Source organism: Macaca thibetana, chromosome 12 (assembly GCF_024542745.1).
Source record: "Macaca thibetana thibetana isolate TM-01 chromosome 12, ASM2454274v1, whole genome shotgun sequence".
NCBI classification, from domain to species: domain Eukaryota; kingdom Metazoa; phylum Chordata; class Mammalia; order Primates; family Cercopithecidae; genus Macaca; species Macaca thibetana.
In genome coordinates, this window is record NC_065589.1 from 7,431,655 (window position 1) to 7,503,743 (window position 72,089).

The window sequence follows — 72,089 nt, forward strand, 5'->3', positions numbered from 1 at the left end:
ATTGAGGCTGGAGTTCAAGCGGTATGGAGGACGTACATTAAGAGAAAGATTGAGGATAAAGCGAAAACAGAGGGGCTTCCGTGTCACTCCCCACTGAGGACTTGGGGAGGAGAATGCATGGTCCTGCAGAAGATCCAAGACCAATACTCCTAGGACGCCCCTGGCTCCTTCTGGGTGTGGAGGGCGATGAGAAATTCCTGCCCATGCCTGTGGGGGCACTCAGGGGTCATGGAAGTTTGACCAGGAAGTTTCCAGGAGTGGCCAGGGTAGGGAAAAGGACCCCATAGGCAGATACAGGCCAAACACCTAAGCTAAAGCCAATGGGCAGCATTGTCAGACTCAGGAAAAATGCACTAGGGAGGCTGCGATAGCACCGGTTGGTTGGCAGAGAGAGCTACTGGGCCATGACCCAGCTGAGAACAGCCAGAGATGTGGGCAGCAGTGGCAGAGACAGAGCCAGACCAGGGCCACCAGACCATGCACGCCAAGGGCAACTCTAGGCCTGAGCTGCCCTTTCCCATGGAGCTGCAGTATCATTTTCATCCTTCACTCTCAGAAACCACCCAGAGGGCAGCAGGGAGGGAGGGGACATCAAAGACCAAGTGATGGAAAAGAGCCCAAGGTACCCCTGAGACTGCCCAGAGGATGGGTCGAGGCATTTACTAGGTGATACAAAAATGTAATTTCTTCCCTGCTACTCGACTCCTACTGAGTGCAAAATCTGCAAAGGAAATCTGGTCTCCTTATTTTTCTTTTACTCTAGTAAATGTCAGTTTGTAATGCCACAATAGAATCTTCACTGGGGACTTGGAAATCCTATATAAAAACCAAGTATTTATTCCCAGTTGCATCTGGATTTAAAGAGCACCTCATTCTAGAAGAATTTCTGGTGAGGGTTTGAGGCAGTGTTTGTGGTGGGAGCCATGAAGGCCGGGCTGGATGTGTGGCAGGGTGAGCTGTGCCAGGCATTGACAGCTCAGGGGTCCCCTTCCCTGGGGGGCCCTTAGTGCTGGGGATGCAGGTCCCCCCTACAGGGAATTGCATGTGTGATGCAGGGAAGAAGGGATGGTCAGCTGGGGATGACTTGAGAGAGTCAAAGCTCTGTTGGACACAATACAAACAACCACGGGTGCAGGTCTGCAGGCTGGCCAAGGATGGCTGCAACACCCACTGAGGTTTGAGGTTTCTCTGCTCCTCCCCACTGTATTTCTCAGCAGTGCCATTAATGAACTCATTGACCGAGTACCCTAGGGACTTCCTTCTCTCTCCTTTCATCTCCACAGTGGCCCTGGGGCCCACAAATCCAGGGCAGAATAGCTTCGGTTTTCCACTTTCTTAGACTTGCCAGGGGCTTCAAACTCCCTAACTTGCTTCCTCAACTCTTGCTTCCATCCTGTGAAAACTCACATTTCCCCAGGGCCGCATGTGCAGGCGGTGGGAAGTGCCCGTTTTCCATCCAGAAATTATTGACTTGCTTTAAGAATTCTTCAAAGGAAACTTTCTCACACTTGGCAATTTAATGAGTTTGCTTATTTACTCCAGGGCTTTATAGGAGGTGCAAACCCTTCTCATCAAAATCACATGTGGACTTAGAGTATTGCTATATTCGGATTTTCAGTCAGTTTTTTTTTTTTTTAATACTAAGCATGGTTTTGCAGACAGCTTTATAGGTGGCACCAGCCGCATCACCCACGTTTTTCACTCTGTCCTTGATCAGGCTGGGGTGTTGTACCTCCTGTCGTGCGAGGAATGCTGGACACCCGAGACTCAGGCAGAGCATGGTGGAGCTTCCTAGGAGAGAAACAAGAGACTCGGAAATTCCCAAGGCCAAGCTATCACATCTGCTCGGCATTCCCCTTCAGCTGGAATTCTCGGGAACGGCTGTGGGCTTTGTTAGAATAGCCACGGCTAAGGGTGCTTTGCAGACGTCGTGAGCTGAGATTGATTTTCTGAAACTGTGCTGGGGCAGAGGTTCCAGGGTGTTTCCTGGGGTCTCTGGCGACACCCCGGTGAGTGCTCTCCTCCTCCAGCCGTGCCCACCCAGGGGTGGTGTGTTCATCCACTTCTTACACAATGCTGTGTGTTGCTGTCTTGGTTGCCACCTTCCCAACCAATGTTCGAGTCAGGTGGACCCTCATGGAAAAGGCACCAGTGGTCGCAGACTGGCATTGCTCCCTGTCCCACCTCAATGTTGCAAATGTTCCCTGCCCAAATGCCTGCTGTGCAGTAGGAAAACCTACGTGACACCCCGCTCATGTGAACAAGAAAGAAATGATTGCCTCCTTTTGTTCTTTTCTTGGAAGTAGAACCAGAATTGGTCCCATTTTGACTTTGCTGTACAAGTGACTTAGGGTCCCATGGATGAGTTGGACCTCTTGACGAAGATCTCACTGTGAGGAAAAGTGTTTTTTCTTCTTACCCTTGTTCCAGATTGATTCACAGACTTTCATGATAGAATTAGAGTCATTTCAGTGGAAGCGTCTTTGAAGACACCTGGGTTGATGGCGGATTGATAGGAATTGTGGGTATCTCTGAGTAAAAATGTATTTCTTTATTAGGGTCCCGCTTAAGAAGTTATACATGTTCAGGGACTATGGGCATTAACTAATGAGGGAGGAGCAATGCCTGTGCGATCCAGCCAGCTACAAACCAATCGGCAGGGTATTGAGTTACAGTTAGGACTAGAATGCCAAACCATAGCGGATGTGTAGAGAGACCTACGATGGGTCATTCCCAGGGAGTGAGGAGCTAGCTCAAATAAAGGACGATAGGGAAGGAGTAGAGCACGGAGCAGGAGAAGGCTTTTCAAGATACATACCTGGCATAGAACTCATCTGTAGCAAATATAAAGAACTCTCACACACCAATAAGAAAAAGGGAAAACCCAGCAGAGAGTGGGTAGAAGATGTGACTGAGTGTTTCACAAAGGGGATATTCAAATGGCCCATGCACGAGAAGATGCTCACCTTGATGCGTTGTCAAGGAAACGCCACAGAAAACCACAGGAGATGCTGCAACACATCCACCAGAATGGCTCAAATAAGGACGACAGGCAAGACCCAGCATTGATGAGGATTTGGAGCTGTTAAACCTCTCATACACTGCCACTGGGGGTGTAAGTGGCACCACCAGTTTGGAAACTGAATGTCCACACACCCCTTTGTATCTTATTCCCTAGCAATTCCACTCTCAGGTAGGTATCCAGCAGAAATGCATATGAATGTTCACCAAAGACATATGCACAGAAATGTTCATAGCAGCCATAGTCATATCAGTAACAAAGTGGAACCAATCCAAGAGTCCATCAAGAAAAGATAAATACAGTAAAATCTCATACAGTCATAGAAATGGACAAATCAGAACAATTCACCACAACAACATAAATGAAGCTTGCAGATACAACTTTAGACATCAGAAGCCAGACACCAAAGATATACTATATGATTCTATTTATGTTAAGTTCAAAAGTAGGCAAAACTGGTCTATGGTGTTCAGAATCTGAATAATGGGAGAAGGGGGCTAGTTAACAAAAGTGGACATGAGTGGGGTAATTCTGGGTTGCTGGCAAGGTTCTGTTTCTTCTTTTAATTGACATAAAATATTTTAAAATATTTATGATGTAATGTATTTGTTCTATGCATAGAATGTGTAATGATCAAGTCAGAGTATCTGGGGCATCCATCACCCTGAGTATTAATCATTTCTATGTGTCGATGACATTTCAAGTCTCTTTTCCTTTTTTTTTTAAGATGGAGTCTTGCACTGTCACCTGGGCTGGAGTGCAATGGCGCAATCTCAGCTCACTGCAACCTCTGCCTCCCAGGTCCAAGCGATTCTCTTGTCTCAGCCTCCCGAGTAGCTGGGATTACAGATCCCCACCACCACACGTGGCTAATTTTTTGTATTTTTAGTAGAGACGGGATTTCACTATGCTGGCCAGGCTGGTCTCGAACTCCTGACCTTGTGACCTGCCCGCCTCAGCCTCCCGTAGTGCTGGGATTATAGGCGTGAGCCACCGCACCCGGCCTCAAGTTCTCTCTTCTAACTACTTTGAAATACACTTTGAAATACACTATACGGTTGCTATTGTCACTCTATTCTGCTATCAAATATTATTTTTTTCTATCTAACTGTATGTTTGTACCCACGAATCAACCTCTCTTTATTCCCTCTCCCTCTCACCCTCTTCCCAGCCTTTCATATCTGGCATCCTATTCTCCACACCCCGCTCCTTTTTTCCTGTAATGAGCCAGGTAATATAGCATTCTATTCTCTATCTCCATGAAATCATAGTTTTTTTGTTTTGTTTTGCTTTTTTTCTTTTTTTTTAGCTTCTGTATATGAGCGAGAACATGAAGCATCTGTCTTTCTGTGTGTGGCTTATTTCACTTAACAATAACCTCCAGTTTCATCCATGTTGCTGCAAAAGACATGATTTCATTTTTTTTTTATGGCTGAAAAGTATTCCGTTGTGTGTATATACTGCATTTTCTTTATCCCTTTGTCCGTCAATGGACATTTAGGTTGAGTCCATGTCTTTGCTATTGTGAATAGTGCTGCAATAAACATTTGATGCAGCTATGTCCTTGATATACAGATTTCTTTTGCTTTGGATAAATACCCAGCTGCTTCTTCATCTAAGTGACATTCTGTTGATGATCTGCGGGTTGGTTGCATGAGTGTGTTTACTTTATGAGATCCATTTATCTGTTTGCTTATTATATGTGCATCTTTCTGCATGTGTGTTATACTTTAATGAAACTGTATTTAATGAAATTTTATTTAAAAATGGGAAAAAGAAAGAACGAAGAGGGGCTTGCTGGTTCTTAGGTGGATAATCATTCATAAGCCCTAAATCTCCTATGAATTAAAACCTACTAAGAAATAAGACACAGGAGCTGTAGAGATTGAGTTTTAAAGCCAACAAGAGATTTTGTTCATCTGTTGTTTGTTGTCTGAGAGGCAAATTTATATTGGAGAGTTCAGTTTGGATTTATGGCTCCTACTGGACTTCTTGTCAGCCTCTATCCCAAGCCAGTCCTTGGGCTGACTCACATGGAGGAGGATTGAGGTCTGCAGAGTAAGAAGAGTCAGACTGTCGGCTGGATCACCACTGGGTGCTCTGCCTGACAGAGGGAGAAGGGCATCCGACCCACACCTGACCCTAGTGTGCTTGCTGCAAAGTGGGGAGCTGAGGTCAGCCACAGTGGCCTGTTCCCCTCTCGAGTCTCACCAGTCAGAGAAGTCTTTGGGACAAGTGAGTGAATTGGGATGAGGAAGAAGGCCAGGAGAGGTTCTTCCAGGTAAAGGCAGAAATACTTCCAAAGGCTGTCCTAGAGACTCATGCATCTGAAGGAAGGCGGACAGACAGAGGGCAGGTCAAAGAAAGCTCTTCTTGATTTCACTCCTGCCAAGTGTTAGTGCCATGTGTCCAAAAGCAGAGCCTCCAGCCCTACACTGGTTTGGAAAAAATCTCTTAGTGGCATAGTGGCAGCTTAGATTCAGGGTCCCAGACCTTCACCCTCTTTCTGTAATAGATCATACAGCCAAAACTTGTTCCATGTGATTCCTTGGTGCCTCCCGGTGGAATATGTGGAGGACAATCTAGCTTGGGTTGATTTAAAGGTTTGTCACGTGACTTGCTTTCTTGGCCCCTAGAAAGTCAGCAGACAAGAAGCTAACAGTCCTCACTTGCACCCATGTGGTTTAGCTTGGCTTCTTGCCCTTCTGCCATAAAAGTGACATGCCCTGCTAGCTGCTGTTCTGAGAGGAATGAGGGGATTCAGTGAGTGGACCTAAGCCATGCCCACAGACTGGAGCCAAGCCCAGTCAATCCCAGCTGAGCCCAGCAGGGCCACAGCCTGCACACGACTCTGTGAATGAAAAATAAAGCCTGAGGTTCTGGTTCTGTTTGTTACGCAGCATTTTTGCAGCAATAGCTGTCTGATGCAAAGATAAAAAGCCAAACACAGATGTTTCCTGTATCAAAGAGTGACATCTGAAATATACCCATTATCTTGCAAAACTTAGGAAGTTATAATGACACCCTGGTCACCAGGTCTTAGATTTGGGTTCCTCTTTGCACATTTTGAATATATAAAGGCTTGTAATTTTCACTTCTCTTTGAGCTTCATGCCCTGGCACCTGGGTGCTGTGTTGAGGGTGGGCTGGTTAGCAATGGCACCTGGGGCCATGCTGCAGCTACCACCACCACTTGCCCCTGCCAGTGAAATGTAACAGCTAGAGGTTATTTTGTCTCTCCTTCTCAGCATCTATTTTGGCCCGAGACTCCCGCTCAGCAGATTCCTGAACAGCAGCTGCTGTTGATGATTGTGAGATGCCCAGTGGCCTGGTGGGACCATGATTTCTGCCGTCTGCTCTTCTCCAAACCTGCCTGTGCTCAGCGTGGACTCTGCAGACCTGGAGGTCCAGTGCAGGGGTGGGCTGGGCCTGGAGTTGTCTCTTCTGGTTCCAGCATCATCCTGAAACTTCTCTAGCTGCTGCCCCAGGTCTCATGGTGCCCATGTCACCCGTGTTCCACATGTAAACCTCAGGTAAGGATAATTTTGGTCTTTAGATTTTCCTGAATGTCGTTCAACTTTATTCCTCCATTTCCCTCTCCAAAATGGCTCTTCACACGCTCCATTTGTTCCTTAATACAATCTATGTCCCATGAGGAAAGCTGTGCTCCCATTTCCAAAATCCAGAATCATAACGACACATTTCTGGATTTCAGAGCAAATGGGGGAAGCCACATCATGACTGGATAAGCTCCCCTTCACTTTAGATGAAGGTCAGACAAGATGAAGAGGAAAATACCAAAATATCTCCTAGTATAGATACTGCCCTGGCTATGGAACCAGGGAGAACTCCCAGAAGCATCTGCTTGCCCACCTGCTCTGCCTGGCTGGGCTACAGAGACTCTCTTCTGGTTTTCTAGTCCCTGCTGTGGCCCAGGTGGAGCTGGGAAAGTCAGGCCAAGGTGAGACCTGGGCACACTGGCGTCCTCGCCTGTCACTAAGGAGCCCCAGCACCATCCCTCTGACACCACCAAGGTCAAGGGACTGAGCTTCCTAAAGCAGTAATGCTGAAAGCCACTGCCCTGGCCCAGCCCCAGGCTTCTCTCTCCACCTGTGAATTCTGACCAGCACATGTCAATCCTTTCCAGCCACCTCTCCGATTTAGTTCACTGTCAAATCCCAAACCAGTTGGCGGGCAGACAGAGGATTCAGACATACGGACATAATAAATCAGTCTTTCTCCTGCTAAAGCTGGCTGGGAGACCTGAACTTTACTTGGGGCCACGGACTGGCTTCCAAACCCCTTGGCCTTTGTCAGAAGTGCAGGACAATGACACCAGAGAGGGTTGGGGTTGGCTGAGCAAACTCGCTTACCCAGGGCTTCCAGAAGGCAGGTGGGGCCCGAGCCCACCATGCTGAGCACGGGGAAGCAGGGACACAGAAGAAGACCGCTCCCTTCTTTAGAGGCACGAGGCGGGAAACAGAGAGCACCCCAGCAGCTGAGCGGCCCACGCAGGCTCCCTCCTCCTCTCGGTCTCACCTGCAGAGAGGCACACGACAGTGGGGTGGAGAGAAAGGCACAGGCCTCTCCCCTCTGTGGGAAACTGAGGACTAGGAATTGACCTACAGGGTCAATTGGTTTACACACGTTTCATACCGTATTTCCATACGGCACATACAGGATTTGAATAGGGCTTTCCCCCCTATACTCCTGTCCTTCCTGGAACCTCTCAGAATGTGGCTTTCTTTGAAAATAGCATCATGGCTTGCTGTATTTGGTTGAGATTAGGTCATTCTGGAGTAGGGTGGGCCCTGATCCAATGGGACTGGTGTCCTTATAAGAGAAGGAGAGATGCCTAGAGGAGCACAGGGCGGACACCATGCCTGGCGGAGGTGGAGGTGGGAGTGCTGCATCTCCTAGTCAAGGAGCTCCGGGGACTGCCTGCAGCTCCAGAAGCCTGGAGAATGGAATACGTTCTTCCCTGGAACCCCCAAAGGGAGCGTGGCCCTGCCAGCCTCTCAATTGCAGGCTCCTGGGTGCTCCATCTGTGGGACAATCAGTTTGTCGTTTGAAACCATCCGGTTTCTGGTGTTTTGTTGCAGCAGCCCTGGGGAATGAAGACACCTCAACAGCTCAGTTGTTTAGGCCCAGCTCACCGGAGTCGGGTTCACTCCCACTCAGAAAAACACTGAGAAAGAACAAGGAGATGGAGGAGGAGGCAGAGGAGGAGGAAAGATGTGACTTGCCCAACCAGTTACTCCTGAGTGCCCTGCTGGTCTCTAAAAGCAGAACATGCTGCTCTGGGGGACAGAATGGAGAGGCTGCAGACACTTGTGCGTGTAGAGATGTGAACGGCGTGACAGGAGAGTCGCGGCTGTTCTCGGCTGGACACTGGTGACGCTTGCTGGCTCGATGAGGTTTGCACGTCACCTGTGCCCCGTGAGCCCCAGACTCCTTGTCTACAGGATGAAGGCGGTAAGAGCCCACAGTGTAAACTGATTGTGGGAATCAAATGAGATGCTCAGGTAACGTGCTTCGTAGTGTTCTGCTCACACGAGCATTCAGGTCATGGAAGATGATTGTGGAGCTACCACTGGGTATGAAGTGAGATGCTGGGGAAACAGCAGATACGACACACAACTTCTACCAGAGAAACTTATACATAAGGACATAGTATTCGATAAAAGTGGCATTTTGAAGCAATAAACAAGGGAGGAATTGTTCAACCAACTGTTGGGGGAAAATTAGCTGACGATTTGGAATTTAAAAACGGTGTATGCCAAACTTTAAACCCGATGTTAAAATACATTCCAGAACTATTCAAAAATTAAATGTAAAAATCCAAACCGAATCAACTTACTTGTTGATATTGCAATGTAGAAAAGGAAGAAAAATAAAGTTCGACTGCATTAAATCTGCATAAAAACAGAAGAAAAAACTATAAATTGAGGAAAATATCTTGGAAATGATTTACACACAAACAATTAGTAAACACGTGAAAGTCTCATACAAATCAGTTAAATAAACTAAAATACCTGTAGGTGTGTCGGCACCACACTATCCATGAAGACTTTTGTGGTGACCGTGGAAATGGGCCTCTCAGCTCATCAGCCACGGGGACAATCACTGACCAAGGGCACTCAGTCACCACATTATTTGGTCACCAAATCTGTCACCAAGTCTATCACTGGTTTGCAGTGAGGCCACATTTGTTGCAGGCTGTTCCTAGGCAGAGACGGAGGGCGGTAGGGATGCTAAGTGTCTCCTAAAACAAAAATGAAGTCTAAGAATTAAAGTTCATTTTGCTCAGAGGTCTTCCTAAGGGCGGGTCTTTCAGAGTGGTTCTGTCAGCCGCTGCCAAGGCAGCATTTTGGATCACAGTTCATGTACAGGGGGTGAAGGTTCAGTCCGTGCAAAATCACATCAAGGTTTGGGTGCAAGAGGACACCTGGTCATAGTTTCCAGAGGCACAATGACAAAGCCTTCAGATGTTACTTGACGTGCAGGAAAAGGCATCATTCAGCTTTTGAGGAAGAGGGTGATCCGGGCGAGAGACCTGGGGGCTGTGTGCCCTATCCTGTTTTGTCTTCAAAGCATCTTTCCAGGGAGCTGCACATCGTCCCAGAGTCAGGGGCTTTGTGAAGAGACGCTGACAAGCAGAAATGAGCAAAGGTGGCTTCTTACGTTTGCTGCTTTGTCTCACTGGAGGCAGACCGTGCCCAGGGGACGTGGGACTCCTCTGATTGACAACATTAACCCCAGGACTTCCCGACAGCCTCGCTGGACTCCACCAGACTGCACTGCAGCTGAGGGTGCTGTTTCTCAAGCCCTCCTCCTTCCCTCCCTCCCTACCTCCTTCGCGTGGGTCACACCTTCATTACCTTCCGGCAGCCCCCCAGTCTTCCCAGCATCCTCAAGGCGCAGAGCCTTCGGGAATTTCTTGCGGGGCTGAACCCAGCTTGGCATCTGTCTCTCAACAGATACAGACTCACAGATTTTTAACAAACCACTACTGGTTTAACAACAATGAGAAAAAAATATTCAACCCCCATAATATTCAAATATCCCATTCAAGTTGCAATCACTATCATGGTGAAAGTTTCACTGGTGTGTTTGTTTTTAAACTAGACTACCCCTGGCTGGATTTTTTTTAAGGAGCTAAGCATGCTCCTATGTTGCTGGGGGAAACCTAAAGTTGCTCAGATGTTGTGAGAAAAAATTAGCAACTGTACCAAGAACCTTAAAAATGATCACATTTTTGACTCTGGCATTTCATGTTGAGAAAACTCTCCTAAGCCATATAAATACTTATAAATAGGCACTAAAAATAGCCAACATTTTTTATTGGTTTTGGAAAAAATAAGCAGTCATTTAACTTAATGTTGGCAACAAAGTGGAAAGGGTTCTGATATGATGGGGCGTGTGGCAGCTCTGGAGGCTGCTACATGAACCTCCTTTCAGGGAAGACCCTGGCGTGGAGGACATAACTTACTCCTCTATCTGAATGTAGGCTTATGCCCATTAACCACCCTGTTGTCGCCCACCCGTCGCCCCTGCCCCTGCCCCCGGCCTCTGGAAACCATCAGTCTACTCTCTACCTCCATGAGATGAACTGTTTTAGCTACCACATATGAAAGAGAACACATTATATGCATGTAACAAAATAGTGTAGGTATCCCATAAATACGCACAAATATGTATCAATTTTTAAAAAGATGCAGTGAGCACTCATTTTTTTAAAAAAGAGCCTGCTCAAGGGGTGGTGAGCTGGTAACTTCCAGCCTTTAGCAACTTCCGGTCAACGCCAGGTTTTGGGCTGAGGCCAGGCTCACTGCAGGTACTGAGGCCTAGGCCCATCCACCCAGTGTGGACCCCCTCCTCGCCAGCAGTCCTTGCTTGGGAAAGCCCTGCGTCTTCCTCAGATCTGCAGTGTCCATGTGGTCAGGAGTCTGCCCCTAGCCAGTGCTGTCTCCTCACCCCATCCTTTCGCAGATGTCAGGTCTCCATGACAGCTGAAAGTCTCTTCCTACTCAGCCTTGCTTCCTCCCTCTTTTATGTTCCACAGGACACGTCTATCGGGTAACCATTTCGAGAACTCCCCCTTGGCTTGGCCAGAACTCTCTTGGAACTGGGCTGCAGTCTGAGACAATTCCCACCTGCTCCTCTTTCCTTCTCTCTTCTTCACTGGGGGCTCAGACCTGCCCTGGTCTAAGGCACTCCCTCTACCTCTGGCTCCCATTCCTTTATCCCCAGTCAGTCTCAGGCTGTCTGGGCGTCAGCCTCTAGTGGACCCAGGCTAACACACCAAACTTCCAAAGACTGGACCCTGAGGCTGTTGCCTCCCTGGCCTGCAAGTCAGGGCTCTTTGAGTCAAAACAGTCTGGTTTTCAAAAGCGTGCTTTGTTGCCGGTGAAACTGCAAGAGTTCCACCGAAGTACCCGCTCCAGCTGCCTGCAGAGCGCTGTGGACCCCTTCCACCCAGGGATCAGTGGGTGAAAGAGGACTTACCGTCTTGGCGGAGGTCATGGGCTCTGGTCTTTGGAAGAGTCAAGACTGCTTTGAACACAGTAGGGTCAGGAGGGATCCATGAGGAACTCAGGTGATGCACTTGTGTGAACTTCTTAGTGTTTTCTTGATCCATTGTGATGACAAATGGAGGCATGCAGCAGCCCCAGCCTGAGAAGGGATGCGATCCCGAACTCTTCCTCCTGGGATGGGGGTCTGGGTCACACCACCAGGTAAGCTCCCTAGACCTGCCAAGTGGATGGTGCAGGGTGAAGTGAATTTACAACAGATAGTGGAGGAGGGTGAAAAGGAGTACCACTGGCACCCTCCTTCTGCTCACAAAGAGAAGCCCACTGGCGCCCTGCAGGTGCAGCTCCAGCACATGTATGGAGAAACAGAGGGCCAGGGAGCAAGGGATGGGCTGCAGCGTCCGTGAGAAAGCACAGCAGACATCTCCCTGCGAGAGAAAACTTGCCGTTCAGCTGCAAGGGTGCAGTGGGCTCCAGCCAGTAGCAGCTCCAGCCCCCTCCACACTCCTTCCAGGCTGCCCCCAGACACTGACCGAGCACAGCTGGGCACTGGAGCCTGGCAGTTTCTACCCAGTGCAGGAACTCCTCCCTGTGTGGTTGGCCGAGACCTTGTCAGAGCTGCACTGCATCTGCAGGCACTCCCTGTCCAATCCACCTCTCCCTCATCGCTCACAGAGGCCAATTCCCAGCAATCCAGCAATCCTCTGGAGTCCTCACTCCATCTCAGCATCTGCCCCTTGGAGGACCCAACTGGCGCATTAAGCACAATAAATGAGGGAATGAATAAAGAGACTTTCTTCAAACACCAAGTGTGAGGATGGCCCATCTGGAAACACCAATTCCAAGAAATGGAGTCAATGTTTCCAAGTGGGAAACTTAAGGTTTCACTTAAACAGGCAGAGATGAAGGTTTTTTTTTTTTTTTTTTTTTTTTTTTTTTGAGCAGGATTACATTTTTCATACAACTTTGGTGTATATTAACAGTTGCAGCAATTTGATTGGTTAGGCAGTGTTTCTTTTTGGGAATGGTACATTTAACATTTTTGACAGAGGAAGTACTAGTCATGGGCTTTCCGTTATCTGGTCTAAGCAAAGCAGGGCAACAAAAGGGGAAGTTAATCTATCACAGGGCTCATTAATTAAGAAGGCAGGAGGTTTTCACCCCTGAAGTCATTCAGCTCTCTCTGGTCATTGTACAGAACAAGAAAAATAAAAAAGCAAGGGAATCTATGATCTGAAAAACAGACGTGATAACCGTCTGTGACTCAGATCACAGTCGCATCTCTCTCGAGGCTTAAAGTGTTTGAGGGGTTTCAACAGCTTTTAAATTGTATTTATTTTCACACTTATGAAGCAGACATTATTCTTCCCATTTTACAGACTGGAAAGCTAAGTCTCAGGAAGGTTGAACAATTCATCCAAGGTCACAGAGCTGGAAAGTAGTAGATATTTGGATTCAGACGTACTTGACTTCTGATCTAACTTTCTTGAGCACCGTGTTTCCCAAATGTCCACCCACACACCACCTCCACCGTCCTGCCCACGTCTGCCTACTGTGAGTCTTTAGTTCAGGGTCAGGTACCTCTTTCTGGAAAGGGCCGTATTGTAAGTATTTGACATTGTGTCCCACATGGTCTCTGTAATCTATTTATCTCTTTAATTTTTACTCTTTTAAAAAGAAAAAGTATTCTTAGCTATGGGCGATACAGAAACAGGCTTCAGTCAGCTTCGGCCTGAGCCACAGTTTGCCAACCTCTGATTTAGCTTATTTTTTCTATATACAGACTTTGTAAATGAATTTTATGTATTTCTTTTCTTTCTTATTTAGCTTTATTCTAAGCAGTAGTATCTGTAAAGTCCCAGGATGGGTATGCCAGTTGTACATGTTTTTAATACACATTTCAATAAATACATGCCAGTTCTTTTTTTTTTCTTTTTCTTTTCTTTGAGATGGAGTCTCACTCTGTCACCCAGGCTGGAGTGCAATGGTGCAATCTTGGCTCACTGCAACCTCTGCCTCCTGAGTTCAAGTGATTCTCCTGCCTCAGCTTCCTGAGTAGCTGGGATTACAGGCATATGCCTCCATGCCCAGCTAATTTTTGTATTTTTAGTAGAAACAGGGTTTCACTATGTTGGTCAGGCTGGTCTCGAACTTCTGACCTCATGATTCACCCACCTCGGCCTCCCAAAGTGCTGGGATTACAGGTGTGAGCCACCGTGCCTGGCCAATACATGCCAGTTCTTATGGAAATATTGGTTCTATATCCCCATGCTTTGGACAGCAGTACATTTGACTGCTCTGCCGTCTACCTGATATCAGTGGTCATCCCACAGGGTGGGTAGAGGCTGGGGAAAAAGGTTTTTCTGAAAAAAAAAAAAAATTCTTTTTATCAGGCAGAGTCTTATGATTGATATGTATCTTGGTTGCAAATGTAAACCTTTCAGAGAGGCTGACAGCTGTCAGCCTAACTCGTGTGTGGTTGTTTGGTACCAGGCAGAGTCAAACTTCTGAATGATGACTGGTGGCTTGACCATCAAAGGGCCCGGCACCACAAACTGGTCATCATTGTTCTAGAGCCAAGGCAATCAAAACACAGCATTGATTCCTTCCTTCGGTCACCAAGCATCCACCAGGGCTCACCATGTCCTAGTCACTTGCTAAGTGCTGGGGATAGGATCATAACAGTTGCAATCGTGGCCTTTGCCTGGGGAAGCCAGCGGTCCTTTGGGAGACAAACAGTAATTGCTTAAACCATAAGTAATGCACAACAGCAATTACTCCCTGCTCAGTGGAATAGGCATGGCATCACACGCAAGCATGAGGCAGGGGTTTGGTTTAGAGAAGTAAGGGAACTGTCTTTGGGAGTTGATAGCTGTCCTGAGATTTGGCAGGTGAGCAAGATTCACCTGAGGAAAGAGGGAGAAAAGGAGATCTGGGCAGGATGAGCAGACTATGCAAAGGCCCTGTGGTGAGAGAGCAGTGGGTAGGGGCAGAGAGGGTACAACAGAATAGTAGGATGGAGCCAGGGAGGCCAATGGGCCAAACTGTGCACGGCCAGAGGCCATGTCTAAAGCATGTGTCTTTAGCCTGCTGGTGGGATGCTGTACAGTGATTCATGCAGGTAGCTCCTGGGAGGATAGCTGCATTTCCCAAAGATCCCTCCTGTGGCAGGGGGAGACTCCTTTGGGTTAAGCATGAGGGAGTGCAGGTGGAGGAGATGGTGAAACACTGCAGTCGTCCAGGCAAGATCTGATGGAAGGCTGGAGAGGGCTGCAGCAGTGTTGGTGCGTGGAGGTGAACTTGTTAGACACTGGGAAGGGGGAAAATTGGTAGAACTAGATGAGAGGCAGACAGATGGTTCCAGGGAGAAAGGAAAGGTCACTGATGACCCCCAGGTGCCTGCTGGGGCATTCACTGAGAGGGAGAACAATTGGAAAAAAAATTTAAACACAACTTTAAGCTTTTCTTATAGAGAGAGCCAAGCTTCAAACATCTCAGCTTTCCTTCTTTGCTTTCCTTGTCTTGCTCCAGCCATGGCTCTAACTTTGACCTCTGATGAGAACCTCATCCAGGTCCAGATACCAGAGCTACCCTTGAAAGCCGTGCTCTTCTAGACCATGTGTGTGCTGCCCAGACAAGGTTTTCATAACTTGCCTGCAGATCTCTGCTGAGGTCCAGAGTGCAGTCTGCTCTCTGATGCTCAACTCTGAACCCAAATACACAGCCACAGAGCTTTTAGCTACCACTTCAGAGACCTGGATTCACATTCGCCAAGCTCCTCAACTAACATTTCGATATGAAGAAGGGTAAATTTTGTGCATTGTGGATGTCTTTATGAAAGAAGGCATGCTAAATGTTGTATCCACAGGTATTAATTAAAAGAGCTGCACCTTTAAGAACTGATTTATCTCTTGGCAGAGGTCCTCAATAATCAAACATCAGCAGAGGAATGATGGGAGCAGGCATATGAGTGTTACAATCAGTAGCAACACTGCACACACCCACACATGCACACACACACATGCACACACATGCATGCTGTTCTGTATCGTAGCCTATGTGATGATCAGACAGAGCATATCCTGTTGTCAAGGATGATTGCCTGAGCCCAGACAACAATGCTTTTGTTCCTGATGACTGGTGTCTGTGTGTGTGGTTCTGTTCCCATGAAGAAACAATGGCGCAGAATGATAATGACATAATGCCAGAGTGTTTCTAATATTTTCAAATGATCTAGGGTGCCTTTGCTTTGTTCACATGAGATGAAAGACAGGAATGTAGTAAGAGAACTTTAATTTCTATGTTGAGGGACTCAATGTTGAGTGTCTGTGTCTTACTGACACCCTGTGTGTCTTACTGGCACCCTTTGAATGTAGGTGCATTGTCTTGTGTGGTTCTCATCCCTCATTGGCCCACTAGAAAAGCATTTTAGCTTCATGGAAAGAGTGTGAGCTATAGGACCTGTACACTGATCCAAGCTCCCTATCCATGGCCTGGTGGCCTTGGGCAAAATCCTCATGCTCTTTGAGTATGACAGTGTCTCCATCTGTCACATGGGCTCATGCCACCCATCTTACAGTTTGTTGAATTAGAAATGCAGCTGGGTGCAGTGCCACTTCCAGTGGTCTCATCATGATTGATCGGTTTGGGAATCAGAGACCATCTTGGAAAAGGAAAGGAAATGGGAAGGTAGCGTGTGTGTGTCTGCACACCTGCACACGGGTATGCGTAATGTGTCTTCATGAGTGTTGTATTGGAGATTTATTATATTAAAGTGTCAAGAATGGAAAGTTCAGCCAGGCACTGTGGCTCATGCCTGTAATCCCAGCACTTTGGGAGGCCAAGGCGGGTGAATCACCTGAGGTCAGAAGTTCGAGACCAGCTTGGCCAACATGGTAAAACCCTGTCTCTACTGATAATACAAAAATTAGCTGGGCATGGTGGCAGATGCCTATAATCCCAGCTACTCAGGAGGCCGAGGCAGGAGAATCGCTTGAACCCGGGAGGTGGAGGTTGCAGTGAGCTGAGATTGCACCACTGTACTCCAACCTGGGTGACTAAGCAAGACTCCATCTCAAAAAAAAAAAAAAAAAAAAAAAAAAGGAAAGTTTTCCAGAAATGGCTATTTGTTCCCAGAATGAGTGTTTTAGAATAAGTACAAATATATTGGTACAAAGTGGCTCTGTTGGTTTTAGTAACATTTTAGAGGAGCGGGGGAGGATGAGCTGAGTTGTAGATGATTCTCCCTCACTCTCTTTAGAAGGTGCTTTTTCCCTGAAGGACCGTGCTGGACTTGCCTAGCCCGTGAGCAGCAGTCAATTGTCCTGCCCTTGGAGCACATTTCTCCTTCCCTTCCATTTTGTGCACATTTCCGCCAACTCCCTGGAGAACTTTGGAAAGACACAAACGGTGCAAGTCAGAAGAAGTCACCAGTTCCACGTGCCTGGAAACCACGTTATGTAATCCATGCTTCTCTTTCATCATCGCTTGAAATGCAGAAGATGCCCAAGTGGTATCTTGAAAGTGAACAAATCTAGAACAAATTGCAACGAAGGAGCAAATCATGAAAATGAACAGCTTCCACCTCCACAGACTGGACTTTTGAGGATGAAAGTGCGTTGGAGCAGCTTTGAAATGAAAGAACCAGCAGAATGAACACAGCTGTATCTAATCCACTGGATTAAAGCTGAAAAGAAATCATGTTTATAAAACAGTCTTGCCGGCATGGGCTGCTTGTGTCTCAGCATGCAGAGTCTGTTGGTTGGTGCCTGCCGCCAGGTTCCTCCCACGACCCAGCTCCCGGGGAGGCTGGGCTGGCCGGCGGAGTCCCCGCCTGGACAGAGTTGCAGTAAGTCCCGGCCAGAGCCCTGGAGCGGGGTGGGGATGGAGATGTGCCACCCAGATAGCGCACGGGTTCCAGGAACCCGCCTATTCTCTATTTTCCGTAAGGACGAACCAAGCATGCAAACATTCTCATGGAGCTGACACGAGCCTCAGGGGGATAAGAATTCTTGCTTTGTGGCCCCTCGTCTCCTCCAAGATGGCGTAGCGGCAGTGGGGGGGTGTCAGTGCCTGCGCTGTGGAGTGAAGTGAACCGGTATGGCCAGAACGGCGACTTCACGCGCGCTCTCAAGACCGTCAATAAGATACTACAGATCAACAAAGATGACGTAACTGCCCTGCATTGTAAAGTGGTATGCCTTATCCAGAATGGAAGTTTCAAGGAAGCTTTGAATGTCATCAATACTCACACCAAAGTGTTAGCCAATAACTCTCTCTCCTTTGAAAAGGCGTATTGCGAGTACAGGCTGAACAGAATTGAGAATGCCTTGAAGACAATAGAAAGTGCTAACCAGCAGACAGACAAACTGAAGGAGCTTTATGGACAAGTGTTATACCGTTTGGAACGCTATGATGAATGCTTAGCGGTATATAGAGATCTTGTCCGAAACTCTCAAGATGATTATGATGAGGAGAGGAAAACAAACCTTTCAGCAGTTGTTGCAGCTCAAAGCAATTGGGAAAAAAAAGTGGTTCCCACTTGGGCCTCCAAGAAGGCACACATGAGCTGTGCTACAACACTGCGTGTGCACTAATAGGCCAAGGCCAGCTGAACCAAGCCATGAAAATCCTGCAAAAGGCTGAAGATCTTTGTCGCCGTTCTTTATCAGAAGACACTGATGGGACTGAGGAAGACCCACAGGCAGAACTGGCCATCATTCATGGTCAGATGGCCTATATTCTGCAGCTTCAGGGTCGAACAGAGGAGGCTTTGCAACTTTACAATCAAATAATAAAACTAAAACCAACAGATGTGGGATTACTAGCTGTAATTGCAAATAACATCATTACCATTAACAAGGACCAAAATGTCTTTGACTCCAAGAAGAAAGTGAAATTAACCAATGCGGAAGGAGTAGAGTTTAAACTGTCCAAGAAACAACTACAAGCTATAGAATTTAACAAAGCTTTACTTGCTATGTACACAAACCAGGCTGAACAATGCCGCAAAATATCTGCCAGTTTACAGTCCCAAAGTCCTGAGCATCTCTTACCTGTGTTAATCCAAGCTGCCCAGCTCTGCCGTGAAAAGCAGCACACAAAAAGCAATAGAGCTGCTTCAGGAATTTTCAGATCAGCATCCAGAAAATGCGGCTGAAATTAAGCTGACCATGGCACAGTTGAAAGTTTCTCAAGGTAAATTTCTAAAAGCATGTCAAGGTAATATTTCTAAAGCATGTCTAATATTAAGAAGCATAGAGGAGTTAAAGCATAAACCAGGCATGGTGTCTGCATTAGTTACCATGTACAGCCATGCAGAATTGATAGTGCCATTGAGGTCTTCACTAGCTATCCAGTGGTATCAAAACCATCAGCCCACTAGGCATGGTGTCTGGTATCAAAACCATCAGCCCAAATCATTTGTCCTTGATAAGAGAAGCTGCAAACTTCAAACTCAAATATGGGCGGAAGAAGGAGGCAATTAGTGACCTACAACAGCTATGGAAACAAAATCCGAAAGATATTCACACCCTGGCACAGCTAATTTCTGCTTACTCACTTGTAGATCCAGAGAGAAGCCAAAGCTCTTAGTAAACACTTGCCATCGTCAGATAGTATGTCTCTAAAAGTAGATGTGATGTTGAGGCTCTTGAAAATTCTCCTGGTGCTACGTACATTCGGAAGAAGGGTGGAAAAGTTACTGGAGATAGTCAACCAAAGGAACAAGGACAGGGAGATTTGAAAAAGAAGAAAAAGAAAAAGAAGGGAAAATTGCCTAAGAATTATGACCCAAAAGTTACCCCAGATCCAGAAAGATGGCTGCCAATGCGAGAACGTTCTTACTACCCGGGGAAGAAAGAAGGGTAAAAAGAAGGATCAGATTGAAAAGGGACCCAGGGAGCAACTGCAGGAGCTTCATCTGAACTGGATGCCAGTAAAACTGTGAGCAGCCCACCCACCTCCCCAAGACCTGGCAGTGCTGCAACAGTATCTGCCTCTACAAGTATAACATCATACCCCCAAGACACCAGAAACCTGCAGGGGCTCCAGCAACAAAAAAGAAACAGCAACAGAAAAAGAAGAAAGGTGGAAAAGGTGGCTGGTGATGAGAATATTCTTGTTGCAGGCTGTTTTTAAACTAGTCTCAGTGGGCTGGCTAGGAAATATAAAATAGGTAAACACAGCAAGAAGCACAGAACTGCTCCCTCTTGGTATCTCCATAATTTCTTGTGTTTCAAATAGGGAAACATCTTCCTCAAAGTCTGCCTAGTGAGATATGGCCTACTGGTTGCCTCATAGCTTTGTACAGATTATATGAGGACTGAAAATAATTGGGCATTTACCCATCTTGGTATCTGTTTTAAAATCCTTTATCTGTGTGTGCTGATTCAATCTTTTTTCGGTTTCACATACCTTATCTAAGGTTTCCCAGGATTTAAACAGAAACTATTTCTACGATTTCAGCTGGAGTCTGAAGATACTTGTTTCTGTTCAAGTCCCGCTTTAAATTATGTCTTAGGAGGCCTTAGGAGACTGAAAGTGGAATCTTCTGAACATTCCTAAATATCTGCTTAGAAATTCATGTGATAAAAGGGGACCTTCTTAATACTTAACTGATGGGATAGCCACAAGAAAAATAAAGTAAATGTCTTAAATAATTTAACCATAAATTTTTCTGTCATGTGATACTGGAATATGGGATTATTTTCATATTTTTAATATATATGACTCCTTTGTGCCCCATGGAGCATTTTCAGATTACTAACATGCTGATACAGCACCCAGGAAGAACTCAAGGAAAATATATCAATGTAAGAAGTTCTTTAGCTTTGTTTTTGAGGTCAAATGGCTTTATTGAGACATAAATCACTGCCAAGAACAATGAACATTGGTTTCCTAAAGAGAGGACAATTCAGTTTCTGAGTTTGCATACCAGGCAGTATTAAAATCTGACAGATCTGTTTGGCCCATTGATAGATACTCAAATGGTGTCTCCTTCTGGTTATTTTGACCATTGATTACCTTTCTCAATGTAATGAAATATTATTTTACAGTCAATCCGTGACACTAGGAATATAATAAAGGTTTTACAGCAAGGTGTAAATGTTGCTCTTGTCTTTCCTTGCTTACAAAATACTTTCACATTGAACAGCTGTGAGACAGACACATTGAGATGCCTGCCCTTGTTAGTATTCATTTTATGCTGCCCAACATATCATTTAATTTAGACTTAGAAGTATTTCCTTGTGATTATATTACTGAGGTCCTTGTTAATAAAGTGCTGCTGTGTTTGACTCTGAAAAAAAAAAAAAAAAAAAAAAAAAAAGAATTCTTGCTTTGTTTTTTAAACAGCTTTATTGAGACATAAATCACGTGCCTACAATTGACCGGTTTAAAGCATACAATTCCATGGTTTCGATACGCTGCATTATTAATTTTGGAAAATGGTGGTGATACATACATAGAGCCACATATACATATATGTGCGCGAGGCTGTTTTACACGGGGTGGTCGGGAAGGGGCGACATTTGAGCACAAGAGCAGGAAGGAGGGAATGGGCCTCGCAGGGCTCCCTGAGGGAGAAGACACGGGGGACTGACATGAGAGCTAGCTCGGGACAGAGAGTGGGCTCACGTGGCCAAAGCAAGGAAGCCGCTGTGGGGTGAGGTGGGGAGGAGGCAGAGGCTGGGTCTTGAGGGGTCCCCAGGGTCGAGTGGCGGGGTTTGGTTCTATTCTACGTGTGATGGGAAATAGCAGTTGTTGGATTCGTGTAGCAACATGGTGCCCATGGGAACCCACTGTAGGGCTGAGCAGAGAATCGGCTGCAGCCAGCCGTAGAGGTTCCTGCATCAAGTGGGCTCAATGGGGAGACTGGGAGAGGGGCAGCTGGGAGGGAGGTCAGCCTCCCCAGGAGAGGAGAGGAGGAGGAGAAAAGGGGCAAAAGGAAAACGAGTAGAAGTTGGGAAGAGGAGAGATGTCAAATTCTCCAGGAAAATGGGAGAAAAAGGAGAAAAAGGCAAAAGGAAAAATGAGTAGAAACTGGGATCCACACCTCCACATCAGTCAAGGGTGGAGCATTCTTATGATGGCCTCTGACTTTATCCTAATAGTATGACAGGCTTCTAATCAGAAGAAAATACAGGTTGAGCATGCTTCCTCTGAAAATCCAAAGTCCAAAATCCAAAACTTTGTGAGCACCAACATAATGCCACAAGAGGAAAATTTGACACCTGGCCTCGTGACAGGTCACAGTCAAAATGAAATCAAATGCACAAAAGGATTAAAATATGCCATAAATTTACCTTCAGGGTATGTGTGTAAGGTGTATATAAAACATAAGTGAATTTCGTGTTTAGACTCGAGTCCCATTCCCAAGATATCGCATTGTGTATGTGCAAATATTCCAAAATCCAAAACAGTTCAAAATCAGAAACACTCTGGTCTCAGGTATTTCAGATAAGGGACACTCACTCAGCCTGTACAGCATTGGGCTGCACTCTGTTTATTCAGAGTTGAGACATTTGGCCTGATTCTCTTCTGCTGTCCTTTATAAGTCACTATATAGATCTCAGTCTATGGAGTGGAGTCTAGGAGAGAACTGTCCCCCACTCCAAACGCACATCTCATCCCCAGCCTCCCCAGGCAGAACTCAAGGTGGGGTTTACACTCCATTCCCACAATTCTCACAGGTGTGAAGGATTCAGCATTAGCCTACATTTCCCTGCAGTATGCTCAGAGCTCTCCAAAGACCTGGAGATAAAAACTATCCCAAAAAAGAAGAGTTCTTCATGGGACATCACATTATAACTGAAGCCACAAGCAACTCTGGGCATGCAGGTGACCCTCCCACCACCTCTGGTGAGTCACTGGCAGACCCCAGAAGCAAAGCCTGTGATGCCCAGGTGGCAACATGGCTCCCACTGTCTCCTGTGCTTCTCTTCTTAAGAAAACACCGGTGGTCTAATTTCAGATCTGCGTTAGTTGCTTCTTGCACCACTGTAAATACCTGAGACAGGGTAATTCATAAAGAAAAGAGGTTATATTGGCTTACAGCTCTGCAGGTTGTACAGAAAGCATAGCAGCTTCTGTTTCTGCTTCTTGGGAGGCCTCAGGAAACTAACAATCATGGTGGAACGTGAAGGGTAAACAGGAACATCTCACAAGGCTGGAGTGGAAGGAGGAGAGGGGGGCAGGGAAATTGCCACACATTTTTAAAAGACCAGCTCTTACATGAACTCACTCACTATCATGAGAACAGCACCAAGGGAGAAATCTGCCTCCATGATCCAATCCCCTCCCACCAGGTCCCACCTCCAACATTGGGGATTACAATTTGACATGAGATTTGGGCAGGGACACAGATCCAAACCATATCAAGGTCTTTCTCCTGTTCACTCCATGAACCATGTCATTCTCATGTCATGTTCCCTAGGGCTGCTTGTCTAGGTTGTCACCTGGACCACCTTGGACACCTGGGCACCTCATGTCAAGTCCCAGGCTCTGTTTCACTTTGTCATGTGTCAGTGGACACCTGGCTCTGCATGGCAGGTTTAGCCCAGATGCTCCCCAGTACAGAAATACTGGATTCTGGAGGACACCCCTGCACAAAGACCCGAGTCACTGGGACCAGCTACGTAGATTGCAAAGCTTATGGCAAAATGGAAACACTTTTTAGGATCAGTTTCTGAAATGTATTAAGGATTTCAAGATGGTGATGCATAACTTTGAACCAAGTGTGAGGCCTCCTACGTGCAGAGCCTTGTGTGTCTGCACGGGTCACATTTCCATGGCACTGGCCCTGAGAGCCACGTAGCATAGTTGGAAAGCAACTCTACTCCACTAAGGCAGACCAAGATCAAGGCAGATTGAGTTCCCATCAAGGAATGGAAAAGACGGTCATCCCCAACTGTGGGAGAAGCACTTGTGTTAAATGGAGATCCTAACCTCTCATTATATTTGCTTCTGGTGTTAATATTTAACTCTGTATCATGTGCACATGTCCTTTTTTCAAAAAAGAGAGAGAAAAAAGGATGAACTAATTGCTTGCGATGTTGACACCTTATTTTTGTCTTCATTTCCAGGTCTGATTATCTACAGTGACTTAGACGGCCAATTAGTTGACGAAATGAATTTGCATCCAGAGTTCAGTGCTCCATCTCTGTAGTCTCAGCAGCCAGAAATGGTAAGAAGAGAAATTTGTTGTAAAATATTCATGCTAATCCAGAACTTGGGATTTTTTAAGGCTAAATCAGGACTTTTTACTCTGAAAATGCTCAGCCACACCTTGCCACTTCTCAGTGACAATTTTGACCATCACTGCCTCCCCAAGGCAAAGTCATTCTCACAAAGGGGGTTTAGATTTTGGTCAGAAGGAGTTGGAGGCTGCAAACCATCCGAATCTCCAAGCCTGCTTCTCCCAAGTGGCCAGCTCCCAGTGCTGTGGTCCCTGCATCCTGGCAGCAACCAGTTGGGCATCCCCACACCTTCCTGGTGGCAGCTACCTGCTAACAGGCCAGCACTTTCACAGCACCATTCACTCAGATGTATCCATCTGGACAGACATAAGGTTGAAATGGGCCTGGCAGAGGTGGCAGGCATGCCTCAGAGCAGAAAGCTTGCACCCAAAGGTACAGCGAGCATCCAGCTTTATCCCTGCTGGCTGTGAAATCCTGGCTGGAGGCAGCTTGCTCTAATCAAGCCCCACACAATCCTTTGAGCATCGTGAGTGCTCAGTAGGGATGTATGTGGGCCAGGATGAATAGCTCAGTTAATTTAAAATATTGGACCAGGTCAAGGCCCATGTGTGATGCTCTCACCCCACAGAACACAGTATGCTGGGAACCCTTGGACAGGACTGTCAAACCTTACATATATCTTTCTTCAGAATAAAACACTGTTGTCTTCTCAAGAGTAAGCTCCTTAAGTATGGATTAATTTTTAGTTATGAATTAATTTTGGCTTTTAAAGGGTTTTAAAAAACGGTTACTTGAAATATCAATGAAATATCTTTCAAAACCCTTTGTGAGCTTGCTTAGAAATGACTATCATAGTGGTGATGACAGGAAGCCTCTTCTTATTAAAGATGCATATAAAAGGATGCCATATTTTAATGATCCGTTGAAACGTTTGCCATGCAGCTGCATTGCCGTCTGTCCTCTGTGCTTTGATTCACAGGTTCAGGCAAGAGCATCATGAAAACCATGTCCTCCATCCCAATTCACACACAGTGATGATCTCATGTTTCACCCCAGGCCAGGGTGGTGAGAGCAAGGATGCTGTTCAGCCATGGTACCCTTCCCTAGACACCAGCAACCTTCAGGGAGGTGCCTGTGTTCCTGAGATGCTTGGCTCTGAAGGGCTGCAGGGAAGAACCAGGATGGCAGTGGAACAGGGGTAAGAGGGAGAGGAAGAGGAAGAGAAGGAGGAGGAGGAAGAGAAGGAGGAGGAGGAAGAGGAAGAGGAAGAGGAGGAGGAGGAGGAGGAGGTGGAGAAGAAGAGGAGGTAAAGTCGGAGATTCACTTCAGTTTTTGGCTCTCCCTGCACTGAACATGAGTCAGTCCTAAAGCCAAGGGGTAGGGAACCCACTGACATCTGAGTCAGTTCACCCAGATGATGGTAAGAGTGTTGTTGCCACTCAGGGAGCCTTACACAGATGTGTATGAAATCCACTTTGATGTATAGCAGGAGGGAATGAACCTGGTTCTGTGCCCAGGAGAACCAGAGCACATGGCCAAGTCAGAGTATTTTCAAGGCCCCACATAGGGCAGGGGAGAACCGGGCTTCTGATACCCCATTTCTTTGTCTGGTATTTGCTTAAAATAAACACATGGAGGAGCAGATCAGGGAGCTCCAAAGGGGATGGAGAAGAATGAGTAGAAAGTAGCACCTGGTTTTCTGCATATGGCTAGCCCGCTTTCCCAACACCACTTATTAAATAGGGAATCCTTTCCCCATTGCTTGTTTTTGTCAGGTTTGTCAAAGATCAGATGGTTGTAGATGTGTGGCATTATTTCTGAGGCCTCTGTTCCGTTCCATTGGTCTCTATATCTGTTTTGGTACCAGTACCATGCTGTTTTGGTTACTGTAGCCTTGTAGTATAGTTTGAAGTCAGGTAGCTTGATGCCCCCAGCTTTGTTCTTTTTGATTAGGATTGTCTTGGCTCTACGGGTCTTTTTTGGTTCCATATGAAATTTAAAGTAGCTTTTGCTAATTATGTGAAGAAAGTCAATTGTAGCTTGATGGCGATAGCATTGAATCTACAGTGTACTTTGGGCAGTACAGCCATTTCTATGACATTGATTCTTCCTGTCCATGAGTATGGAATGTGTTTCCATTTGTTGGTGTCCTCTTTTATTTCCTTGAGCAGTGGTTTGTAGTTCTCCTTGAAGAGGTCCTTCACATCCCTTGTAAGTTGTATTCCTAGATATTTTATTCTCTTTGTAGCAATTGCGAATGGGAGTTCATTCATGATGGCTCTCTGTTTGTCTGTTATTGATGTATAGGAATGCTTGTGATTTTCACACATTGATTTTGTATCCTGAGACTTTGCGGAATTTGCTTCTCAGCTTAAGGAGACTTTGGGCTGAGATGATGGGATTTTCTAAATATACAATCATGTCATCTGTAGAAAGAGACAATTTGACTTCCTCTCTTCCTATTTGAATACCTTTATTTCTTTCTCTTGCCTAATTGCCCTGGCCAGAACTTCCAACACTATGTTGAATGGGAGTGGTGAGAGAGGTCATCTTTGTATTGTGCTGGTTTTCGAAGGGAACGCTTCAAACCGTTGCCCCTTCAGTATGATATTGGCTGTGGGTTTGTCATAAGTAGCTCTTATTATTTTGAGATATGCTCCATCAATACCTAGTTTATTGAGAGTTTTTAGCACGAAGGGGTGTTGAATTTTATTGAAGGCCTTCTCTGCATCTGCTGAGATAATCACATGGTTTTGGTCATTGGTTCTGTTTATGTGATGGATTACATTTATTGATCTGTGTATGTTGAACCCGCATTGCATCCCAGGGATGAAGCAGACTTGATTATTGTGGATAAGGTTTTTGATGTGCTGCTGGATTCGGTTTGCCAGTATTTTACTGAGGATTTTCACATCGATGTTCATCAGGGATATTGGCCTGAAGTTCTCTTTTTTTGTTGTGTCCCTGCCGACACGATTGCAAACCTAACTTAGTAGTATGCACTTGTAACAATAGCTGAGTGTTGGCCAATCCCAGCGGCCATACATCAAACTACTCATAGGCTGCTGAGTATTCAGACTGTGTTCAAATAAGGCAAATGCTGAGCTATAATCAATGCCATTGTTTCTGTACCTCACTTCCAGTTTCTGTATGTCACATCCCTTTTTGTGTCTATAAATTTGTTTTGACCATGAGGCACCTCTGAAGTCACTCCGAATCTCCTGTGATTCTGGAGGTTGCGCGATTTGCAAATCATTTCTTTTCTTTTTTTCTCAATTAAACTCCATTAAATTTTAAGGAAAAAAAAAAAAAAAGGAAGCACCTGGGAGACCTTCTGCTCCACCCCTCATTAGCTGTGTGATTTCAGCACATTTTTCAACCCCTTTGGACCTGAGTCTCTAATCTGTCAAGTTTGAGGCAAGACTAGCTGACCCTTAAGGTTCCTTTTAGCATTTCTATGAGAGGATCCCGTGATCCCATGAATCGTTATTTTGACACGTGAGATCCAAAGAAACTCATGACAGAGAAGAATTTTAAGAGTGACTGGTTACCAAGGGAGTTTGAGGAATTTTATTCCCTGAAGGCTCCTTAAGAATGAACAGACAACTTTCCTCCTAGTCTCATTTAAGTGCAGTTTTGCCAGAGGGGAGAAGGTTGACCCTGCGGCTTCTAGATTCTGTGAACAGCTTCATCATTCTGTAATTCTGCAACCCCATCTTTTGTCGGGGGTTGATGACCACAGCTGGGAATCTCAGCTATGTCTCTTCCTTTGCAAATCTGAATTTGGCCACAGGTGCTGGCAATAAACACATCAAGAGGACTGGTCCTAGTGCTCCAAAGCCACAAGTTTCACTCCAAGGACATTATTCAGGACATGGAGATCCTCCTCCCCAGTGTGCTATTTCAGGATGAGTGACTGACCCTTGATAATGAAGCTGATCCTACAACTTATGTTATACGTTAATGTTAAAGATGCACATTTTGATTGTGTTTCTGTGCTCCTTGGCAGTTACTATGTAAATTATTTAACACCATCTTAAAAACTGACTATGGATCAAATATTAACAAGCTGAAGCCACTTTAATTATAACAGGTGATACGGTTTGAATATTTATCCCCTCCAAATCTCATGTTGAAAAATGTGATCCCCAGTGTTGGAGGTGGGGCCTGATGGGAGGGGTTGTGTTGATGATGGTGAATCCCTCGTGAATGGCTTGGCGTCCTTCCCATAGGAAAGAGTGAGTTCTTGCTCTATTCATTTTTGCAAGGGTTGGTTGTAGGATAAAACCTGGCACTTCCCTCCCCTCTCTCTTCCTTCTTCTCTCCCCCGTGACACCTGCTCCTCCTTCACCTTCCATCATGAGTGGAAGCTTCCTGAAGCCCTCAGCAGAAGCAGACGCTGATGCCATGCTTCTTGTACATCCTGCTGAACTGTAACTCAAAGAAACATCTTTTTTTTAAAAAAATAAATCACCCTCCCTGTGTATTCCTTTATAGCGACAGACTAAGGCAACAGCTATATTTACTACTTTGAAAACTACTGCAAAAGAAAAAACATCTTAGTTCAAAGATCTTAACCTTTAGGTTTTACGAGACTAGATGTTGGCATATACATCTTCTGTTAAACAACCAACCCAAATATATATTTGAGCATTCAGTGTTTTACTTGGTGAGCTTTTTTTTTTTTCCTCTTAATGCAGAAAATGTTTGCCAATTAGAAAGGTGAACCAGCATAGAGAAGCTCAGGGGGGAAATGCAGAAAATACATGTCTGAATTCCTTGCCCTCGTGAGTCACTATTCAGCCACCATATGTTGAGACTACATCTCAGATCCTCTCTGTGGAGAGACAGGGAGGAAGGCATGGTCCTGGGACTCCAGTGACTGCATTTGGGAGGTAAGGGGGTAGGAAGTGTCACCAGCAAAGCAACTCAGGTCCATAATTTCACTGTGAGGATGGAAAAGTCCTCACATTTACCATTGACCAGCTGGATTGCTTTATGAATAATGATAAATCTGTCATGTTCTCAAGGAATCTCAACCCTCATTCCCTCTGAGCTTCCTAACTACCTTGTCTGAGAGCATTATCTTTGTCATTTAAAAGCCAGACCTTGTTGAGAGCCCAGTGCTCCCCCCTGCAAAGTCCACTAATACACCTCACAGCACTTTTCAAAACTCCACTATAGAGAACTCATCAGAGGAAACGTCAGTTCAATGTGCACAGTGGAGGACACCAGTGCACAGGAGCACACACTCGTCATGCTAATATCATCCTTGGCCACTAGGCTTTGGATAGCTGGGGACAGCTGGAAATGGGTTATTGTAATCACACTGGGTCACAGCGTGACTTTAGAAACTAATAATACTTTAGTTTATTAAAAGTAAACTAGTTTCTAAAGTAATTAGGAACTAATTACTAATACTAATACTCCTAATTACTTTAGAAACTAATACTATTTTATTTCTACAGATGACAAGGCAGATGCCAACGTCTCCAAGTCACTAAAGGAATCAACCTGTGTTTAAAGCCAGGAGAACCAGGAGAAGCAGAACATGACTCAGAATGGAGCAGTAGTTTTCCAGAGGACAACACGTGTCCCCCTTCAGTGCCGAATTACTCAAAGCACAGGGTCATGCCCGACTTAGCTCACTCTGTGACAAATGAAAATGTTTTTGATATAAACATGTGATACTGGCAGGGCGCAGTGGCTCACACCTGTAATCCCAGGTTTACGTTTGGGGAGGCCAAGGTGGGTGGATTACCTGCAGTCAGGAGTTCAAGACCAGCCTGGCTAATATGGTGAAACCCCATCTCTACTAAAAATACAAAAATTAGCCAGGCGAGGTGGCACGTGCCTGTAATTCCAGCTACTCAGGAGGCTGAGGCAGGAGAATAGCTTGAACCTGGGAGGGGGAAGTTGCAGTGAGCCGAGATCGTGCCATTGCACTCCTGCCTGGGTGACAGAGTGAGACACCATCTCAAAAAACAAAATGAAATATTTGATAGGGTGAGGATGTGGAGCAGCAGGCACTTGTTCATTGCTGTTGGAATGCAAAATGGAACAGCCACCTTGGAAGACACCTGGCTCTTGCTTACAAAAGTAAACATAGTCTTACCACATGATCCAGCAGTCATGCTCCTTGGTGTTTACCCAAATGAGCTGAAAACTTGTGTCCACACAAACATCTGCACACAGATGTTTACAGCAGCTTTACTCATAATGGATGAAACTTGGAAGCAACCGGGATGTCCTTCAGTAGGTGAGCAGATCGACAAACTGGTACATCCATGCAATGGACTATTATCCAGTGATAAAGAGAAATGAGCCATCAATCCGTGAAAAGCCATGGCAGAAGCTTAAACGCTTGTTACTACGTGAAAGAAGTCAGCCTGAAAAGGCCACGGACTGCATGGTTCCAACTCTGGGCCACTCTGGAAAGGCAAAACTATGGAGATAGCAAAAGGATCAGTGGTTACCAGGGGTTTGGCTGGGGGGTAGAAAGCGAGAGATTAATAGGTGGAGCACAGACGATTTTTAGGGCAGTGAAACCACTCTGTAGGATACTATGATGGTGGATGTCTGTCTTTATGCATTGATCGAAACCCACAGAATGTCCACGCACAGTGTGAAGCCCAATGTGATCTGTGGACTTTAGTTAATAATAATGTGTTACCACTGTCTCATCAGTAGTAACAAATGTAGCACCAATGCAAGACGTTAGCAGTAGAGGAAGCTGTGGGGAATGGTGCTGAGGGAGAGACAGGAACTCTGTACTTTTTGCTAAATGTTTCTATAAACCTAAAACTGCTCCAACAATAGTCTATTAATTTAAACATATTTTTAAAAGCTTATCTAAGAAGTCATTGTGGGAAGAAATAAGACCATTGGTGGATTTCCTTATACTTGTTCTGTTTTTTTTTTTTTCCTCTATTTTATGATTTAATTTCTTTTGGAGGATGGGGAGGAGGGTGCCATGCTTGTATTTCTGTGCTAAGGGCCTCTAAAGGTTAACAAACACGTCTGTCTCCAGCACAGGAGAAACGAAGTGGTCTTTCTTCACACATAATAACATTGCAGTGTTTCCCAAGTCCTCTAGCAAGGGCTTTTCACGAGTCTGACAGGTTATTACCAGAATACAATGGCAGGATTCATTTCTCCCTCTAAGTAATGAAAGCCCCAGATCTCCAGCAACCCCAAAGAGCTGGGGTGGAGGAGGTTAAGGCAAAGGTCATCTGGGGATTTGTCCTGATCCATGAGGACACCGTTCCTAACCCCAGGCTGCAGGCTCCCAGCAGGGGTTAGAGGAGGGATCAGCATAGAACTGGCTTTGTTATGTATTCGGGCTCAGAGTGCCAGGGCCTCTCAATCATTTCATGTGTCCCACTTCTCTTTGGAGAACATATTTTTCCATGTGAAAAATAGGTTAACGTGAACCTTGACAAGAGTCCCCTGAGAGTAGTCCCCTGACTTCAGGAGGGTGAGAAACCCACAGTGGAGGAGGAGCTTCCCCTGGAGAAGGGGAGAGAAGCCATGTCACTTGGGAGCAGAGACACCTTTCTCCTGCATCTCCAACTTCCTGAATTTCTAGTATCTGCCTTTGTCCCTCGATTCTTTTCTTATTGTGGCAAGATAAGCCTAACATAAAATTCATCATTTAACCCTCTTAAGTGTACAGTTCAGTGCTATTAAATACTCTCTTCTTGTGCAGGCATCACCATCATCCAGCCACAGAATTCTTTTGATTTAGCAAAACTGAAACTTTGTGCCTATTGAATACTAACTCCCTACTTCCTTCTCCCTCCATTCCCTGGCCATCACCTTTCCATTTTCTGTCCCTAGGAATGTGATTACTCCAGGCACCCGGTAGAAGTGGAGTCATACGGTATTTGTCCTTTTGTGACTGGCTCATTTCACTTAGCATAATGCCCGCAAGGTTCATCCACGCTGTAGTATATGACAAGATGTCCTTCCTTTTTCAAGGCTGAATAATATTCCTTTTTGTTTATAGACCACATTTTGTTTATTCATTCACCCGTTGAGGGATAATTGAGTTGCTTCCACCTTTTGGCTATTGTAGAGAATGCTGCCACGAATACAGGTGTACAAACATCTCTTCAAGACCCTGCTTTCAATGCTTTTGAATATATATACCCAGAAATAGAATTGCTAAATTGTATGGTAATTCAAATTTTTATTTTTTCAGGAATTGCCACACTGTTTCCCATAGTGGCTGTACCATTTCACATTCCCACCAACAATGCACAAAGGTTTGAGCATCTTCACTCTCACTGGTTGTTTTCTGTTTTCTGATAGTAACCGTCCTGATGGGTGTGAGGTGTCATCTCCATGCAGCTTTGTTTTGCATTTGCCCTAATGATTAATGATGTTGAGCATCTTGGCAAATGTTTGTTGGCCATTTGTCTGTCTTCTTTGGACCTTCCTTGCTTTTAGAATGAAGAGCTGTCATTATCCTAAGCAAACGAACGCAGGCACAGAAAACCAAATACTGCAGGTTCTCACTTGTAAGTGGAAGCTAAACATAGAGTACACATGGACACAAAGAAGGAACAACAGGTCAGGACATACTTGTGGGTGGAGGGTGGGAGGAGGGCAAGGATCGAAAAACTACCTATTGGGTTCTATGCTTATTACCCAGGTGATAGAATACTTTGTACATCAGCCCCTGCCCCCCACCCCCCAGTAGTCAATTTACTTGTATAGCAAAACTGCACAAGTACCCCTGAACCTAAAATACAAGTTAAAAAATAAAACAAAATAAAAGGAAGAGCTGGACAGGGTCCCAGGGGATCAACTGCCCAGCTCCCTCTCCAGCCTCGAGGCTGCGATATGTTGGGCTTAGTCTGGGCTGCTACAGGCCCTCAAAGTCTTCATCTTCCTCGTTGGACCACAGTCCTTCAGTTTCACGACCTCCACTTACCCGTCTTACCCCTGCCTCCAGGGACCACGTGAGGATAGGCGCTGGGTTCCGCCCACTGCACCTTCTCAGAGCCTCAAACCACTCCTGGTCCACAACACACAGCCAACAAATGAAACTGCTTGGATTTGGCCCAAGTCTTCAGCACCGGGAGTCACAGTGCCGTGCTGAAAGTCAGTTCTCTATTTGAGAAAATGGTGGCCAGCAATAAGCCCAGAAACTCCATTTTCTCTTCCTTATCCCTGTGATTGTATTTTACAGTACTTCCAGCTTTGCTTTCTCTCTCTCCCTCTCTCTGTATCTTCTGTTCAGCCCAGGATATTCTGGGCTCATGGTGCTAGAAGGGCACCTCTTTAGCTCCTCTGAAGAGTCTGGGACCATCCAGTACTTTTCGTCCACACCGCATCTTCTCTCACACCCCTGTGCCCTGCGCTGAGAGCCTCTCTTCCCGTTCTTCCTGACCAGTGATTGACAAAAACCATAGGAGGATCTGGCCAATTTCCACTCACTAATGACAACTAGTCAGGTGGTAGCTAGCAGCCCAGATAACCTGAGAAAGGTGCCCTTTCTCTCTTTTTCACAGCACACTCTTATCTTTCTATATTTTCCTCTTGGAGGAGGAATGAACCCTGACCCACCACTCCCCGATTGCCAAAAAGATCCAGCTGCATTTGTGTTTAACACTCAACTCCAGGCTTAGTGACACAGTCCAGTTAAATCCAAACCCTACGTTATCGTTCTTCTTGTGTTTTCAGAAATTACATTGAGAGACATTTGGTATGCGCAGGAAATCTCACCCACACTTTGAAGTACATTTTGTATAGACATGCTATAAGTTATCTTCACTTTTTAAAAAATCTATGGGACCGATACCTGCCTTGCAGGGTCGTTGTAAGAATTAACTTAAATCACAAATTTAATGTCCCCAGCATATTAATAGGACCGCAGTAAATATTTTTATGCAAGTCGAATTTTATTTGGTGACTCTGAAAATAACAATACCTAAAATTGAATAGCCCATTACAGTTTAATGGGGTCTTTCTCAAGCTCTACCTTATTTAATCTCCTTAGCAATCATGTGAGGCAGTTACTGTGCCACTAGAAAGAATGCTAATTGCAAATCATCTTGAGGTTAGAGATATTTCCATGTCAGACAGTGTCTGCCAGTAGAATTTTAAGCTTTTCAAGCTGATGTTCTCTTTTTACCCAGAGCAGAGATCTTGGATGATGTCGCCTGAATGAGCTTTTCCAGTGTACTTATTGCCAGAGACATCCAGCTCTCTGCATCTCTGTCTTCCCATTATCCATCTGTGTGCTAGCAAAGCTGGGTTTTGTTTGAGGTTTTGTTTGTTTGCCTCTTTCCTCCATCCTCTTCTTCCTCCCTTCTCTTTGGCAACAGCAATTTCTCCTTGGCACTCTTCTTCTCCCTACTTACATTGCCTCTTGGAGCTATGGAAAAGAACTTAGCTGACTAACCCACCATACAAATTTAGGTAGCTTATCTTTTCTTGAGAGAGAACAGAAAAATTTATTTGATCACATGACATTCATTCACAGTTCAGATTCCTGGAGCTCACGCCTGTAATCCCAGCACTTTGGGAGGCTGAGGCAGGTGGATCACGAGGTCAGGAGATTGAGACCATCATGGCTAACATGGTGAAACCCCGTCTCTGCTAAAAATACAAAAAATTAGCTGGGCATGGTGGCAGGTGCCTGCAGTCCCAGCTACTTGGGAGGCTGAGGCAGAGAATGGTGTGAACCTAGGAGGCGGAGGTTGCAGTGAGCCAAGATTGTGCCACTGCACTCCAGCCTGGTGACAGAGGTGAGATTCCGTCTCAAAAAAAAAAAAAAAAAGTTTGTAATAAATACAAATACTACTAGAAAATTGCAAGGTATTTTGACCAAGCTCCTACTCTGAAAGAAAATACTAGAAGTAAACAAACTTTTCAATCCTGGAGTAAGTGTGGGACAAGCAGGAGTCAAGGTGACAAGGCCTTGTCAAGGCTTCTGCAGGAAGAAATCTGTAGGTACCTGGAAACCCTGCAGAACGTTTCCGACAATATCCTTCTTTACAGGACCTTCACATTGAATTGCGGATGTATAGTCCTTGTTTTGCCAGAACAGACAAGAAAATAGTGCAAGGCTGGTCAGAGATGACTTCACTGCCTTGTGGACAAGGGAAATCGTGCAACATGGACTCAACTCAAAAAGCCTTGGAGAATTCTGGAATCCTTTGACAGAATGGAAACCTCAACTAGCAAAGTGAGCTAATGGAAGCACTGATTCTATTACTAATAGCTAATTTTAAACCCATGATTTTCAGCTCACTGGCCTCGAAATCAAATACTGAGACCAAATGTCAGAGACTATTTCACAATTTTGACTTATTATTCAAGACAAATAGCAGAAGTCTTCTCATCGAAAGCAGGATAGGTGCCTAGTACTGCCTCCTTAAGAGATGGAGGTGGGGAGGGGCAGAGGTTTTTGTTTGGCTTTGCTTCGTTGTCATTGTTGTGTGTCTGTGTGTGTGTGTGTTTTAAAAGAAACTTATTCCTATCCAAGCACGCACACAGATGGACTCTAGAAAGACCACAACATAATCTTTCACTTTATGCCCTACCTACTTTTACCCAACTCATACACCACCCACAGTTGGGTGGGGTTTTCCTGACACATCTTGTCCCTATTGCCCAATGGGCAATAGGTCTTTGATGGGCAATAGATCTGAATCTGTGATGCAGGATTTCTGGAGAGCCATCTTAGACTAAAGGAGTAAAGACAGTCTTTCCCATTGGACCATCCCTCCTCCTGTCATATCTTCCGCACAGAGCTCTATATTCTTATCTTAGCACATCTCCTCCTAAAGGTTGTTCTGTCCCTTCCTTTTCCTTGAGATAACAACAAATCACAACCTGCTAAACTTATTAAAACTACAGGCTCTCCTTTGAGAGCTGATGATAGTTTGTCCTGCCAAGCATCAGTTAAATGTTTAAGCTACATCTCTGTAAAGTAGTAGCTTGCAATTCTTTTGGGAGCATCTTAGATACAGAGAGTGCAGACAACTTAGCCCTCATATTTTTTGGGAAGTACACAGCTTGCAGAATAAGGTGCCTAAAATTTGACCTGGATTCGTTCTTCCATTTGCATCCATCCGTATGAATTTTCTAGGAAGTTAGGACTTAAAGGTGATTCATCATTCTAACTACCATGAGACCCCAGTGGGTTATGAACCACTAAACTAAAATCTTTATAAAGCATATGTTCTTCTCTATCTTTCCATTCAGGGACAATGCATCTTGGGATTCACTTTGGCAAAGCAGAGTGAACATGTCCAGGACTCCAGAACACTTAATTTATTTTTGAGTGTTAAACCCACCTTGCATACCTGAGATGCATCACACTTGGTCATGGTGTATCATCCCTTTTATATGTTGCTTGATTTGGTTTGCTAGCATTTTGTTGAAGGATTTTACATTTATATTCATAAGAAACATTGGTCTGTAGTTTTCTCTTCTTGTGATATCTTTGCATGGTTTTGGTATGAGATTGAGGTGGGATCTACTTCCAGCCTTGTTCCCCACAATTGATTTTAGATTCAGTATCTAAAATACATTCTAAATGTAAATCAAGTCTATCATGTTCTGACCCCACCTCCAATGGCTTCCCATTGCACGTACCATGCAGAGCACTCACCAAGGTCTCCAGTGCCTACCTCTTGACCTTCATGTCTTGATACCTCTCTCTTGCTCCTTTGACTGCAGCACACTGGTCTTTTTGAGGTTTTGTCAATCTGTCATGCTACTTTCCTCATTAGGGCCTCTATCCTTCCAGTTTCCCTTGTCTGAAATGCCGTGAATGGCCCCTTCTGATCATGCAAGTCTGTACACAAACATCAGTTCCTTAAAGGCCTTCTCCAAAGACTGCACCTAAAATAACCTCTATTCCATGGTCACTCTTTACCCATTACCCTGCTTAATTTGTTTAAGCATTTATATTCTGATATCCCATTACTTATTCACTTATTTATGGCTTGTCTCCCCTACTATAATGTAAATTCCATGAAAGTGTGGATTTTGTCCTATTCCATAATGGATCACCAGTACCTAAGACTGTGAGGGATGCTTGGTAAATGCTTATAAAGGTTTCTTGAATGAATGAAGTGCACAAAGATTTCTGTACAAGGATAGTCATCAAAGCATTATTTATAATAGTAACATATTTACAGCTACATAAATGTCCAACAGTAGAGGAATTGCCAAATAAGTTCAAATATCCATAGAATGAAACAAGATGTAGTCATTTAAAATAATGTTTTACATTTTCTAATGACATGAAAAAATTGTATAACATAGTGTGAAAAATATGTTACATCTCCACATAATTTGAGCCTAATTATATTTTATAATTATGTACATAAAATAAAAGACAAGCATCAAAATCTTAACAGTGATGGTCTTGGGTAGAGAGTTATGGGTGATTTCAATGTTTCCTTTGTGTTTTTTGTATGTTCTAAATTTTCCCTGATATGCACACATTATTTTATGATAAAATTCTTTTAAAATTATTATTGTTCTATAACTTAAATATAGCCAATAGATATGTAGTACCTGCCTATCATTTTGGAGCATACAAATTTTCAAGTGAGAAGATAAACTTTCTCCTATGCTGAAGTATTCCTTTTAGTAATCTTTCAAGTAGAACTTTCTACAGTGGTTCTGATCATACAATGGATTGATGGTTTTCTTGTGCTTCTTTTTGCCCAAAAAGGCTGGGGACGAGGTTTGGTTTGCCCTCTTTGTAATGCCAACTGATCCCTGATGCCCACAACCCACTTAGCCCTACAGATTGCCACTCCCTGATGGGAGACCACATCCCCTGCGTCTTTCTCTATCCTGTGGAATCTACTACGCACCTCGCCCGGCTCCATGTTGATGACACTGATCACACAAAGCACAGCCCTGCCTTCACTGGCCTGTGCTCTGTGGCTTCTACTCACTCACAGCAGGACTGACAGGTGACCTTCCCCTCAGATCTCAGCGCTTCAGGAACTCCCAACAGGCAAGGTCTTCTGTAGGATGGTAGGAGCCATGCTGATGACCCTACATGCTCTTAGAAAAAAGAGGGAGCTTCATCAACACAGGGCTGGTGAGAAGAGAAGGCCCTGCCTGTATACACAGTCTTTCCTCCTCCCTTCCCTTCCCTGGTGTGGATGATGGAGCTTTCCAATTCCAGACCAGCTCTTCCTTCCCATGTGCCTGGCGCCATTGGCTGCAGTGGAGACAGCTCCCCACGGGTTGGCAGGGCTGACTGACCCTCGCATCATGAAGGACTTCATCTCTGGAGAAAGAACTATGCTCTCTCCTGCCAAAAGGTGCCAACCTGCTCTATGGGACAACTCCAGCATCACAAGGCAACCCCCATGTGGTGGGGAATATCAACCTGTCTGCACTATTCTGAAGACACAGAAACATTCCAAGACTTGGGCTGAACCTGAGTTTCCCAATCCAGGTTGTGGATGTAAACAGAAGCTGAAACAGCCAAGAAAATCTCACAAGCAGGGCTCGATCACTCACTCATTGGCCCAGAATATGTCCTGGCATAACTGTTGCCAGGCCCCTGGAATCCTGAAGAGTTTAAAGAATTCCAGGAGGCAGCCACATAACAGAGGTGCAGAACAAATTCCAGATCAGCCACCTCTGAAGCGACGAGGGGGCTGCTTCCAGGGCCCTCAACCCCAGCTCCCAGATGGAAAGGGGGTTTCTATGTTTTCTTCTCAGACCCCTTCCTTAAATTGTCTGTAAAACTAAAGCAGCCAAGACGTTTTCTCTTAAATGAGTTAAATAGGCTAACATTAATAATAATCACTAGGCTGGGTGCGGTAGCTCACGCCTGTAACCCCAGCACTTTTGGAGGCCGAGGTGGGTGGATTACGAGGTCAAGAGATTGAGACCAGCCTGGCCAACATGGTGAAACCCTGTCTCTACTAAAAATACAAAAATGAGCTGGGTGTGGTGGCACGCACCTGTAGTCCCAGCTACTCGGGAGGCTGAGGCAGGAGAATTGCTTGAACCCAGGAGGCAGAGGTTGCAGTGAGCTGAGATCGCGCCACTGCACTCCAGCCCAGTGACAGAGCGAGACTCCATCTCAAATCATCATCATCATCATCATCATCATCATCATCATCATCACCACTAATATTCGAGAAGCACCTTTTTCCACTAGGCATTGTGATAAGCTCTTTCTACATCCCCATCTAGCTCAGTTAGAGCCAAAGTCTTCCATTGAACCTACGAGCCCATGAGATGGTCCCTACCCCTCTGCCTTCCAACCTCCTCCCCAGTCCTTGGCATCTTCTGTCCCCAGACACATAGATCAGCTCCTCCTTCAGGGCCTTAGCAGTTGGTCTGGCCTCTGCCTCAACGCCTCCTTCCAAATTCTCAATCCACACAGCTCCCTCTCATTGCCTCTAGGCCTCCCCATGGACACCTGCTCCTTAGAGGAGCGTTTCTTGGTCTTGGGCATAAAATTGTCCCTGCCAACCCTGTTGTTCTGTGGGATATTGATCATCTTCTGACACCTAGAGGTGCTTTAGTCTTGTTTCGTTTTCACCTAGCAGGATGTGTGCCCTGGAAAGGTGAGGGTTCGTCTTTTTTTTATGCCAAGTTTCTATACTTAAAACCGTAGCTGTCCAAAGAGGATACACAGAAGGCCAATAAGCACCTGAAAAGACGCTCAATGCCACTCATCATCAGAGAAATGCAAATCAAAACCGCAATGAGACACTACCCCACCCACTAGGATGGCTATTATAAAACAAACAAAACAAAAACCTGAAAATAGCAAGTGTTGGCAAGGATGTGGAGAAATTCGAATCTTTGTGTGCTCTTGGTGGGACTATAAAATGTCCACCACCATGGAAAATAATATGGATGTACCTAAAAGAATTCAGCATGGATCCACCAAATGCCGCAATCCTACTTCGGGGTGTATGTCTGAAAGCATTGGAAGCAGGGTCTTAAAGAGGTATCTGTATACCTATGTTCACAGCAGCATTATTTATAATAGTCAGAATTTAGCAGCAGCCCAAGTACCCATCAGCAGATGAACGGCTGAGCAAGATGTGGTAAGTACACACAATGGAATACTCTGCAACCTAAGAAAGAGGAAAATCCTGTCACATGCTGCCACATGGATGGACCTTGAGGACACTAAGCTGAGTGAAATGAGCCAGCCACAGAAAGACACACACTGTATGAGTCCACTTACATGTGCTATCTAAAGTAGTCAGGGCAGGGCGCATGGCTTCTGCCTGTTATCCCAGCACTTTGGGAGGCCGAGACAGGAGGATTGCTTGAGCCCAGGAGTTTGAGACCAGCCTGGGCAACAAAGTGAGATCCCTGCCTCTACAAAAAATGGAAAAAAAGTGGCTGGCCAATTTCCCTCATGAGAAAGGAAATGGTAACACCATAAGTGAGCAGGCCCAGAACCCGCAACCGCACTCCATTGTCCCATAAGACTTTACTCACAAAACACAAATTCAGAAAGAAAATGATCTAGAAGTTTAAGACAGTGATCCCAGAGTGTTAAACGGCAAGCAGGGGCTCTTCTGAGTCGGGACCCTGAGCAATGACCCCGATCTCATATCTATGAAGCCAGCCCTGTGTGGGGGATACTAAGAATCTCTGAAGGGTACTTGCTGGACATTAAAACTTTTCTGACCACCCCAGACTTAGCCAGAATCCTAGCCAGGGCAGGAACCTGGTCATTTGTGTCATAGAGCCCCAGTAATTCTCATGACTGGACGTATTTGGGAAGCACAGCCCACATGCCTGCTTCCTTGCTGAGGGAGTGGCAGGAAATACCACCTGTGCCTAGGCAATCATTCTGTTATGTTTGTGACCCTAACCCTTACAGTCTGATTAGACCAGGGACAGGTATGTGGCCCAAGAACAGATAACCTATAGGCTGGCTGACACCCTATTATGTAGCTTCACACAAAAAACTCTGCCAAACAGAAGCGGTGGTGATGGTCCACTCCAGTTAGAGTGGTTTTTATCAGGATTGCAAGCTGAAACTGTGAGCAGATGGAGAAAGACAGACAGACAGACACACACACACACACACACACACACACACACACACACACACACACACCCAGAGGGATTACATGTTGATGATACAGCAACAGGATCAGGATGAGTAGACGTCCCCTCATGAGAAGACATTCTCCAGACCTCTTGGCTGGTAGTTCAGCCGGTGGGCTCCGAGGACCCTAGGACCATTGCTCAGAGCCTAACGTGATTTGTTCTCTTGGCAAAATGGCCCAGTGTCAAGGCCATGCCACCCTTATTTCCAAGAGTTTTCTTGCCTCTTTTGCTATAACCTGAGTGAGTTTGTTCTTGCAACAGGAGAAGATCATTGCCATCTGTCAGATGAGAAAACTGAGGTTCAGGTTGCTTAGGTAACAGGCATGATGTCATAAAGATACCCTGATGCCAAAGATCAGCGTGGGCCATCTCCTGCAAGATGGCAAAACCTAGAATGTTGATCATTGGTGGGGGTTGCAAAATGAGAGGCAGAGCAGAAAAGAGGTCCCTGAACGTCATTGGTGCTCCTACCTGAGGCCAGAAGCAGATCAATACCCTAGCTTCACCTGCATCCGGGTCAGATTGGCACAGGCTACAGGGTTCCTTCTTCTCTGACACTGTTCGCTGGCTGCAAGCCTCATCTCAGCCTCCTGGGGTGCTTAGGGATGTTATAATAGCCTGAGGCAATGACAGCTGCAGTCCTGGTGAAATAGCTGAGAAGGAATTTGCTTGTTCTCTTCTGGTGATCAAAAGAGAGAGAAGGCAGTCCCCCAGGCTGAGACAATGGGTGGGGACCCATGTCGTGGCACCTCCCAAACAGGCCGAAGGGGAGAGAGCCAGCATTTTCTATGGGGCAAAGTCTTGTACACCCTTTCCTTGCTGCTCCAACTTTAATGGCCTTTATGGTTAATGCACACAGATGCCCAGGATCTTTGCAGAATTATTCATTCTCTGCAGCTTTCCTCCTGGGGGTTGGCAGGAATTGCTTGGTTTGATTTTAATAACATTCTGAACTGTAAATGCTGTGGCCCAGGCTTCAGCGATGGGGTGGGGAGCTTGGGAAGTGATTGGTGGGATTTCTGACACAGAGCCCAACAGGCTTGTCTTAAGATAGGATTCCTATCAATTTCTTTGACTATCCTGCTACATTCAGGGAGAGTCAGCTCGGATGGAAGAGAAACACTCCTCCTGTTCCCATCTGTCATTTTTGCAAGATGTTTGTTTGTCCTAACTAATGGCTCACCTCGGGCCATCAGACATTTGTTTTTAATTCTCCTCCTTGGATTGAACCTGTTTTAGAAAACAGATTGTATGGAATATTCCAGAAGTTCACTTTTGTTCCAATAAACCAAAAATATTCAGTCTATACGGGATAACCTTTAAAAGATTCAATGCCCTTGGGAAAACATAGTTGCTGAGTCAGAACTTATGGTCCTTAGAATTTGTCTTAGGCTACCTTTGCAGACTGAGTGACAGCATTTTCCTTGTCACAAGTCTCAGATTTCTAGGACAGAGGTAAAGGGATATGACTAAGACAGGAGACTGCTCATCACTTTTTAATTCACAAGAATAAGCACAGAGTTTCCATTTCCGCTGGCTACACTGAGTATGTCACTGGGGAGCATATCATGACTTGGTTGCATGGGGCTGCAAGAAGTAGCTTAATTCGGCCTCACCCACCAAGGCAGAAGGCCTGTCCTGCTCACTGCCTCAATTCCACTGAGTAGAGGACCTCCTTCAGCTGTTCAAGGGCCCAGCAGGTTGGAGGTGCCCCAGAAGTCCCCACTGTTCCTCCAAGTGTGAGGCACAAGCTCCAAGTGAAAGACAGACAGAGGGTTTGTGAGCAGTGGGTCACTGTGCTCTGATGGGCATGACTATCCGGGAAATAGAGCTTCCCTGTCCACACTTGCCAACCAGTCTCCTCTTGGCTGTAGTATCAAGGACAGCAAATGATCATTGTTCAGCCAAAAGTTCTAATAGCCTGGAAGGTAGGGTACACTGACTTCCCACATCCCTGGCCAAGTCCTTTTCTCAGTAATTTAAACCCAAATTTAAAACCAGGCCAAAATTTTGAGCACTCAGCCGAACTGTACCTGCTGTCTCTAGACTTTTTGAAGGTCTACTTCAACCAGTTTGTTGCAGTAGTGGTGAAGTGTAAAATGCAATTGAAGGCTGTTCATGCATCATTGTCCTGGTGTAAATGTTAATAGCACTCACAAACTGACTCACTTTGGATGACAAATTAAGTGGCTCCTCCAAGAGATGAAGCAAGATAGAAACCATAGGGTTTCTAAACCACCTTGCAGGAAGAAAAAGACAGTCCTCTGCATTATCACCTCACCACTGTCACCATCACCATCACCACTATCACAATGATCACTGTCACCACGACCACCACCATCACCATTATCATCACCACCACCATGACCACCATCACCATCATCACTATCACCGTCATCACTATCATCATCACTATCACTATCGTCACCATCACCATCATCATCATCATCACCATAAACCCATTCATCATCACCATCACCATTATCCTCACCATCACCATCATCACCATTGTCATCACTATCACCATCACCATCATCACCATCACTATCACCATCACCACCACCATCACCGCCATCATCACCATCATCATCATCATCACCATAAACCCATTCATCATCACCATCACCATTATCCTCACCATCACCATCATCACCATTGTCATCACTATCACCATCACCATCATCACCATCACTATCACCATCACCACCACCACCACCGCCATCATCATCATCACCATAAAGCCATTCATCATCACCATCACCATTATCCTCATCATCACCATTGTCATTACTATCACCATCATCACCATCATTACCACCACCATCACCATCATCATCACTATCACCATCATCACCATCACCACCACCATCACCGTCACCATCATCATCACCATAAACACCATTCATCATCACCATCACCATTATCCTCACCATCACCATCATCACCATTGTCATCACTATCACTATCACCATCACCATCATTACCACCACCACCATCATCATCATCACTATCACCATCATCACCATCACTATCACCATCACCACCACCATCACTGCCATCATCATCATCACATAAACACCATCGTCATCACCATCACCATCAGCACCATCAACATTATCATCGCCATCACCACCATCACCACCACTACCATCACTATCACCATCACTGCCATCACCATCATCACCATTCACCATCATCACCATCATCACCATTACCACCACCATTATCATCAACTCACCATCGTCTTCACCACTATCATCATCACCATGGTCACTGACCCTCCTTATATTGAATGCAGTTTAGAAGGTGTTATCCAATATTCTAACCTGATTTTATCCTTACAACACGCTGTAGGCAAGACAGCAGGGACAATTGTGCCATTTGACAGGAGGGAAGGCTAAAACTCAGAGACGAAGCTACTTCCCTGCTCAATCTGGACTTCAAAGAGGTTTTCCCAGGGTGTGACTCTTGCCCTCACAATAGAAAGTGTTTGTCAGGCTGAAAGTGAGGAGAGAGAGATTGAGCACGCGTGCGTGTGGCCTGTGTGCTCATGCGGTTGTTTGAGGAGGAGAAACACATTCCAAGCAAAGGGAAGAGGTTGGCAGCATAAGCCAATACTGCACACTTTCAGATAACTGCTGTTTCTGCAAGGCCGCTCCTTCTGAAGTCCTCTCCGGTCATGTGGCATCCTCTTCAAGCCCTCTAGTGGTCTCCGTTTCCAGAGAAAGCAGAGTCTACTCTGCTTATCATGACCCCTGTGGCCCTTCCCCATCTGGCCCTGCTGTCTTCCTGGCCCCATCCAGTCTTCCCCAACCCCCTTTAAAGCCTCTGTAATGCCTCTCACTGCTCCTTGAGCTGCTCTTAAACTACCACAAGGGCTGTTTTCCTGCACATTCTGCCTCAGCTCTTGCCTCCTCCGAAACACCTTGCAAATCCCTTTCTGCTCGTCTGCCACCTTCTCCATGAGGCTTTGCCATCACATCCTCCTCGGTGCCCTGCTGCACCCTGAGCACGCTTCCATTCTGACTATGCTTGCCCTTTGTGCTATGGCAGGGCTGTCAGTGTGAGCTGTCCCCTCAGGGGCCTGTTTTCCAGGACCTGGGATGAGGGAGCAGACTCCGGAGGGGCGGGGCTGTCTCTGCACGGGGGCTAAGGGCCACCCAGGGATAAGGCTCACGCTGTTTCCTCTGCTGGGGATGAGCCTAACCTCCACTGACAGGGCAAATGGGTGGACTTCCATAGCCACCTGTGGGTGGAGAGGAGGCCAAAGAGCCTACAGGAAGAGAATTTCCTTTAAGGGGAAAGGAGCCAGGCAGGATGAGCTGGACCCACTGACAGCATTTTGGCTGTCCATAAGAAGGAGAGATTCTGAGAACAGCATCCTGGAAGTTAACTGAGCCTACAAGGGCTCCTCCTGAACCAGTATCCTGGGGGAAGAGGACCACACGTGCACCTGAGTGAGCGGTGTCGTTGGATTAGTCTGCTAAGGCTGCTGCAAAGTGCTGCAAACTGGGTGACTTGAACAACAGACATTGATTCTCTCACAGTTCTGGAGACTCAAGTCCAGCTACAAGGTGTCTCCGGGGTTGGTGCCTTCTGAGGCTGTGAGGGAGGGTCTGTTCCAGGGCTTTCCTTGGCTTGCGACAGCTGTCTTCTCCCTGGGTCTCTTTCCATCTGCTTTCTTCTATCCCCTGTGTGTCTGTGTCCTCTGGATAGGCTCCCGGTCATATTGGATTAGGGCCCACCCTACCCCGTGTGTCTCTGTGTCCTCTGGAGAGGCTCCTGGTCACATTGGATTAGGGCCCACCCTACTCCGGGATGGCTTCTTCCTAGCTGAGATGATTGTAACTGCAATGACCCTCTAACCAAATAAGGTCACATTCCGAGGTCCTGGCGGCTGGGACTGCCATGTATGAATTTTAAGGCAGTATAATTCAGCCCATAACAATCGCTGAACCCTGCGACATACTGGGACCCCAACAGCGCTTCTCCAATGCTCTGTACTATGATGGGGTGTGTACGGGCACCACCACGCCCGGCTAACACACCACTCCAGGCCATCAGGCAGCCCAGGCACAAGTAACCTCCAGGAGAAAGCTGCTGAATCACAAGGGCTGGCAAGGCCCCTGCTGTGCCCTGCTAAATGGCTCTTCCTAGCCCTGAGCCATAGCAGGGACTTTGGTGCCAGGAACACAAGCCTAGCCGAGTGACAATAGGACCACACCTGCCCCCATCCCTTAGCTTGGAAGTGGATGTGTTCGGAACCTCATGTGGACTCCCAGAAATGCTTGGCAGGGGGGAGAAGTCTTTGCACAAGCAGAAAGGAGCCAGCATCAGGGCTATTTACAACATACCTCCCTCTCCTACTGATTTGCAAGATGATAAAGGGGTGGTTTCTATCTTAATTCATCTTTGTAACCCTAGAAACCAGCACAGCATCAATGCTTAATATATTTGTGGAGAATAAATGGGTAAATGAGATCGACAAGGCATTTTGGATCTCTGAAGGAAAATCGATTCATCAGTGAATCATTCCATTGGGCAGTGCAGAGCCCACTGGAAAAGCACCCAGAAACAGGCAACATATGGCCCATTAACTCTGTCGTTTACTCAGTAAACAAGTTATTGAGTGCCTTCTCTGTGCTGGGCTCCCTACCTGCCGGGAGTCACAAAGATGGCCTGGTCCAGACACTCGGATTAGCAATCCCGAAGACCAGATAAAACAGGAACAGAGGCGGGGCACAATGGCTCACTCCTGTAATCCCAGCACTTTGGGAGGCTGAGACAGGAGGATCACTTGAGGTCAGGAGTTCAAGACCAGCCTGGCCAACATGGCGAAACCTCGTCTCTACTAAAAATACAAACATTAGCTGGGTGTGGTGGTTCATGCCTGTAATCCCAGCTTCTTAGGAAGCTGAGGCAGGAGAATTGTTTGAACCTGGAAGGCATAGATTCCAGTGGGCCCAGATTACACCACTGCACTCCAGCCTGGGTGACAGAGCGAGACTCTGTCTCAAAAAACAAACAAACAAACAAAAAACAAAAAAGAAAACAACTGGAACAGAGTCCAGTGGCACGCTCAACTGTGTGGTCCTGATGGCCAGGCTACAAGCAGAGCATAGAAAAGAAATTGAGGCAGGTGAGAGAAACCGTTACGGGCTTCAGTTTTGGTTCTGGACTGTCCAAGGAGAGGGTGCAGGGTTAGAGCAAGGACAATGGTTGGAAGTCACACAAGTTGCCAGATGTGGGAAGCAGGTCAAAGAGTGAAGCTGTATTATTTTCTTTTGAGATGGAGTTTCGCTCTTGTTGCCCAGGCTGGAGTACAGTGGCCCAATCTCGGCTCACTGCAACCTCCACCTCCTGGGTTCAAGCGATTCTCCAGCTTCAGACTCCTGAGCAGCTGAGACTACAGGAGCAACCACCCCTTTGTAATTTTTATATTTTTAGTAGAGTTGGGGTTTCACCATGTTGGTCAGGATGGTCTTGAACTCCTGACCTCAGGTTATCTGCCCACCTCGACCTCCCAAAGTGTTGGGATTATAGGCATGAGCCACCGCACCCAGCTGAAGAGTGAGGCTCTATTTTTAATTTTCCCCAGAACAAGCGTTGGGATATCATGGGAAGTAAGGTGAGATGAGTCTGTGGGGTCTAAGCCTACTGGTCAAGGGTTGGGAAACTTCTCCGGTAAAGGACCTGATAGTAAATCTCTCTGGCTGTGTGGTTGCCTATGGTGTCTGCTGCAACTACTCGGCTCTGTCGTTGGAGAGTGAAAGCAGCCAAGAGACATATAAAGGCATGAGTGTGGCTGTGTTCCAATCGAACTTTAGTGATGGACATTGTAGTTCAAATTTCATATAATTCTCACATATCACAAAATATTCTTCTTCCTTTTTTCCCCAATCGTTAAAAAAATGTAAAGATCGTTCTCTACTTGTGGGCCACATGAAAATAGGTGGCTACCGTGTGCCAGCCTCTGGTGTCCCTACTGTTCCTCAGAGGGTGCTGTTAAGATGCAGGTTCAGACTCCGAGGGTCTGAGGTGGGGCCTGAGACTGCATGTCTGACAGCTCTGGGTGCTGGCGCGGTGGATCCACAGACCACACTAGAACCACTGATGTGGGGTTCGAGAAGGGACCCTGGGCCACCTCATCAGTCACCAGGTCTACAGCGGGCAGGGCGCCAAGCATGATGTGCTGACAGGGTAGAAAGGAGCAACCCACAGTGGGGGTGGTGGAAAGACAATCTCTCCACAGGTAGACACTGTGCCAGCACATCCTGCCCAGCCACCATGCTGGGGGGAGTGGCCCCCATACAGGCCTTGAGAGCAATCTGGAACATACCAAAACAAGCTTGAGAACTAATATTTCCAGGCAGGCATTGCCAAGTGCATTGACATTTGCCAATAATCCCAAAGCAGGATCTTTCCCTGATTTGCACGTGTTGCTTTAGCATGGGTGAAGTTGGCGCCAAGTATCCAAAGATGCATTTCCTCTTCACGGCAAATGTGGGCGAACATGTGCCGCATGTCACCAGGCACTGCCGTCCCTGCTCTGTGTGCAGGAGTAGAGAGCCTCGGGCAGCAGCAGCCAGCCACGCGATGGAGAGAAGGTTCCTGCAAGGCCAGGGAGGCAGCAGAGCTGAAGCCCACGGGTGGGAGCCAGCTCTCTTGTTTGACTCTTTCCTGGGTCCCCTGAAATGTGGCAGATGGAGAGCCGGGCCTGATGGCCAGCCTGCAGGCTTCTCCTGTGTGCATACTGTGTTCTCATGCATGTATGCATGTTTGAGAGAAAGCCTAAAACATGCTGTCTTAACAACAGCCAATATGCATCACTTGACTCAACGTACTTAATATGGATTTAGTAATAAAGAAAGCATGTGATAAAGCAGATCCTTGAAATAGGATGGAAAGCAGCATGTTGCTATGTGCAAAGCATGCCCAAATAATGCTTTTGCATTTGTTAAATAAGATGAATAACAAATGTTTCTTGTAGAAGAATAAAAATACAGATAGACAAAAAGAGGTGTCAGGTCCCCAAAACTGGGGAGCTTACCCTGGATGCCTGCTCTCAGGGGCTTGCTGGGCTGCTCCTGGGCCCCTTCTTGCTGGGAGGAAGTGGTGTGGTACCCCTCCTGAGAAACCCCTCCTGCCTCTCATGGATCCACTGACCATTGCTCCTGCATGGCCTCCATATGATCAATTCACTGCACCCCAGGATGGGTGAACAGTCTGGACCTTTGCTTTGAGCAGACCATGTCTTTTGTCTTTTTGTAACTTCTTCTGATCTCTCAGGAGTACAGTTTCCTTGGTGGCCCCCCCTTGAGAACCATCCAGGAGATACCAACCTCTCTGGGTGCTTCCATCATCTCCCATATTCGAGGCTGGGGATCGTAGCCAACCTCCCTGATCTAGCCCACCCTGCTGTACTGGGCCCTGCCCAAGACCATGCTGGAGAGAGGGTGCCTGGTTTCGATAGCGCTGGTTGGTGTCCCGTCTGGCAATTTCCCATTCTCTTATTTGCATGCAGACTAGCAATTGGAGGTGCATTTGGACAAGAAGCTACCCCTTCAAACACGAATACCCTGGATGAGTTACACCTCTAGGCTCTTGTGAGTTACTTTTTTCAAATATCCAAAGATCAGTGGGGCTCAGGGAACCAGCTCAGATGGAGGCAGGAAGGAAGAGCTGTGTGGAATGGACATTTTTGAAAGTCAGAGGGCAATTCCAGGACCCTGGCATCTTGGGAAATGGGAGAGAAAGGAGAAAGGAAAGGGAGAGCAGAGATGGGGAGGGGCTGAGCTTCCTCCTCCACTGGGTCACTCTGCTGAAGGCTGCGGCGTCTGCAGGGAACAGGATTTCATGTCCAAGCCTTCCCAACTGGCCTGGTTTGCAGTTCCTTAGCTGGTCAATGCTTAAATCAAATTCCCAAGACTATGGTGTGGAGCATCAAAACACTTAGCTTTCCATTCTCCCATTTTCTCTCGCACTTCCACATCTTGAGGTAGAATCTCTCTCCTTTCCATAAAGAGGTGTAGAGAGAAAGTGGAAGAAGCAGAAGAGAGAGCATGGAGAGACCAGCGCCGGAGTCTCCAGCCTGTGCCTCCAGGCCCGCTCCCTGCCTTCTTCTTCCCTTATTAAGGGTTCTCTACCTGCGGGTTTCTGTTCGTGGCTTTCCCCTGTCCGTGGAAAATCCACTTATGGGTGAATGCAGGGTCTCCTAGGCTCTCCTCTTTCTGAGGATTTGTGCAGATATGGTTGAATTTACTAACAAAGAGCATCTTAATTAAGATAATGAGCGTCTGGAGCGGAAAAACCTCATTCTGGAGTAGTGTCTTTGGATTTTGGGCTCAGACGCAACACGGGGTTGTCTCTCATGCAGCGCAAAGTGCTTTTGGTATCTGTCTCTGTCTCTCTCTCTCTCTCTACGCCCCCTCTCCCTGCAGCACCCCCACCATCCTCTCTCCCTCTTTTTCTCCTGCTGTTTCATTCAGGCTCAGGATGAGTTGGCTTGAGTTCCTGTCCAGTTCCCGTGGGCATCTTCTCTTTGGGCACCAACTGAAACATCTCTCAGCAGCCGCACGCACTCCACAGAAAAGGAAGTTCTTTCACGTGCTCCCTGTTGCCAAGGCAACCACTTCCTTGAGATCCAAAACATTAATATCTCTCCCCTTGCATTTGTTTTCTGGTCAGACTTTTTCCTGCAGTGACATCTAGTGACCAACCACAGGGAAAAAAATCCAAAGACTTATTCCTGGTCTTGATGGTAACATTACAGTAAGACAGCAGACGTGCCCGGCCGGGCGTGGCGTCTCACGTGGTGGTTTACGCCTGTAATCCCAGCACTTCGGGAGGCTGAGGCAAGCGGATCACCTGAGGTCAGGAGTTTGAGACCAGCCTTGACAACATGGTGAAACCCTGTCTCTACTAAAAATATAAAAATTAGCTGGGCGTGGCGGCAAGCGCCTGTAAGACCAGCTACTTGGTAGGCTAAGGCGGGAGAATTGCTTGAACTCGGGAGGCGGAGGTTGCAGTGAGCCAACATCGCACCACTGCACTACAGCCTGGACGACAGAGCAAGACTCCATCTCAAAAAAAATAAAAGGAAAAAGAAAGTGGACATGTCCTCTAGCCGGGGACATCGGGCCCCACCAGCCATGAGCAGCCCCTGTACTTCCCCAACGTCAGACCTGCCTGGGGCCTGCCCCTGTGAGTGTTAAGGAGGCACGTTGGACCTTTTAACACGTGCTCAGCCGCTGTTACAGGCTGCGGCTTCATATCACAGTCACATTCTTGAAGGCTCCCCCACACTTATTAAGCTCGTGCTGGGAGCCTTTGCATCATCCAGCATGTATCTTTATTTTGTGACTCATTCCCAGTTTGACCTTTTTTCTGACATACAGTGGGAATCTGTACTACTTCTCCCCGCTGTCTATCACCGCCGCTGGAGGGGATGCAGGGATCTCAACATCAAGCTCAGAATGCTGGGACAAGCAGTCACAATTTCATAACCAAATGACAGTAACATCACCCCTTATTAAAACACTCCTCCAATGACTCGAGTAGGGGCACATGGGAAATGACACAGACTCTTCCCTAGTGAACCAGTCTCCTCCAATCCCAGGAGGAGCAGCCTCATCATTTTGAGGCAGGAGAATAGGATATGGAGGCAGGAAACCTAAGGCCTATTCATGCTGAGTGGAAATCAGAGACTACTCCCTTTTCAATCCTTCCTTTTTCTGCCTGGCAGTTGAAAAATGAAAGTACCTCTAATTGGTCACCTCCTGCAACCAGTCAGACTGGCTGTGGGCCTCCTCTTCATTCTGATTGGTCCCCTCCCACAACCAATCAGACTGGTTGTGGGCCTTCATTCTGATTGGCACCCTCCTGCAACCTGTCATACTGGTCATGGGCCACTACGTCGTTTGCATAAAGTGAACCAATGGGAAACCCCTAGAGGGTATTTAAACCCCAGAAAATTCTGTTACAGAGGCTCTTGAGCTACTTGTTCCAGCCGATTCCCATCCTGTGGAGTGTACTTTCATTTAAAATAAATCTCTGCTTTTCCTGCTTTGCTTTGTTTGTGCATTTTGTCCAATTATTTGTTCAAAATGCCAAGAACCTAGACTACTCTCCACCGGTAACAACTTCCCATGGGGACCCAGGCTGGGCAGGCAGCCAGCTCCGGATGAACTCGGACGTGGTGGATATGTTGGTTTTGACATTGCTAAGGAGATCATGAGCCACTTTTCCCGGGTCAGCCTGGTTTCCACCATTGTCCACCATTGTCCACCACGTGGTAGAGTCTCCCCACGGCCACAATCCTTCATGTCTCCTGGCGTTCTCACCTTTGCAAGGTGACGTCGTAGCTCAGTCCATCAAGAGGTAGAGTCAGTAGCTTTCTGCTACGTTCAGAACTGTGTCAAGCACAGGACATAGACATCATAACCAAGCCAGATAGGAGAAGAGTTGGAGGAAGGAGCATTCCAAGCATAGGAGACATCAGTGAGAGGGCAGGAATCAGAAGGAACTTAGCAAAAGATGCAGTGGGCAAAACCAGAATGCAATTGAAGCGTATTGGAGGGTTGTACGTGGGGGTGATGTGAGTCAGCCTGGGTTGTATTTGGCCCTGTGGCTCCTGCACCAAGTGTGCCAGAGAGGAGACTGGAGTGGAAGTCGTCACTGAGGAGGCCATTGCTGCACTCCGGGTGAGCGACTGGTGCCTTGGAATAGACTGGTGTCAGCAGAGATGGGGAGAAGAGAGATACCACATCTGTTGTGGAGGGAGGGCCTCCAGGGACATGGTGATGCAGTGAAGGAAGAACCCACAGGGAAGCAGCACTGGGTGGTTCCGTGGGTGTGGTGGGGAGGTCTCCGAGCCTTGGAGGTCACTGAGTTGATGTCCAGGTTCCCAGCTTGAGCAAACAAGTGTGGGATGGTGCAATTTGCTGAGAAGCATGGTGAGATATAGGAAAGAGAACTGTTTGGTTTTGCCATCCCAAGCTCGAGGTGCCTATGAAACATGTAAATAGAATATCAAATAGTCAATTGGATATATGATCTTGGCACTCAGAGAAAAGGAATGGACCAGAGGTATGAATTCGGAAGTCATTAACATATAAAACCAAGTGCAAGTTCTCAAAATTAACTTATTTGCGTGGTTTGAATTCCTGTTCTTTCATACGTAGTAACCCAGGCTGCATCAATCAAGTCCCAGCAGGAGGCAAATCGCATGCTCAAATTAAAATAATAAATGTGGTCGACTGAATAATGACCTCCAAAGACATCAGGCCTTAATCCCTGGAATCTGTAAATGTTCCTTTATATGGCAAAGACTGCCAATGCAATTAAGGATTTTGAGATGGGGAGATTACCCTAGATTATCCTGGTGGTTCCTAAATGCAGTCACAAGTGTCCTTAAAGGAGGAGGGTGGCGGGAGATTTGACCACAGACAGAAGAGGAGGTGATGTGATCCTGGAGGAGACTGGGGTGATGTGGTCATGAGCCAAGGAATGGCACCTAGATGTTGGAGGAGGTGAGAGACAGATTCTCCCCAAGAGCCTCCAGAGCGAGAGCAGCCCTGCCCACACCTTGGGTGCAGCCCAGTGACACTGATTTTGGACTTCTGACCTCCAGAACTGTAAAACAATACGTTGTTTTTTAAGTACTAAATTCGTATTTCTAATAGGAAACGTATACATTGGAGGACCTATTTACAAAGGTTTGGGCAGAGTGTAGGGAAATGACAAGGTTCACAGCAGTACCCTGGGACTGCTCACAGCATTGCTGGTCACTGTGGGATGAAGGGAGGGGGCAGCTACCAACACCTGGAAGAAGAGGAGGCAGATGAAGAGGGCAAGAAGAGCAGCAGCCTTCGGTCAAGGGCCATAGCTTCTACGGGGACCTGCAGGAAGGGTGCCAAGGAGATAGAGACCCCAGCCTCCCCTACTCTCATGCTGGGCAATCCCCTTGGCCGAATCTCCAAGTTCAAGGGCCAGGTTGCTGCAGTTGTGCAGGCAGCCTCCTGGGGCTCAGAGCAGAGAGAGGATCTGCTTGTCTGCCCAAGCCTCTGAGGTCTCAAAACGAGAAGAGTACCAACTTTGACCGGTGGTGGTATTAAATGGATCAACATGTGCAGTACCCCTGACAGACAGCAGGTGCTCAATAAATGTCATCTTGAATCATAAATCCCAGGAAGACGTTTGTAGCTCAACGGAGATGGTGAATTGGGGGATACATGGCAAAGGCCATGAGAAGCTACCTTTCTAGAAATGTGAAGCATTTCTATGGGAAGTTTTATTTTAAAATCATTGGAAAATATCAGTCCATAAACAAATGGCCAATCCATGCAATTCCAGTTATTTATGTCTGGGCTCTTTAGAAAGGAATTTAGTTATTTGTCTTTGTAAAATTTAACATGCTTACTATGCTTACAAGAGGCCTATGACACAGCACGTGTGCAGCCAATTCGGCTGTGCCTCAATGACACCTTTTGTTCTGTCACACTCTCTTTTCTTCTCATGGTTGCATCCACACTTAAACTTGGACTCAACACCAGCCTGCAGGCGTGTGCCACTGTCACCTCTATTTTCTATATTACCTTTATTTTCTATGATGACGCAGTCACCTCGGCATGTTATAAATGTGGCGACATCACTAAAGACACGGAAATTACAGGGCTGTTCACGTAATGCCCCATGGGGCCTCTTGCCATCTGGCTGGCCTAACCTCCCTCACTGCCTGCCCTCCACTCTCCACTTGGGCCTTTGGTGTCCTCACATTCCAACCATTTCCGAAACCCGGATGACCATGTGGCTGGGCACAGCCCTCCGGAGAGTGTTAGTGAGTGTTGTGCAGCTCACTTGGACGAGCTGGTCGTGCACTTTTCTTCCCAGCTCTGCCATTCAGGGAATGTCCACTGGCAGTTTGAAATCAGCCACGGTGGGAGTGTTTATGCCAGGGAATTGGCAGACACCACGCATCAGGGTGTTTTTCTCTTCAGGAGAGCCAGTTGCAAATCACTGGCTGGTATACCTTGGGAGTGTGGCACTGCCTTTAATGCCTCCTGGTCCACTGTAAGAGCTGACCCTGCCCCGCTCAAGGGTGGCCTGCCTGCCCAAGTGCCCCTGGGATATTACTGGAGAACAGAACGCTCTCAGGCTCATTACCTGCTCAAGACTCATCCTCCACCAGGGCTTTGCATCGATCCCCTCCTGCCTTCCCAGGGAACTCATCCTGTGCCAAAGCCGGGGGTCTTAGTGAAATCCCGCTATGGGGAGGGGGGCCTATCCTGGCATTGTTTCCCCATGAAACAGCTCCTCTGCTCCTCAGGTGGTGGTGCAAACACATCATTGTATATTAACATGCATAACCCTTGTGCCAAGGGATGCAATTATTTAATAGATCAAATGAAGTCAGAATCCAAGCACTGTCCATTGATTTTGCTCAGATTGATGCACACCCAAATCCAGATGCCATGTGGGATGCATAACCATCTTCACATGCAACAGGCAGCTTGCTGCAGGATGCTCCTGCTGGCTAAGTCAGCCAGTGCAGGATCCATATGAACAGGTGGCAGAAAGGCAAGAAATGGGGTGGCTAAAAGGTTTCCTAAAACACAGACTCTGAATTTGTGTTGTTGTGTGTGTGTGTGTGTGTGTGTGTGTGTTAGTGTTGGTGGGGTAACACATTTGTTTCCTCCCTTGTGTGTCCCCTGGTAGATAGCTGCTGCTTGGAGTGCTGTGTTGAAAAGCATCAGAGGGGAAGGCATGGAACAGGCAGGGATGAGGAGCAGCAGGCGGCCCACGTCCTGAAGCAAGGGACAGAGGTGGCACTGTGGGGCAGTCAGTTCTTACCACCTGACACCGGCAGGCCCGCCCACAGGGATGGAGAGGGTTATGTTACACGCACAACTGTTGACTTTCATTTTGGCCACTGTTGAGAAATTTACAAATTGAACCAATTTGGAGACTTAAATTGGTTGGCTGGATTTAACCCCAAAACTAGATTTTCTCTAATCAGTGGAAAGAGGTCTTCTAGCTCTTTAATTGAAAGTTGAAAATAGCGAGTTTATGTAAGACAATAAGACCTTCCAGAGACTCATTTGGAATCTTTTCACCAATTACTCCCTGCTGAGGAGCTTCTAGGCTGGTCTCAGGTAAGTCCATTCCCAGCAGCCAGAGAGGCCGGCTCTCGCTTTCTTTTGTAAAAGTGCACACAGATAGCTCTTGACCCAGGCACCCCAGAGATGTAATGACAACATGCGGAGATCTGCATGTTAGAATCAAGGCCCAGTTTTACTCTGGGGGAAAAACTCAAAACAATTCTCAGAGGCATTAATTTTAGTGCACTCCAGAAGGCTCCATAACCCACAATCAGGACACCTCCTGGGAACGGTGCAGAGCTGAGATAGGGGTGTGGGATGTCACAGCCAAGGCCTAGTCACTCACCGCAAAGGGCTGAACAGAAAAAAGAGGAGCTGTTGAGCACAAACGCGTCAGAAAATTCATGAATCTCAGGCCTTTGCTTCCCTCCAGGAGCCATTCAGTGGTGTACTGGCTTTACCGGCTCACAGGTGCGAATGCGACTTTTTTGGGAATTTTGCAAAGCGATTGTTAAACACAACCAATATTAAAAATGAAAATATACAAACTTGGAAATAAAATTATATTAAAAACAAAGTAATAAGACCCAAAACACATCACTTCTTGCTTATTTTACATTATCAATGGCCATGAGATTATTTCCATCTGTGCGTCTGTGTGGTGGAAATCCTAATCCCTGGCGACCAGTGTGCACTTCTTCCCAGCGTCACGTTGAGTGATGTCATGTTTGTAGCTTGAAATTGGCCACAGAAATAGGCAAATGCTGATCAGAGTTTTTTTTTTTTTTTTCTCTCCAAGAAGCTGGTTGGTTAACATGTACCAGCAAACCACTGCTTTTGACTGCGTACGCACACTTTTTATAGCACAGAGAGGAAAGAGCGCACGGACAGAATGATATGATCCCGGCAGCCTGGGAGAGTGAGGTGGGGAGGAGTGAAGGGAAGATGTAGAAGACAAAAACAGGAGAAATATATGCATGAGAAAAGACACACACCCCACACACCACACACACACACACACACACACACACACACATACGCCCCACTCCTGTCGCTGGCTGGGGAAGCCCTTTGAAATGGCTGGCTGGCACTGGGTGCCCTCTCATTTCTTGGATCCCACATGCACACTGAGTTGCCTCTGGGCTACCTCTGTCCTTCCTGGCCACACGGAGAGGAGAGGCACAGAGGCAGCTGATGGCCTCCCAGGGAGTAGCCATCACAGAAGGTTCTTTCTCCTTCGAATTCCCAGCCCTCTATACACAGCCTGGCAGACACTCCACCAGGCAGTGTGGACCTAGGATAGTGGGAACAGGAGCCAAGGAGGGGACGTGTGAGCCACAGCAGGAGCAGGTGTGCCCTGCCCATCTGCACCCAGGGAAGGCTTTCCAGGTGGGGCCCTGGGGTCTGGAGACCAGCCCACATGCTGAGGACCACTGTTAGCTGCTAATGTGATCTATCAGATGGAGCAGAAAGCAGTGGGAGAAGCAATCCTTCAGCATGAAGTGGGACAGGGCTTTGAGCTCAATAGGAATCTGCTTCAAATTCTGCCCTTTAAGGAACAGGGGAGAGCAGAGCCCTGGAACAGAATCGAGGTGGAGGTACCAGTAGGCACTCTTTTGGAGAGATCCCCACTAGAGCCGGGAGGTGATCGCAGAATACAGTCAGGAAGGGAGAGACCAAAAGTGCTGAGACTCAAAAGAGCAGGAGTTGGGAGTAATTTGGCAATATGTGTCTAATCTAAAATTCAGAGGTACTTTGACCTGGCAGCTCCCCTCGCAGATACACTCACACAGATATTTGCCTGGTGAGAAATGGTTACCACTGAAATGACCCTCAATTAGGGCCAGGTATATCCATGCAAAGGAAAACACACTTCTTTAGCGCGGCATTTATCTGCTGGTTTTGCCTACCTTATGTCCGTTCCTTTTTGTGCTGACTGAAGCATGTCAGTTTTCTTTTGGGAAGTCCCCCTCCTTCACTCTCAGTCTCTATGGTTTGAGCTGGTCAGTTCTAGGATGGGGGTGTGTGCCTCAGGCCTGACTAATAAGTGCATCCATTCTTCTCACCACAGACAGGCACATGGCCCAAGCCTGGGGGATGCCATCCAACTCCAGGGTGTTGCTGAAACCATTAGGAAAAGCAGCTGAGTTTCTGCTGGAATTGTTGACTGTGATTCTGATGGAATCCTGGGATCCTCAGGGAGCACAGACAGTGAGATCGATTGTGCCCAAAAATAAACCCAACACCGTGTGAGCTCCTACTTGAAAATGGAGGAAGAGCAGCCCTGAGAAATGGAGAGAGAAAGAGACCTGGGCTGACACCCAGGAAGCCCAGGCCCCAGCCGTCCCTCTGGATAGTTCAGGCGCCAGAGCCACTGTTCTTTTTGTTGGCTTCAGCCAGTATGAGTTGGGTCTCTGTTATTTATAATGGAAAGAATCCTGAACAGTATATGCATAAAAAACACCTTTCAAAGTCTTCCTTTTCCTTGGTCAACTGCATCATGAAGAATTTCCTAACAATTCCAATTCCTACCTGGGCTCCACCGATCTCACCCAGCACAGAAAAGCAGTGACTGCACAGTGGGAAGCCCAGGCTAACAGGATTTGAGCTCCCACTGTGTGCCAGGTGGAACCCCATGAAATTTTATGACATCATCATATATGATCCTCCCAATGATTCCATGAAGTGGACGCTTTCTCTTTAACAGATGAGAGCAGGCCGGGCACAGTGGCTCACGCCTGTAATCCCAGCACTTTGGGAGGCTGAGGCAGGTGGATCACGAGGTAAGCAGTTTGAGACCAGCCTGACCAACATGGCGAAACCTGGTCTCTACTAAAAACACAAAAAAATTAGCTAGGCGTAGTGGCGGGTGCCTGTAATCCCAGCGACTTGGGAAACTGTCAGGAGAACCCCTTGAAACTGGAAGGCGGAGGTCGCAGTGAGCCGAGATTGCACCACTGCACTCTAGCCTGGGCAATAAGAGCAAAACTCCATCTCGAAAAACAAAACAAAACAAAACACAAAAAACAGATGGGAGAAACCAGAATTAGGGAGGTTAAGTACTGTGCCCAACAGCACACATTAGTAGGTAGGGAAACCTTTGTTCTAAATTCCTATTTTTATTGCCAGCTGTATGTTTCTCAGATATACAGAACAACACTAACTCTATTAGTCTGTTTTCATGCTGCTAATGGAGACATACCTGAGATTGGGTAATTTACAAGGAAAAGAGGTTTAATAGACTCACAGTTCCACATGGCTGGGAGGCCTCACAGTCACGGCGGAAGGCAAAGAAGGAGCAAAGTCACGTCTTATGTGGCAGACGAGAGGACATGTGCAGGGGAACTCCCTTTATAAAACCATCAGATCTCATGAGACGTATTCACTATCACGAGAACAGCACAGGAGAAACCCATTCCCATGATTCAGTTACCTCCTACTAGGTCCCTCCCATGACATGTGGAATTATGGGAGCTACAATTCAAGATGAGATTCAGGTGGGGACACAGCCAAACTATATCATTAACTCTCAAGAAAGTCGATGTCGTTGATCTCCACCTTATGCCTAAAAGTTTATCCAAATATAACCTGAAAGTTTATCCAAGTATAGCAGAGGCTTGCCATTTGGAGACAGGTGGAAGGATATGCAGCTAGGAGAAAAGTAGAACTGGAGGCATGGACTAAACACAAGAAGAAGTTGAATCTATAAACAAACAAACAAACTATCCTCCTGCAATGCAGGTACTAATATCCATGATGAGGCTCACGTGTGTCTTCAAGGCTTAAAGCCTCACGGGGTCCACAGTGGAGATTCTGCTTAGTCACATCCATGTGGTCTCCATTGCTACAGATGTTGGGCTTATCTGTGGCTATTCATGAAATGCAATTGCATGTGTGACATGGGCAGTACTTTCTAGAAAAAACAGCATAGCTCAAATAACTGGGTTGATGGGTATTTTGAGAATGGAAACGTATAAATAAGCTCAGATGGTAATATTTTAAAATGACAAGGGGTGGGTGATACCAGGTCCAGATGGCAGACTGAACTCTTGGTTTACTGGCCTCCCTCTCCAAATCTTATTTAAATGACAGAAGAAATATTTAAAAACCAAAAGCCTTTAAAATGTAGTGGTGGGTACACCAGAGTTTATTATATTATTTTCTCTGCTTTTTGTGTGTTTAGAAATTATCATATGAAAAGGTAAAAAGAAGGAGCTCATCACAGTGCCAGAAGAGAGGGTAACCAGTAACTCGAGAAAATCTATGAATGATGCAAAGCAGAAAGGATAGCAGCGATGAAATTTAGTCAGAGCTGAAACAAATCACAGCCATCAGAGGCTGCAGGAAAAGTGAGTGGACCACTTTTTCCTACACAATCTCAGAAACGTCTCAAACTCAAATGCAGGGAGCAGGCTGGGGCTGCGAGTCAGCAGCCAGATTCTAGAAAGGTCTAGGACTGTGCTGCAGGTCTGTGGACTGCATGAGAGCATCAAGGCCATGCAGGCGACTGGCCCTGTCCATGGGCAGCTTCCTGCCACCACCTCAGCACAGAGGGGTAAAAAGCAAAAAGTTTTTAGCACAGCAGTGCAGTCCCCTAATCAGTGTTTCTCAGATTGTCATTCTGGGACCAGCAGCATCAGCACCTACTGTAAGTGTGTTAGAAAGACAGGCTGGGCGTGGTGGCTCACGCCTGTAATTCCAGCACTTTTGGAGGCCGAGGAGGGCGGATCACCTGAGGTTGGGAGTTCGAGACCAGCATGACCAACATGGGGAAACCCAGTCTCTACTAAAAATACAAAATTAGCCGGGCATGGTGGCACATGCCTGTAATCCCAGCTACTGGGGAGGCTGAGACAGGAGAATTGCTTGAACCTGGGAGGCAGAGGTTGTGGTGAGCCAAGATCATGCCATTGCACTCCAGCCTGGGCAACAAGAGAGAAACTCTGTCTCCAAAAAAAAAAAAAAAGCAAACTATTGCAAGGACAAAAAACCAAACACCGCATGTTCTCACTCATAGGTGAGAATTGAACAACGAGAACACCTGGACACGGGAAGGGGAACATCACACACCAGGGCCTGTTGTGGGGTGAGGGGAGGGGGAGGGATAGCATTAGGAGATATACCTAATGTAAATGTTGAGTTAATGGGTGCAGCACACCAACATGGCACATGTATACGTATGTAACCTGCACGTTGTGCACATGTACCCTAGAACTTAAAGCACAATAAAAAACAAACAAACAAACAAAAAACAAGAAAGACACATTCTGAGGACCTACCCCAGACTCCCTGAATCAGAAACTGAGCAGGTGGTGCCCAGCGAGAGGCCTGTTAACACACCCTGCAAGCGATCCCCAAACACACTAACCTACTCTGCTTCCAAGATACCTTCTACCTTTCTTCCTTCACAAAAGAGAATCTCCAGTCCAGCAGCTACTTCTCTATCCATACAAACCAAAGAGAACTCTCTACTGGCAAATATTCACCTTTTCCTTGCAGCCGTGGGTAAGCCCACGCTCAAACACACAGCCAAGGCTTGCACGCCAGGGATCTACCTAACTAGAGAATCAAAGCAGTGGCTTTCATATTTTCAAAAGATGCTCACAACAGTTACCAATACTGATTAAACTGAGATCTGCATTGACAGATAAAAGCCCACAACAGGAATCATGAGACATTTGAGGAAAACTAACTGGCTTAAAGCGGCAAGCATAGCAAATGGTTTTCAAGGAAATGTGGTTCACACAAGAAAGAAAAAGACATTTTTATAAGCCTAATTAATATCTGTAGAACATTTTAAGAATCAGTACTGCATTCATGAAAGAAGAACAGATTGCTGTGAAAATGATCAATGAGAAGATAGTCAACAGGTTTTGGAAATTAAAAACAATAAAACAGTAATAAGAATCTAAACAAGAACTTGGTGGACTAACTGGTAGTTAAATAGATGCAGCTGAAAACCAAGTGAGTGTTTTCGAACACAGAACATACAGCAAAATTACAAAGGAAACAATGCTTTAATGAATACACTGAAAGAAATTCACAGTTACAGAGAGGAGGAGAACGTTCATATTTAACTTTACATGTTTCTTGTTGGTTGAATTGTCTACATTAAGCATGGGATATTTTGCAACTTTATTTTATTTATTTTTATTAGTATTGTTTTTGAGATGGGGTCTCCCCCTCTGTCACTAGGCTGGAGTGCAGTGGCCCAATCATGGCTCACTGCAGCCTCAATCTCCTGGGCTCAAGCAATCCTCCCATCTCAGCCTCCTGAGTACTCGGGACTACAGGCGCCTGTCACCATTCCTGGCTAATTTAAAAATTATCTATAGCGACGAGGTCCTGGCTAACTTGTTAAGTTATTTGTAGAGACGAGGTCTTGCTGTGTTGCCCAGTCTGGTCTCCAACTCCTGGGCTAAAGTGATCCTTTCACCTCAGCCTCTGGAATTGCTGGGATTATAGGCATGAGCCACCAGTCCCACCCAATTTTTCAATTTTAGGAAAATAAGCATAAATTTGAATCTCAGGATTGCATTTATTAAAACTCTATGTGTGTGTTTGTACACTATGAGATGTGTGAAGGATGCTCACCAAAATGTTAACAGCTCTTTTCTCTAATTGGTGTGGTTTAATAGTCTGCATCTGTTTCAATAAATGGTTGTTAGTCTTACAGTAAACTTTAAATTGCCCAGTGCTAATGATGATCCAGTTTGCAGATTGAGGGGAACCTGGAGACTGCTCACTTTCACAGCAGTCTGAGTGCTGGCTTTAGAGATGGGAGTTGATTGAGTCAAGGATCTAAATAAAGTGCTCTTTTCCAAGCTGGATGGAGAGGCTCGAGTGCCTTGCAGTTAGACCTCCCTGCTGCTCCTGTCAGATTCCAGGGCCAAAGCCCTCTCCTCTTCCATCCTGGTGCGGGCCATAGTCAAGCTCACTAACTGCTGGTTCCCAAGCCTGGGAGGACACACCCCAGGGCTCTGCTTCATGGTATCCATAGCTTATGCACAAGCCAGTGCTGTTGTAGTTTGGCTTTTATCATGATTTTATCTCGTCCATAATCTCTTTACCCTCAGTATCTCTTATAAAGAGTTATCAGTTAGTTGCTGCTGTGTAACAAACCTCCCCAAAAGTTAGCGGCTTAAAGAAACAATCATGCATGATTTCTTACAAGCCTAGAGTTTGCCTGGGCAAGTTCCACTGGACTTGTGGGTACATCTGTAAGCTGGCTGGATGACAGCTGGTCTAGCCTGGTCTCAGCTAGGAAGATTCAGCACTCTCTGTTCCATACATACATTTAGTCTCTCTCCCTCCAACCACTTAGCCTGGGCTTGTTTTCATGGTGGAGGCAAGGGTCTAAGTGAGAGAGAAGAATTGTACAAAACATCTTGAGGCCTAGGCTCAGAACTCAGTCGCTTCCACTCTACTCTGTTGGCTAAAGCAAGCCTAAAGACCAGTTCCATTCAAGGAATGCAGAAATGAACTCCAACTCTTGAAGGAAAGAGTGCAAAGTCACATTGCAAAAGGCACAAGTGGAGGAAAGGGTGAAACATTGGGATCACTTTTGCAATCAATCTACTGAAAGTCAATTATGTAACCCTGCTGGTCACATCATCTCTGCAAGGGCACATAGAGATACAACATAAATAGTCACACTATGGGGCCATTTGTGAGCTGCCATTTTGCCACCAAGGCAGCTTTTCGTGCACGCAGAGTTAAATCTGGTTGGGTGTCCGGGAGTCTCCTGTCTGATTTGGTGTCCCTCTCTTTTTCTGCCACATCTATCTTCTCTTTCTCACCCCTTACCCAAGGAACCCTTGCTCAGAAAGTCCATGGAGATTTTAATTTTGCAGAATTGCCCTGGAAGGGCAGCACTTAACCCTTACGCTCCTCCCACAAAATGGGCTTATCACACCATTCAGCTTCTTCCTGCAAAGTATCTACAACACACCCACATTTTCCCTGACCTCTCAGAAGATGGCTTTATTGCTTTACTGCCCTAAATCACTTTTCCACCAAGGAACCACAGAGGGAAGGGTTGTGGGAAGGGACTTTCCACTAGACTTACCATAAACAAATTTGAGCTCTTTTTATTTGGGGGGTGAAAAGAAAGCAGATGACAGATGAGGGAGCCTCTGTGGAAATGAGGACTATGTCCACAAAGCCCTCCTGGCGAATCCTCCCAGTGTTGAGATTCCAGCGTGTTTATGGGTGGTGGGCTGCAGATGTGCCCTCTTCTCTCTGGAACAGTAAAAGCAAATGCCTCTTTCTCTTCCACCACTGTGTCAGGGAAACAATGGGGTCCTTTAAGTCCATTGGTTCCTTTCCAGGCCAAATGATGACATCATTAAGGCATCTGATTTTCTCCTTACATAAAAGAAGATTAATGGCTAAGACCACAAGAGGAACTATTGTTTTGCCAGCTTTGTTCAAATGTGTGGTTAAAATACTTTCTTTCACAAAACACAACATTGCCCCAGAGGTAACAAAAAAACCCTTCTGTAGTGATGTGCCTTCCCTTCTTGAGCGAGACCACACACAAGAAACTGAGCCGTGCCCACAGTCAATGCTCCTGATTGTCCTGGGTCTTGATTCCTCACCAATAGCCCAGCTGCCAGGAAATTGGAACTGCATGTGAAAAAGCCAAGGTAAAACAAGCCCATCTGCACCATGGTCAGAAAAAAAATTCTGTTTGCCAAATCCTAAGGTCTTCATCCATAAAGAGAGTCAAGGATGCTGAACTGGAAGCCTTGAAAGTGTGAAGGTGGATGGGCGACTTGCACTCTCTCAGGTGGGCTCCGTGCCCTTTCTTATCAGTGATGAATGAATACACCATCTGAGAAGCAATGGAGAAAGCTTATTTCTGAGATAATGATTCCAATCATTTCATTATGTCACCTGTCATGGGGCCCCTGGCATTTTCCCAGCCATGAGCAGAGCCCCCTCTCCATTCTATGGAGTCCTTGGGTCTTAGAGCTGTCGACAGGAATTTGTCAAGGTCTGGAGGAAATTGGGTCTCTGTGGGTGGTTTCCCCACATGGACAGCCAGCTGCGATGGGATGAAGAATCACTTCTTCAGGCTGTCAGATGCTTTGGTCCTTGGACTGCTCGTAATATTTTTTTCCACAGAGCTAATACAAGATGGGATGCTTCCTCTTTTAACTAGACTTGGCAAGGGTCTTATTGTTCATATAAACAATAGTGAGAAAGACTATCCATGGCTTTTTGAAATATCCTTTGCCCAAATCAATACAAGTGTTTCTGTTCTGAAACCCAGTGTATTAAATTATGTACCAGTGCTGTCTAATGGAAGTTTCCAGGATGATGAAAATATTCCATGCTGTGCTCTCCTACATATATTTGCATGTGGCTAGTGAGTAGCACCTGACCTGTGGCAACTGCAACTGAGGAAGTGACTTTAAATTTTTATTTGATTTGATTCAAATGTGCATAGCCATGTGTCCTCTATATAACTTTTACAGTTATGCATTTGCTTATAAGGTTTAACATGCACTGACACATGACCCAGCAAGCCTATTCCTAGGTATTTATCCAAGAGAAATGAAAGGAAATGAACACACAGAGAATCGTATGCAAAACGTTTGTAGCAGCTTCCTTCAGGATAGCCAGAGATGGGAAACCACACAAATGTCTATCAACTGAGGAGCAGAAAAACAAATGATGGTATAACCATGTAATGGAATATTACCCAGAGGTGAAAAGAAACACACTTCTGACACACAGCAGCACTTTGCTAAGTGAAAGAGTGTCTCATTGTGTGATTTCACTTCTCCAGGGGAGGCAAAGCTATAGAGATGGAAAGCAGAGCGGTGGCTGCCTGGGGGCAGAGGGGAAGGGAGGACCGCTAAGAGGCACAAGGGGCTTTTTCCAAGAATGGACACGTTCTATTTCTCGAATATAGAAAGTGGTGGTTGCGTGACTATGTACTGTATACTGTCACAAAACTCATTGAGCTGTACACTTAGAACGGGTGAATTTTGGTGAGCCCTGGGTGTTGCTGTGGAAACAGCTCAACCAGTGCCCTTCAGGACTCTGAACCCCTACATGCCATCATGGGAGCCAGCATATGGTGCCCTGTGCCGGCCCCACCTCTACTTCCAGGGAGTTCACCCGGCCACGTCAGTAGGACTGTGGCCATTGCCTCTTCTTGCAGTACCAGGCTCTGCCCAGCCTCAAAGTCGACTTAGGTGCTCCTCTTTGCATTGCTGTTGGGTGGGAGCAGCCCCTTCCTGGCAGTATAGATGTTGGTCTGCAGAAGAAGATGCCCTTTCTGTAGTTTTCCAAGGTGGGAAGTCATTATGCAACTTATGCATTTTCATCAGATTTCCTCCGATATCCTCTGAAGTGTGTGTGGGAATGAGGTGCACTGCCAGGAAGTATGGGATCTGATTCTAGCCTCCAGCTAGTGTCTTCATCTACGAGAATGAGATCAAGGGGAGAATTCGCTCACACATTCTGCCAGTTCAAAAGTTTTCGAAGTTTTCAGGTTGCACCCAAGTGGCTGAACAGTTAAAGAATAACCCACGACACGAGAGTTACCCATAACAAGGATTCCTGAGGCATCTAGAGAAGCTTTCCAGTATTTTACGAGGTTACTTGTCGGGGCAGAGTTTGGCAGAAACGATGGGACAAATTCGACCAGAAACAACCATTGATCCTGAAAAAGACCTGAACTTACCAGATAACAAGGAGCTTGCCAAAAGGAAGAGCATCATGGATGAACTTTTTGAGAAAAATCAGAAGAAGAATGATCCAAATTTTGTTTATGACGTTGAGGTCAAAATCCCACAGGATGAATATCTGCAGTCCTGTGGCTTGGACACAGTCAGCTCATGAGTTCTGATACGAAACACCCGAAAGATTTATTGGGCTAGCAGAATATTCATGTTTATATAAATAACATACATTGGTTCTAGAAAAATCTTTAGAGAACACTAAAATGTATATGTTGAGTCATAAGGGGATTGACTATGTTACTTTTCAAAACCAGGACATTTAGAGCATCTACCATGTAGGTGCAGGAGGAAAATAGGAAAAATGGAATACTTTTTTTTTTTTTACTTTTTTGAGACAGGGTTTTTCTCTGTTGCCCAGGTTAGAATGCAGTGGCGAGATCTCAGCTCACTGCAGCCCCCACTTCCTGGGCCCAGGAAGTCCTCCCACCTCAGCCCCCTAAGTAGCTGGGACTACAGGCGTGCACCACCATACCCGGCTAATTTTGTTGTTGTTGTTGTTGTTTGTTTTTTTGTAGAGATGGGGTTTTGCCTTGTTACCCAGGCTTGTCTCAAACTTCTGGACGCAAGCTATCTGTCCACCTCGGCCTCCCAAAGTGCTAGAATTAAAGGCACGAGCCACTGCACACGCCTTTAAGTAGCTTATCATCTAATTGGAGGATATCGAAACTTGTGAAAAGCTAATTAGCAATATTGGGCAACCAAAAGATTAGAGCCAGATACTTGATAATGACTAAAGAAGGTCAGAGCCTAGATGACTGTAGAGTAGAAAAGCAAAGGAAGACTTTGTCCTTTAATGAAGGACTTTACTGCCCCTTGAAATGGTAGTATTTGGGTAGAAGCTTGTGTAGGATTCTAGAGAACAGCAACTGAAAAGAAGGGGAGGAGAAATAATAAAGAGATAAGAAATAAGATATATTTTTATATATCATATATACACACACACACACACATATATATAACAGTAAGTAAATTATAGTTTGACAAGATTGGGGTGTGGGGGTGGTCTGGTTTGACTGTGTCCCCACCCAATCTCATTTTGAATTGTAGTTCCCATAATTCTCACACATCATGGGAGGGACCCGGTGGGAGGTAATTAAATCATGGGGGTGTTTACCCTTACGCTATTCTCATGATAGTGAGTGAGTTCTCACAAGATCTGATGGTTTTATAAGGGGCTTTTTCCACCTTTGCTCGGCACTTCTCCTTGCTGCTGCCATGTGAAGAAGGACATGTTTTCTTCCCCTTCTGCCATGATTGTAAGTTTCCTGAGGCCTCCCCACCCATGTGGAACTGTGAGTCAACTAAACCTCTTTCCTTTATAAATTACACAGTCTCAGCTATGTCTTCATAGCAGAGTGAGAATGGGCTAATACAGGGGCCATATTTGGCTACCAGGGAATTATCTTTTTGTGTATTTAACTCTGGAGAAGCCTCTGCAAAATGCCCTGCAGCTGCAAGTAGCTGCTACTTGATGGACAGAAGGGGAATTCCGGCCCTTGGGTATCAGGAAATATACACTGAAGACATTCTGAAGCCCTGAACCTCCTCCCAGAAATAATATGTTTTTTTATAAAATGGGAAATCCTCCTACCATAAATGAACAATAGGTACTGCCGGTTTAGGCCTACTCATGACTTTGGATCTACAAGAGAAGATCTTTATTTAGCAAGGTTATCTGTGATTTCATACATCTATTCTTACTATAATATTGTTTAATTGCTAGAAATTCTATGTTTTCTATAAGAAAATTAATATTCATTGAATAAAACTGTAAAAATAATTTTTAAAATTGGTGAATTTTATTCTATGTAAATTATATTTCCATAGCTGAGCTTTTATAAACTCTATATAGCTTTTAAAATAAAAATTAGGAAATTCATGTCCTTCAGGCTTCATTCTTTACATCTCTCTTTACCTATACAGATGATCACAGAAAACACTAAAAGCCAAGTTGTAGGTAGCATCAGTCAGCCAGTCAGTGAAATTAAACTCTCCTAGATCAGTCAGGTCCATGATTTGAAAAAAAGCAAATGGTTTTCCAAGAAACAATGTGTCCCCTTGGAGCTGTAGTTCCATCCATTACAACAAAGTCAAGCCGAGGCCAGATGAGATCGCCTCATGAGCGGCCTTTGCCCTCTCTGAATGGAATGCTTCAGGCTCAGTGTAGATGCAACACCAGGGACAGAGACAAGTGCCCTGGGGGAACTCCATCACTCCCAGGCTGGACTAGGAAGCAGGGATGGAGCCAGCCAGCCTATGCCCAGATCACCCCTGAGCACAGCCGTGTAGAGGTTAATCTGCTGTGCTTCAAATGCTCACAGCGCCTAGCATCGTGAAGTCAGAAAGGGATCAATTTTCATTAATATGAAGAACCTCACTTTGAGGGATGAAACTGAGCCCGTTAGACCCCTGGAGAGGCACATTCTTAGTGAAGAGTGCAACAAAAGCATTGGATATTAGCCGTAAAGATTGCAGGAGACCCAAACTCTTCCAGGAGCAGAGAGCCCCAATTCAGAACCTCAGGATCATTACTTACCACATGAAGCAGCTCTTACTCCTAGTCACCAACTGTTAGCATCCAAAAGTGGAATGAGAGTTCCTCATATCCGGAATGACTCCCAGTCTGGAGATCTCCCCTGCCAGGAAGACTGTCCTTATGAAAGCTACCCTCCAGGTGTAAGCTTCAGAAACAGTGGCTGCTGAATGCACAGAGGGCAGGTGAGAGAAGCTGCCTGTGAAAGACAAAGCACTGCACACATGCATTCTCCCTGTTTCCTCCTGAGACCCCACTAAAATACAGCAAAGGTTTTCACCTGTGTCATTTGTTTTATTCTTTAGTCATACATTTCCAAGGGCAAATAGAAGACAAGATGATAGCAAAAAAGATTTGCAAGCCAAAGAGTGGCAGGACCAATTGCAACTGAACTATCCCCAAAAAGAACAGGGAATCCTAACTTAGCAGCTGAATTTGAACCCTAGAGAGCCAGGAAGCTCAGGGGTTGGTGGTATCCAGCACTCTGGAAGGGGGTAAGGGTGGGCTAAACACTGGAGGAACAGTTGAAAGTAGATTAAAAGTACAGCGACTCCCAGATCTCCTTACCCTGCCCATCAACCAGATGACCTCACCTCCATCCTGAAAAAGACTGGAGGAACCCCTGGAGGGGAAAACAGACGGCTCTGGTGTGGGGGAAACAGCACCTCTGGGCCAGAAACACTGTTCTGAAGGCACCCAGGGGAAAAAAAAGACATTCAACCTGCTTCTGCCAGGGGGCTCCCAGAACCTCAGCCTTTGAGCTTCTAAGAATGAGTTTGCTGGAGTCTAGGAATCTGAAGCAACATAAGAAAGAAATTCCCCAAATTGAACAGTTCATGCAGAACCCCTAGAGCAAATGCACCTTTTTTTTTTTGGGATGGAGTCTTACTCTTGTCACCCAGGCTGGAGTGCAGAGTAAATGTACCTCTTTTTTTTTTTTTTTTTTTTTTTTTTTTGAGATGGAGTCTTACTCTTGTCACCCAGGCTGGAGTGCAGTGGTGCGATCGGGGCTCACTGCAACCTCCACCTCCTGGGTTCAAGCAATTGTCCTGCCTCAGCCTCCTGAGTAGCTGGGATTACAGGTGCCTGCCACCATGCCTGGCTAATTTCTGTAGTTTTAGTAGAGACGGGGCTTCACCATGTTGGCCAGGCTAGTCTCAAACTCCTGACTTCAAGTGATCCACCCGCCTCAGCCTCCCAAAGTGCCGGATTACAGGCGTTAGCAAGTGTACTTTTATCAAGATCGATCTTCCCACGTGGAGCTGCCCACCGGCTTTTTAGAACGTACAAGGAGACAAAAACTTAAAACACAAAAAACAAAAAACTATCAAAATCCCAGCAAGACCTAAAGAGCAAAAATATAATGCTTTTTAAAAAGTAATGTAAGGGAATAACAAGGCTTCTGAAATTTAGAAGGAGAAGAAGAAGAAGAAGGAGAAGAAGAAGAAGAAGAAGAAGAAGAAGAAGAAGAAGAAGAAGAAGAAGAAGAAGAAAGATATGTAACACTTGATAAACATTTTGAAGCTAAAGTTTAAACGATTTTCCAGATCAAAGAAGAAAGGAAAGAGATGGAAGTCAGGAGAGAAAAGATAATTCTAAAACCAGTTCAGGACTCACATCCAAATAATGGGAGTTCCAGAAAAGAGGCTGGTGAATGTGGTGAATGGGTATGAAAATGTAGTTAGAGAGAAGGAACAAGTTCCAGCACTCCATAGTGCAGGAGGGTGACGATAGTTAACAATATCTTATTATATGTTTCAAAGTAGCTAGAAAAGAGGATCTGAAAAGCTCCCAGCACAAAGAAAGGATAAATGTTTGAGGCAATGGATATTCCAGCTAACTTGATTTGATCATTACACATTGTAGGCATGTATCAAAATATCACATGTACCCCATACATATGTGTAATTATTATGTGTCAATTAAAAAAAAAACCAAGAATAAAAAAACAAAAGAGGAAGATAAGACAAAGGAAGGCAAGAGGGAAGTCCAGAACTGAAGTACGTGGGTTCCCAAAGGGCAGGGACCAGCCAGTGCACAGCATAGCGGATGCAAATAGTCTTCCAAGGACACTTTGCCTTGAAATTTCCCAACACCGTGGACAAAAATAACACCTTCCAGCTTTCAGAAAGGGCGGGGGTAGCTTCGGACAAAGGGTCCAGAATGCACTTTGGACTTGGTAAGAGCAATGCTGGGACAATAGAACAGTGTCTTCGAGACTCTGAGGAAAGGTGATTTCCAGCCCAGAATTCTATAGCCCTCAGTCTGAAGAGAGAGAAACACATTTCCAATTGCCTCTGAACACCAATGAAGATGTGCTCCACTGAATTGAGGGAATAAAGCAGGCAAGAGAGGGCACAGAATCCAGTAGTGCAGAGGGTGGTCCCACAAGGCAGTGAGACCCCGCGAATCCTCCAGGGTCCTGGGAGGCCAACTCTGCAAGGCCCAGACCTTCCTGCAAGGCTGAGAGGCTTCCATAGCACCCCAGAAAGAGACTTAAGAGTAGAGAGCACTAGGTGGGACATCTGGGGATAAATCACTGTTAATTACGTTGGAAACTAGGCAAATAAAAACCAAGACCATCATTAACTCCTAGAAAACCAGCAGGATGTAGAAAGCTTATAAACTCCAGGCTTAACTGATATATTAATCAGGGTTCTCCAGGGAAACCAAACCTGTCGGACATGTTAGCCACACACACACACACACACACAGACACACACGCATACATACACATACATAGGTATGTATGTATGCATAACAAAAAGATTTATTTCAAGGAATGGGCTGATGTAATTGTGGGGTTAACAAGTCTAAAATCTGTAGGGCAGCTGGCAGGCTGGAAACTCTCAGCCAAGAGCTGACAC

General features: G+C 46.0%; 1 protein-coding gene, 1 long non-coding RNA gene and 2 pseudogenes across 2 annotated transcripts; 3 read left to right on the plus strand and 1 right to left on the minus strand.

The window, feature by feature from the left end:
- The first annotated feature begins 11,734 nt into the window (after positions 1–11,734).
- On the plus strand, positions 11,735–18,750 carry LOC126932278 (signal recognition particle subunit SRP72-like). Its single transcript, XM_050751022.1, is given in 4 exon segments — positions 11,735–11,958; positions 17,505–17,600; positions 17,602–18,086; positions 18,089–18,750. Coding segments are annotated over 4 exon segments (1,431 nt in total). The 3' UTR covers positions 18,715–18,750.
- Positions 18,728–19,701, plus strand: LOC126932279 (signal recognition particle subunit SRP72-like; annotated as a pseudogene).
- A 10,065-nt stretch (positions 19,702–29,766) lies between these two features.
- On the minus strand, positions 29,767–41,097 carry LOC126932470 (uncharacterized). The gene is made up of 3 exons (XR_007718200.1): positions 40,842–41,097; positions 37,600–37,795; positions 29,767–30,197 (listed from the first exon to the last, which is right to left on the minus strand). It is a non-coding gene; the product is annotated as an uncharacterized LOC126932470 (long non-coding RNA).
- Positions 41,098–66,303: 25,206 nt separating this feature from the next.
- Positions 66,304–66,789, plus strand: LOC126932280 (centrosomal protein of 19 kDa-like; annotated as a pseudogene).
- The last annotated feature ends 5,300 nt before the right edge of the window (positions 66,790–72,089 follow it).